Source organism: Eutrigla gurnardus (genome assembly GCF_963514095.1).
Source record: "Eutrigla gurnardus genome assembly, chromosome: 6".
NCBI classification, from domain to species: Eukaryota; Metazoa; Chordata; class Actinopteri; order Perciformes; family Triglidae; genus Eutrigla; species Eutrigla gurnardus.
In genome coordinates this window covers 294,049-366,137 of record NC_139920.1, presented here as the reverse complement: position 1 = coordinate 366,137, position 72,089 = coordinate 294,049, and the positions used below count along the sequence as shown (strand labels likewise).

At 43.6% G+C, this 72,089-nt stretch overlaps 1 protein-coding gene across 1 annotated transcript; it reads right to left on the bottom strand.

Moving 5' to 3' along the window:
• Positions 1-21,597: 21,597 nt before the first annotated feature.
• On the bottom strand, positions 21,598-45,828 carry LOC311015251 (uncharacterized protein; the record flags this gene model as incomplete). The annotated part of the gene is made up of 12 exons (XM_084012380.1): positions 21,598-21,948; positions 23,091-23,185; positions 23,503-23,567; positions 24,090-24,259; positions 26,623-26,676; positions 26,810-26,896; positions 27,250-27,336; positions 27,491-27,559; positions 28,905-29,089; positions 31,387-31,764; positions 45,508-45,574; positions 45,735-45,828. 12 exons carry the CDS (start codon positions 45,826-45,828, stop codon positions 21,833-21,835), a joined length of 1,467 nt encoding a protein of 488 aa, XP_083868506.1. The 3' UTR covers positions 21,598-21,832.
• Between the last annotated feature and the right edge of the window lie 26,261 nt (positions 45,829-72,089).

Here is a 72,089-nt window from a genome sequence, read left to right as displayed (position 1 = left end):
ATGAAATTAAATTAAGTCAGCTGATCTCAATCCAACCAAGCATATTTTTCACTGATTAAAAGACAAATCTGAATGTAGAAAAGAACTTTCATCAAGTATCAAAATAATTCTAATATTTATAATGACAATGGTATGTCCAATTATTCTAATGATCTCTGTGACTCTGTCTATTTCTCTGTCTGTCTCTATCCCTCAGTCTCTCTAATTCAAAGTCCTTAATTAGCAGGACTATTTGAATACAGTGTTGCCAAAGCTGTAGGAAGAACAGATGTTTAAAAAAATAAGTGTCTGTCTCCAAATACAACCTTTATTAAAATTTCTTACATACATATTTTAATATTTAGGAAATATCAGTATCAGAATTAACTCTTAATCAGACGACAATCAAAAAGTATTTTTTCCTTATTATATTATTCTATTAATATTTAGGATTATATATAAACACTTACCCAGTGAGTTCGACTCATAGGCTGCTTCAGGGTCATGTGGTGCCTCAGGGTCTCTGTCCTGGTCACTGTCGAGGTGCACATTCTCTGTGGAGGATCAGAAGGGGAGGGAGGAAAATTGCTAAGTGACAAATGTATCACACTGGCTGTCTCTGAGAGAGAAATCTATTCTTCAATCACATCTTGAGGATTTGCTTCAAATCAACATATTTTATCAATATTTAGGAAATATCAATATCAGAATGAACTCAAAATCAGAAAAAAAGTATTTTAATACTTTTGATAGTATTCTATTTATCTTTAGAATAAAAATAAAAAAAAACACTTACCCAGTGAGTCTGACTCACATGCTACCTCAGGGTCTCTGTCCTGGTCGCTGTCTAGGTGCACATTCTCTGTGGAGGATCAGAAGAGGAGAGAGGAAAATGCATTACACACTAATAATGCCAAGGCAAATAAGCAGATTGTTTTAAATGTGGAACAATTAAATATTAGATACCTTCAGGATCAATGTTGATGTCATCAAGGGACTTGCCCTTGAATTCAGCCAGACGTCCCTGCTCCAGGGCCATTAGGACTTTGCTAATTTTGGCTAGCTGGAGTGTGCCCTCAGGAAGTCTGTAAAACTGTCTGTGCACTCTGACATCATGTCCAAGGAAATCGGCGAGTTGATCCAGTTCCGTATTATTCAGGTTAAGGACTTGGGACAAGGTTCCTGTTTGTTTACGTAACTTTGTCGAAGTTAGACTTTCTGGGCTCTTTGCACCACAGACCCTCGCAAAGTATCGAAGACTATCAGACCCACGGTAGCAAACCAAACTGGATGGTCTTGCAAATAGGTATTTGTTTTCTGGGAGAATCCCACATTCCTGTCTTTTTCTGATGAGCAGGTCCAATGCCTCTTGCATCGCTGGGGTCAAAAGTACAGGTACTTTTCTCTCCCTTTTACCTCTGATTTCTATTCTTCGGAAATGCTGACAGAGTCTCTTCTCTAGATCTGAGAGTGCAATATTCACATCCTCCTGTGAGTGTGATGGCTTGTAAGACAAATAAACAGAAAGCGGAATTTTTGAGACTTCCCCAGCTCTTCGTCTGTTAAACAAAATGACTTGTGTCAAAATTACCTTTGTCAGGTCTGTATATGTCGTGAGGGCTGTCTCTGAGGACAGTTTTCTGACAAGATCTTGTTGCTGAGCATCTAAATAGGAATGGAGTGTCTGCACATCTTTAGTGAATGGGAGTAACTGAGGAGTATTCCACTTAGACTCCTTCAGCGTTCTAAGTGATGCTGATGATATCAATTCATTCCACCTTGTATCATACACTCTGCGAAACGTGCGTGCTTCTTTTGCTGCACTGAAGTCACTTTGTACATTAGCACTGCTTTCAACCAACATTGAAAGCTTTTTCAAGCTGTATCCAATTTTGAGCGCCAGACTCGGGCACTTGTATGCCTGTGTTTCACAATTGTAACCTGCCATGTCTCTCACAGCCTGGACAACATGCATGAAATTTGCAGGTTTGATATGGTCTTTGATCGTCTTCAAGGGAGTGTTTTTTCTCAAACATATTAGCAGCCTCCCCAGCTCTCCAAGCCTGTTGTATAAATGTTCCCCATATTCCATGATACAGGCATCAGCTTTAACAGCAAAGTATACATCATCCTGAATCATGTTGTTCAGCAGTTTCCAAAGCTGTTCCTTGACTCCAGGTGGTGGAGGTGCTGTAAATCCACAGAGGGCCTGCACACGCGTTCTGCCAGGTTTTAGTGGAATACTTGGCTTGAATTTGCAGACCTTCATGTGCCTCCAAAGTACCTTTTTTACAAAGAAGCCCTGACAATATGCACAATGTAGAAAATCCTGCACTTGAGATTCTTCTTTTGGTTGTTTGCGTGGCACAGGAGTTCCAACACCAGAATTCAACACTTCAACATTGTGTGCAAAGTTGCCCTTGTTTCGCAAATGTTCCATATGCATGCGTCTTTCCTTCGAGCCTTTTGGAAAGGACACAGCCCTTGCAACCTCTGGCTTGTCTTTATTAGCACGCTCCAGATGCCTTGCCATTTTTATAAACCCCACCTTGCAGTACAAACAATACTGTTTTTTGTTGTAAATTCTTGATCCATCCTCTTTTTTACAAACGGCAGGTATGGCAGGTAAAGAATCAGAGATTCCACCCAGGGAAGATGCTCCATCAGGTAGATTTTTCTCTAAATCAGTTGGTGAATCTTCCAACAGGGCTCCAGTGTCTCCCCCTCCTCTCTGTTTTGTGGCGTTACCAGTACTTGTTTGTGTAGTTGGGCAGGATACACTACTTGAACATCTCCTTCTATGTCTCTTTCCAGAGGTACTTTCTTTTCTTCTAGGTGAGCGCCCTCTCTCAATAGTTGGCTTCAAAGAGGTATTGTCAAGTTCTTGCAGTGACAGACATTCATCTCTGACATCCACCATCTTTCCTAGGTTTGGAAATATCAGCTTATTCTTCATTTGCTGGTCAATTGAGACAATAATGTCACTTGTGTCTGTATCTTCAGAAGTATCTTCAAAACTCTTGGGAATATATTCTTCTTCACTGCCATCCGAGCTGGGATCAAAGAGTTCATCTGAATCAAATTCCATCTGCTCTTTCATCTTCAGAAGAGAAAAGGAATTACATTTAAATCATACATACTTAAAGGGCAAAAAGTTAAGCACATACGTTAATATTTTCTCTACATTATGTGTGTTGCACACCTGTACACTCTTCGTCCTCCTCAACCTTGGAATGGACTGTCTGTCCTGGTCAGTGAGGGTAAGATCAGATTCAGAATTTGTACCAATGTACAAGATGAAAAAGGACAATAACACAATGTCTGGTCTAGACTAATATGTATTCAACTTCAAAATACCTGGCTGCTTCCATTTAGCTGGGAAGGACTGGTGCATGGACCTTGAGATTCATCAGAATCTGAGTAGTCTACAAGGCAAGGAATGATTTCATGTTTGTTTGCTGAAAGACCAACTTCTGGTTCATCCAAGTCCTTTAAAAGAAATAGTGGAGAATTAAAATATGAATGATGGCACACATATACACAAAATATATTGACAAACTGAGATTAAAAACCTTTGGGATCATTTACACATTTTATGACGATCGAGATCAATGTTGGCATTAAATGGATTTAAAATGGAGTCAATCGTTTTCTTGAAGCCTATTACTGTTGAAATAATTATTTTTTTTAAATATATATTACAAAATGATTTGGCTAAAAAGACAACAGATGGTACCAATCACAGTCATTGTGAATGGTATGTGAAACAATTTCATATAATCTTTAAAGATTGAAGTTGATTGCGATTTCTAATGAATCTGATGCCGATAATAGAATGGTTGTGAACACTGATTTTAACTTGAATAAAGGACAAGAAAGAAATTGCAACACACATTTGAATGAGGAAACAAGACAGTGCTTGGTTTGACACCAAATGTGCACTGATCTAAACTGAAACAAACATGTTTTTTAAATTATTTTTTTAAATGTTTTGAACTTGATTCTGGTTGATGTGACGTTTGTGTAGCCTGTTTTAATACTGCAGTGATTGTTACAGCTGAAAACAAGTGAATATCAAGTGTTACAGGGTTGGATTGACCTGTGATAGAAGTGATGTGAACTGTAGAAAGCAAACGTAGCCCAGTGTTATAGGCTCTATGTAATATATGGTGTGTTGTTGACATTGTGAATGAAAGAGTAATATCAGTATCAGTAAATGTGGAGATTATCTCTCAGCTACGGTGGTCCCCCCAAATAAAGAAACACCAGACAAGTGTGTAACATAGTAGTCATAGTAATGACTGGTTGGTCCCAACTGAATCAGGAAACCAGACTGTGCTTAGCAGCATGTGTAAAACCAATGTTGCACTGATCTAAACTCAACCAAACAGTGTGCACAAGAGCAAAGTTGTACATATTTGACTAAAAATGAAACACAAAACACAATAAAGTGAGTCCTACCTGCATGATGGAGGATGATGGACTCTGTCTGGAGAGTTCAGTGTCAGCGGACTCAGCATCACATGGCTGTTCTTCTGCCTGAAATGATAAATCATCATTATTAAGCAACTAATCAACAAAACCAAAATCATTAGACCAAATAATAAGCAACAGTTAAAGGAGAACATAAATATCAACATCTGTGAGTATCTGGCTCCAAATCATATTTTTTCCACATAAGTTGAACTTGGTTCTAGTCAATGTGACGTTTGTGTAGCCTGTTATAATACTGCAGTGATTGTTACAGCTGAAAACAAGTGAATATCAAGTATTACAAGGTTGGATTGACCTGTGATAGAAGTGATGTGAACTATAGAAAGCAAACGTAGCCCAGTGTTATAGGCTCTATGTAATATATGGTGTGTTGTTGACATTGTGAATGAAAGAGTAATATCAGTATCAGTAAATGTGGAGATTATCTCTCAGCTACGGTGGTCCCCCCAAATAAAGAAACACCAGACAAGTGTGTAACATAGTAGTCATAGTAATGACTGGTTGGTCTCAACTGAATCAGGAAACCAGACTGTGCTTAGCAGCATGTGTAAAACCAATGTTGCACTGATCTAAACTCAACCAAACAGTGTGCACAAAAGCAAAGTTGTACATATTTGACTAAAAATGAAACACAAAACACAATAAAGTGAGTCCTACCTGCATGATGGAGGATGATGGACTCTGTCTGGAGAGTTCAGTGTCAGCGGACTCAGCATCACATGGCTGTTCTTCTGCCTGAAATGATAAATCATCATTATTAAGCAACTAATCAACAAAACCAAAATCATTAGACCAAATAATAAGCAACAGTTAAAGGAGAACATCAATAATTTACATAAATATCAACATCTGTGAGTATCTGGCTCCAAATCATAATTTTTCCAAATAAATTGAACTTGGTTCTAGTCAATGTGACGTAGCCTGTTTTAATACTGCAGTGATTGTTACAGCTGAAAACAAATGAATATCAAGTGTTACAGGGTTGGATTGACCTGTGATGGAAGAAGTGATGTGAACTATTAGTTAACTTTTCATGTGAAATCTGATGATTTTAGCCCTAATTTCTGGAATAACTCACCAACACTTTGAGCTGGGAAGCTGAGCTTTTAGGTTCTAGTCCAGACTGGGGAATAGATTGTTTGTGCCACAAATCAGAGCTCTGTTCCATTCAGAAGGGTCCAAAATGGCCAAAAAGCAATGGTTACGTTTAAAGCCTAATGTGGCACGAGACATATTTCAACAGCAATTCTTTAATAGCTTCCACACGCTTTGAGTTATAAGCCTGAAACTTTCACACCTTTATCAGGAGCCTAGGGCCATCCAGTGTTTGCAATTACAGACTCGTCCACCCTTCACAGGGGTCAATAGTTAACTTTTCATTTGAAATCTGACGATTTTAGCACTAATTTCTGGAAAAACTCACCAATACTTAAAGCTGGGAAGCTGAGCTTTTAGGTTCTAGTCCAGACTGGGGAATAGATTGTTTGTGCCAAAAATCAGAGCTCTGTTCCATTCAGAAGGGTCCAAAATGGCCAAAAAGCAATGGTAATGTTTAAAGCCTCCTGTGGCACGAGACATATTTCAACAGCAATTCTTTAATAGCTTCCACACGCTTTGAGTTATAAGCCTGAAACTTTCACACCTTTATCAGGAGCCTAGGGCCATCCAGTGTTTGCAATTACAGACCCGTCCACCCTTCACAGGGGTCAATAGTTAACTTTTCATTTGAAATCTGACGATTTTAGCCCCAATTTCTGGAAAAACTCCCCAATACTTAAAGCTGGGAAGCTGAGCTTTTAGGTTCTAGTCCAGACTGGGGAATAGATTGTTTGTGCCAAAAATCAGAGCTCTGTTCCATTCAGAAGGGTCCAAAATGGCCAAAAAGCAATGGTTATGTTTAAAGCCTCCTGTGGCACGAGACATATTTCAACAGCAATTATTTAATAGCGTCTATGCGCTTTGAGTTATCAGCCTTAAACTTTCAGATCTTTATCAGGAGCCTAGGGCCATCCAGTGGTTGCAATTACAGACTTGTCCACCCTTCACAGGGGGCAAACGTAGCCCAGTGTTATAAGCTCTATGTAATATATGGTGTGTTGTTGACATTGTGATTGAAAGAGTAATACCAGTATCAGTAATTGTGGAGATTATCTCTCAGCTACGGTGGTCCCCACAAATGAAGAAACACCAGACAAGTGTGTAACATAGTAGTCATAGTAATGACTGGTTGGTCCCAACAGAATCAGGAAACCAGACTTTGCTTAGCAGCATGTGTAAAACCAATGTTGCACTGATCTAAACTCAACCAAACAGTGTGCACAGGAGAGTCCTACCTGCATGATGGAGGATGATGGACTCTGTCTGGAAGGTTCAGTGTCAGCGGACTCAGCATCACATGGCTGTTCTGCCTGAAATGATAAATCATCATAATTAAGCAACTAATCAACAAAACCAAAATCATTAGACCAAATAATAAGCAACAGTTAAAGGAGAACATAAATATCAACATCTGTGAGTGTCTGGTTCCAAGTCATATTTTTTCCACATAAGTTGAACTTGGTTCTAGCCAATGTGTCGTTTGTGTGTAGCCTGTTATAATACTGCAGTGATTGTTACAGCTGAAAACAAGTGAATATCAAGTGTTACAGGGTTGGATTGACCTGTGATAGAAGTGATGTGAACTATAGAAAGCAAACGTAGCCCAGTGTTATAGGCTCTATGTAATGGTGTGTTGTTGACATTGTGAATGAAAGAGTAATATCAGTATCAGTAAATGTGGAGATTATCCCTCAGCTACGGTGGTCCCCACAAATGAAGAAACACCAGACAAGTGTGTAACATAGTAGTCATAGTAATGACTGGTTGGTCCCAACTGAATCAGGAAACCAGACTGTGCTTAGCAGCATGTGTAAAACCAATGTTGCACTAATCTAAACTCAAACAGTGTGCACAAGAGCAAAGTTGTACATATTTGACTAAAAATGAAACACAAAACACAATAAAGTGAGTCCTACCTGCATGATGGAGGATGATGGACTCTGTCTGGAGAGTTCAGTGTCAGCGGACTCAGCATCACATGGCTGTTCTTCTGCCTGAAATGATAAATCATTATTAAGCAACTAATCAACAAAACCAAAATCATTAGACCAAATAATAAGCAACAGTTAAAGGAGAACATCAATAATTTACACAAATATCAACATCTGTGAGTATCTGGCTCCAAATCATATTTTTTTCCACATAAGTTGAACTTGCTTCTAGCCAATGTGATGTTTATGTAGCCAGGGTTGTCCAAACTATTCCACAAAGGGCCATGTGGCTACAGGTTTTCATTCCAACCAAGCAGGAGCACACCAGACTTGATTCATTTAATCAGCTGATCTCAGTCTTCAGACAGCTGATTGGTCAAATGGTGTGCTCTTGATTGGTTGGACCTAAAACCTGCAGTCACATGGCCCTTTGTGGAATAGTTTAGACACGCCTGGTGTAGCCTGTTATTATACTGCAGTGGTTGTTACAGCTGAAAACAAATGAATATCAAGTGTTACAGGGTTGGATTGACATGTGATAGAAGAAGTGATGTGAACTGTAGAAAGCAAACGTAGCCCAGTGTTATAAGCTCTATGTAATATATGGTGTGTTGTTGACATTGTGAATGAAAGAGTAATATCAGTATCAGTAAATGTGGAGATTATCCCTCAGCTACGGTGGTCCCCACAAATGAAGAAACACCAGACAAGTGTATAAGATAGCAGTCACAGTAATGACTGGTTGGTCCCAACTGAATCAGGAAACTAGACTGTGCTTAGCAGCATGTGTAAAACCAATGTTGCACTGATCTAAACTCAACCAAACAGTGTGCACAAGAGCAAAGTTGTACATATTTGACTAAAAATGAAACACAAAACACAATAAAGTGAGTCCTACCTGCATGATGGAGGATGATGGACTCTGTCTGGAGAGTTCAGTGTCAGCGGACTCAGCATCACATGGCTGTTCTTCTGCCTGAAATGATAAATCATCATTATTAAGCAACTAATCAACAAAACCAAAATCATTAGACCAAATAATAAGCAACAGTTAAAGGAGAACATCAATAATTTACACAAATATCAACATCTGTGAGTATCTGGCTCCAAGTCATATTTTTTCCACATTACATTTACATTTACATTACATTTAGGTCATTTAGCAGACGCTTTTGTCCAAAGCGACTTACAATAAGTACATTTGTCAAAAGAAGGAAACAAAGAAACCACGACGTATCATTGCCGATGCAGTAAGAGCTAAAAATAGAACAAGTGTTAGGTCCTCATGTGAGTAAAGTAGTACTTCAAGAGTAACAGTGCTACGATCCGAGTTTTTTTTTTTTTTTTTTTTTTGCGGGGGGGGGGGGGGGGGGGGGGGTGTCGAGGGAGGGTGTTAGTGGGTCATGCTATGTAGAGTCGAGGTGAAGTCTGAACAGGTGAGTCTTGAGCCTTTTTCGGAAGATGGCAAATGACTCTGCTGTCCTGACATTGGTCGGGAGTTCGTTCCACCACTGAGGCGCCAGAACAGAGAAGAGTCTGGACTTTGCTGAGCGACATTTATTTGATTTCAGCGATGGTGGTACCAGCCGGCCAGCTGAAGTAGAGGAGCGGAGTGCTCGCTTCGGGGCATGAGGTTTGACCAGGGTTTGAAGGTAGGCAGGTGCCGTTCCATTGATGGCCCTGAAGGCCAGTGTCATCGTCTTGAATTGGATGCGTGCTGCAACAGGGAGCCAGTGGAGGTCACGGAGGAGGGGGGTCACGTGGGAGAATTTGGGTAGATTGAAGATAAGGCGTGCTGCAGCGTTCTGCAATGGTTTAATCGCAGAGGCCGGGAGTCCGGCCAGGAGAGAGTTGCAGTAGTCAAGGCGGGAGATGACCAGTGCTTGGACCAAGAGCTGCGTTGCATCCTTTGTGAGGAAGGTCCGAATCCTGCGGATATTGTAGAGGGCAAATCTGCAGGATCGGGCCACAGCAGTGATGTTGGGGGTGCAGGATAGTTGGTCATCGAGGATTACGCCCAGGTTCCTCGCAGTTGAGGAAGGAAATACTGTGATGCCCTCAACAGTGACCGACAGGTCCATGTGAGGGCAGTCTTTCCCTGGGATGAAGAGGAGTTCGGTTTTATTCAGGTTAAGCTTGAGGTGATGTGCAGTTGTCCAGACAGAGATGTCAGCCAGACAGTCCGAGATGCGAGTTGCAATGTGAGCGTCAGAGGACGGGGGAAAAGAGAGGAACAGCTGGGTGTCATCAGCGTAGCAATGGTAGGAGAATCCATGCGATGTGATAACAGAACCTAGTGATCTGGTGTATAGTGAGAACAGAAGCGGTCCTAATACTGAGCCTTGAGGGACACCCGTGTCCAGAGAGCAGGGTTTGGACATAGAGCCATTCCATGTGACCTGAAAGGTGCGGTTTGTCAGGTATGATGTAAACCAGGTGAGAGCAGAGTCGGTTATGCCAAGTTCAGCCAGAGTGGAGAGGAGAATTTGGTGGTTGACTGTGTCGAATGCAGCAGATAGGTCAAGGAGAATGAGAACGGAGGAGTTGGATGATGTTTTGGCGTCTCGCAGGGACTCGGTCACAGTGAGGAGGGCCGTCTCAGTGGAGTGAGCAGTCCTGAATCCTGATTGGTTAGGGTCTAGGAGGTTCTTCCGCAAGAGATAGGATGACAGTTGGTTGTAGGCAGCACGTTCCAAGGTTTTAGAGAGGAATGAAAGAAGAGATACAGGTCTGTAGCTTTGGATGTCAGTAGCGTCAAGGGTGGGTTTTTTCAGGAGAGGCTTCACGATAGCGGTCTTAAAATCCGCTGGAATGACACCTGAGGTGAGGGAGGAGTTGATCAGGGTGGTGAGGAATGGCAAGATGTCGTGTGAGATGTCCTGGAGAAGAGAGGAGGGAATCGGGTCAAGGGAGCAGGTGGTGGCACGGTTAGATGTAACAAGTGCGTGAACGTCTTCAGAGGTGAGGGGGCTAAAGCTGCTAAGACCATCCGAGTTGAGAGTTGGGGGAGATGTCTTCTGGGAGGGAATAGGCATGAATGAGGAGCTGATGTCATTTACTTTCTTGGTAAAGTAAGTTGCAAAGTCATCGGCAGTAAGGAAGGAAGGGGGGGGAGGGGTAGGAGGGGTGAGGAGGGAAGAGAACATGGAGAAGAGTTTCCTGGGGTTGGAGGCAGAAGAGTTGATCTTTGCCAGGTAGAAGGCAGATTTAGCTGCCGAAACAGTTGAGGTGAAGTCAGAGAGGAGGAGGTGGTAGTGAGCAAGGTCCTCGTGCTGTCCCGATTTCTTCCATTTTCTCTCTGACGCTCGCAACAATGATCTGTTGGTTCGCAGAGGTTCAGACAGCCAGGGAGGGGGGGGAGATGACCGCGCCGGTCGTGCGATTGGGGGACAGAGAGTGTCCAAAGAAGAGGCGAGTGAGGACATCAGGATAGAGGAGGCTTCCTCAGTAGGCATTAAGGAGAACTGTTCCGAGGATGGGAGCGAGGAGATAACAGTTGAGGAGAGAGCGGAGGGAGTGAGGGATTTCATGTTGCGGCGGCTGGTGACCATTCGAGGCGTAGAGGGGAGGGATGTGGTGGGCTTCATGGGGAGGGAGAAAGTCACAAAGTGGTGGTCGGACACGGTGAGCGGGGTAACAGAGATTGCCGAGATGCCACAGGATCTTGTGAAGACAAGGTCAAGTTGGTTCCCGGCCCGGTGAGTTGGTGGAGAGGGGGAGAGCGTAAGGTCAAATGCGGAAAAGAAGTCGATGAATTCAGATGAGTGCAGCTTTCCCGAGTGGATGTTGAAGTCACAGAGGATGACGAGCGGTGTGCCATCATCAGGGGAGCAGCTCAGGAGGGCATCCATCTCATCCAAAAAGTCACCAAGAGGACCGGGTGGGCGATAGATCACTATGATGTTGAGTTTGAAAGGAATGGTGACAGCGACGGCGTGAAATTCAAGCGTAGATCGGGGTAGGTGGTCGAGAGGAAGGACCTGGTAGGACCATGTGGGTGAGATGAGGAGCCCAGTTCCTCCTCCTCGCCCTGTTCGTCTTGGGGAGTGTGAAAATGAGTAGGCAGTTGAAAGGGCAGCTGGAGTGGCAGTGTTTTCTGGGGTGATCCAGGTCTCTGTGAGGGCCAGGAAGTGGAGAGACTGCAGGGAGGCATAGGCTGAGATGGTGTCCGCCTTCTTGACTGCAGACTGGCAGTTCCACAGCCCCCCTAGTACTTCAAGTTCCTTACCGGTGGAGAGTGGTGGGTAGCAGAGATTGGATGGGTTACAGCCTCGAATGAAGGGACTTCGGTAAAATCTTCTCCAGTGTGATGTCCTGACTGGGATAAGACACATGGCTGCGAGGGGGGGGGGGGGGGGTTGAGATGTTATACCTACCTCAATGGGCTTCCTCGATGGACTCCCACAGATAGACTCCCTTGTCTTTGTTCAGCTGTCTTGACTCCCACAGATAGACTCCCTTGTCTTTGTTCAGCTGTCTTGACTCCCACAGATAGACTCCCTTGTCTTTGTTCAGCTGTCTTGACTCCCACAGATAGACTCCCTTGTCTTTGTTCAGCTGTCTTGACTCCCACAGATAGACTCCCTTGTCTTTGTTCAGCTGTCTTCGTTCTGATGGCCCGACGCTGCAGCTGACGCTGTAGTGACAGCCTTTTAAGTGCTCAATTTACCGCAAGTACTGACTGTGGCTCCTCCTTCCCTCTAATCAAGTCTATTCACTACAGGTGAGCTGGCTCAAACAAGCTGATTGCTCACTTACCATAGACAGCTTCACAAGAAGTTCAACAACAAGCTATCAATACTAGACTAAATGTTACCACTAGCTTTACACACACAATGCCTAAACCCAAATCTACAATTAGTTTCTGACTTACCAACAAGAGACAAAGCAGCTTCCTTCCTTTCTCCAGACCAAATGTGGTTTGAAGAGAACTACTGCTGTCCTTTAAGTTCTGACTGGGGCTCCTCCTTCCCTCTAATCAAGTCAATTCACTACAGGTGAGCTGGCTCAAACAAGCTGATTGCTCACTTACCATAGACAGCTTCACAAGAAGTTCAACAACAAGCTATCAATACTAGACTAAATGTTACCACTAGCTTTACACACACAATGCCTAAACCCAAATCTACAATTAGTTTCTGACTTACCAACAAGAGACAAAGCAGCTTCCTTCCTTTCTCCAGACCAAATGTGGTTTGAAGAGAACTACTGCTGTCCTTTAAGTTCTGACTGGGGCTCCTCCTTCCCTCTAATCAAGTCTATTCACTACAGGTGAGCTGGCTCAAACAAGCTGATTGCTCACTTACCATAGACAGCTTCACAAGAAGTTCAACAACAAGCTATCAATACTAGACTAAATGTTACCACTAGCTTTACACACACAATGCCTAAACCCAAATCTACAATTAGTTTCTGACTTACCAACAAGAGACAAAGCAGCTTCCTTCCTTTCTCCAGACCAAATGTGGTTTGAAGAGAACTACTGCTGTCCTTTAAGTTCTGACTGGGGCTCCTCCTTCCCTCTAATCAAGTCTATTCACTACAGGTGAGCTGGCTCAAACAAGCTGATTGCTCACTTACCATAGACAGCTTCACAAGAAGTTCAACAACAAGCTATCAATACTAGACTAAATGTTACCACTAGCTTTACACACACAATGCCTAAACCCAAATCTACAATTAGTTTCTGACTTACCAACAAGAGACAAAGCAGCTTCCTTCCTTTCTCCAGACCAAATGTGGAGAAATTGAACTTGGTTCTAGCCAATGTGACGTTTGTGTAGCCTGTTTTAATACTGCAGTGACTGTTACAGCTGAAAACAAGTGAATATCAAGTGTTACAGGGTTGGATTGACCTGTGATAGAAGTGATGTGAACTATAGAAAGCAAACGTAGCCCAGTGTTATAGGCTCTATGTAATATATGGTGTGTTGTTGACATTGTGAATGAAAGAGTAATATCAGTATCAGTAAATGTGGAGATTATCTCTCAGCTACGGTGGTCCCCACAAATGAAGAAACACCAGACAAGTGTGTAAGATAGCAGTCACAGTAATGACTGGTTGGTACCCACAAATATATATTCGAAGAAACACATGTTAAAACTCAACAAACAAGTCACCACCTGACATTTCACCTCATTGTCTAATCTTCCTTCACTTCACACTGACCATCATGTATGACAAACCTGTTTCCTCCATGGCCAGTTCTTTCCCCCATAGTCATATGTCAATTCTTCTCCAGGCTGAATGTCCCTCAACGCAAAAAGACAGAGGTGTGGTTTGCCCTCTGTTATGACCCTCTTCATTTTGCAATTTGGTTTCCTGTGTTCATCATTGACGAGTCGTCCAAGACTGCCATCTTCTCGGGCTGCATCAATACTTGAGAATAAAAAAAGAATTACTAAACTTGATAAATATTAAATTACTTATTGTAATTTGCCATTACTCTTATTAGTATTGGCTATAAATACTAACTTATAAACCATTTGATTATTATCATTTTTATGAAAAAAAAAGTGCAGAAATATAACATTCAATCAAAACCTTACCACCATGTCTTTTCTTTCCAGTAAAAGTCAAACATATAAACAGCAGATGCTTTGTGATAGGTCCTCCTTCTTCTTTCTGATTCTTGACAATTTATTAACTCTCCTCTGTACTCCACCACAAAGTCCCCTTTTCCAAAATGGGCTTTGGCAAACACCCCTCGACCTATTGAAACACGGGTTACAAATAGAATTGTTTAATACCTTAAAACTTTCTCATGGTTAAGCTATTTTTTCATAAGAAATCAATAATTACATGAAAATATATAATTAATACATGCATAACAGCTCTTTTTTTTTTTTTAAAGGTGCATGAATTTCTGTCAGGATATGCAAAAAACTATTAAAAGGGCTGTAGAGGTTCATTTATTACCACCCTGTAGCCTGTCTGATCACTGTGTCATACCTTTTGTCACTGAATGCTATGTCCAGCATTTAGGTTTTTAATAAACAATACAAACACTGCCAATTTCTTCACTTGCAGCTGACATGAAAACAATTTTAGCTCAGCAAATATCTAATAATTGCCAGCCTGATGAAGGCATGTTAGGCCACCAGTCACAAATACTGAACTCAGATTGGAAAAATTGGTAAAGTGCACCACATTAAATGGCTGCTGGGGGCAGATCCGATGTCAGGATTGGGGGGGACACAAAAGTGATTTTTATTTTTTTTGTCCGTATGCAGCTCATAACATGCCACCATAAATCACAACTTGGTAGAGGCTTGCCATATCATTCAAAAAGTCCTGCACAGGGAATCATTTGTTGTGCTTACCTTTCTTGTTTACAGTATTTGTCCTAAACAGCCAACAACACGTATCACTAGTAAATTATAATTTTAAGGGTCTCAGACATATAATATCTGCTCATGTTCTTATCTTTCACCTCCCTCCGTCCGACCTTCCCAGATCCCCAGTTCTTCTCCCCATCTTCCTTTTCTCCCAGTGTATGGGACTTTATGCATGATTAATTGATATGGATGAATATCAAAATATGAATCCTTAAAGCAGAAGTAAGCGATATTTTTGTGTTAATATAAGTCTTAAATAGTTATATCTTCCGACAGCAATCACTTCTATAGAGTGTTTAGACCGAAACACGGATCTGTCAGTCACTCTGCTCTGCTCTGAGCCGAGGAGAAAACTTTTCTCGTATCCTACAAGTTTTATCCAATGAGGAGAGAGAACGGCATGAAGGGCTGTGTGTGCAGCCAAGGAACGCCGTGAATGTGGTGACGTAGGGACGAGGACCAATAGATCCATGACGAGGGCGGGGGCTGCTAACTCCATCTGCTGACAAGACGTTATGGTGCATTCAAGGCAACCCGTAACTCGTGTTTTTCCGACCTGTGAAGTCGTACCAGTTCGATCTGGTACGAGTTCACGGGTCGGAAGTTACGAGTGGCCGTTATAGTGACTTTCACAGGTAAAACAGGTCGGAAAAACACGAGTGGGTTGCCTGGAATGCTACAAAGTCGTAAGTCGTGACTTGAAGCTGTAATTTATGGTTTCAAATGCCTGCCTGGAACGCAGCATTAGCTAAAACGACCGGATCGCTTACTTCTGCTTTAAGATTGAGGGGGTCGTTTTTTTAAAGGCCTGCTGATGTCATCAGCGTCTGTGTAAGAAACTTCCCGTTCATTTGCATCGTAGTGGAGGAGACCAGAGATGGGATGTGGTAGAGCTGTGCGATATGGATTTTTTTTTATATCCTGATATAGACAATTTTATATCCCGATAACGATATATATCCCGATATATTATTTTGTCTTAACATTATATATGAAATGAATGGCAATTTCTCTTATCTTTTCTCCTTTTATTTACCAAACACATTTAATTCCATACAGTAAAAAATACATAAAAAAATAATATCTAAATCTAAAAGAATGAATCTGAAGATTTTCAGTTGAATTGCTCCTGATTGCGGTAGTTGCGTCTGTCCCCGCATCCCCGCGGCAGCAATGAATGGGAGTGGATGTAAGTTCCGCTGTTTAGACTGTTTACAGCCCTCAAAGCCGCAATTTTTTTTCCACAGACAGCGTCAGATGGCTCCTCAAACATGCACCGAGAAGTTTATTTACTTCAAGCAAGCCGGCATGTTTGTAAAACTAGATCTAATTCAAAGTCTCCCGGAGTCTCGCGCGAGACCCATTTGCCGTGCGCGGTGTGTTCACATGCAGTGGGAAAAGCTCCCGTTTGTGTCATAAACACAGGAATATCAACTCTTGACTTGCTTCAAGTAAAAAAAACTTCTCTGCGCATGTTTGAGTAGCCACCTGACGCTGTCTGTGGAAAAAAATGTACACTTCAAGCAAGTAAAGAGTTGATATTCCTGTGTTTATGACACAAGCGGTAGCTCCTACTGCGCCTGAATACACCAGCACTGAAACTTCAGTCTCGCGCGAGACTCCGGGAGACTTTGAATTAGAAATTAATTACAAGTGTGCCTTAGACTGTCCACAATAAAAGGCCACCCTGAAATGTGCATTTTTTTTGCTTTATTGGGGGTCTGGGGACTCAGAACCAGTCAGTATCTGGTGTGACCACCATTTGCCTCATGCAGTGCAACACATCTTCTTCGCATAGAGTTTATCAGATTGTCAATTGTGGCCTGTGGAATGTTGGTCCACTCCTCTTCAATGGCTGTGCGAAGTTGCTGGATATTAGTGGGAACTGGTACACGCTGTCGTATACGCCGGTCAAGCACATCCCAAACATGCTCAATGGGTGACATGTCGGATGAGTATGCTGGCCATGCAAGCACTGGGACATTTTCAGCTTCCAAGAATTGTGTACAGATCCTTGCAACATGGGGCCGTGCATTATCTTGCTGAAACATGAGGTGATGTTCATGGATGTATGGCACAACAATGGGCCTCAGGATCTCATCACGGTATCTCTGTGCATTCAAAATGCCATCAATAAAATGCACCTGTGTTCTTCGTCCATAACAGATGCCTGCCCATACCATAACCCCACCACCACCATGGGCCACTCGATCCACAACATTGACATCAGCAAAGCGCTCACCCCCACGACGCCACACACGCTGTCTGCCATCTGCCCTGAACAATGTAAACCGAGATTCATCCGTGAAGAGAACATTGTATGTTCTCTTCAATGCTGGAAGCATTCACACTATTGTTCTTCAAATCTTTATACTTTTTATTCTTACTACTTCTGCTCTTTTTCTGCGCTTAACTACTCCTTCATACTTTGTGCTATTTCAACAATTCATACATCAAAACGTGCAGCTTCTTCGGGACAAGCATGCTATGTCTTTTCTCTTTCATACTATTAATACTTTTTAAAATATTTAACTTTTTCTGCAATTTTTTTCCCCATAGGAATGCATTGAAAACCTCTTCAAACTTTTAAAATCTTCTTACTTCTTTGAACCTCTCAAACTTCAGCATACTTTCTCCCACAGACTCCATTACTTTAAAACGTAGACACAAGTCTTGTGTATTGGTGTGTCAATCCACGTTTCAATAGGTCATATAGTTTTTGATCAATCACTGTTCAATGACCATGATCGTTTTGGGAGAAATCATGAGTTTATAATGGGTGTGTATTGCGCCTGCTAGAGTGCGTGACATCATCGTTAGTGTGAGGGCTCCTCGAAATACTTCTGATTTTTTTCCTTTCCAAACTCCTCCCGGCCACAATTTTCACTCTACAGACGTGTTATTTTCCAATTTTAAAACTCTGTGACATTTACACAATTTGAACTAGCAACCTCTAAGCACGACCATGTAGGTTGTTCTCCCCATCGACTTACAATACAAATCCAGAAGCAGATTTTCAAAGAAACCTGAAATGAGCAGCATTTCTAACTCGCCCTAGCGTCCACATTTCTGATACTAGGAAAAAATAAAAGTCATCAGTGTCTTCAGCAGAGTGTTGTGGCGCTAACGTTGTGAAAATCTTGGCGATAGGAGCTTTTGTTCGGAACCTCCGCGAAGCCGAGAAATGGAGAGATAGACAGGCTTGAAGGCAGTCATAAGTCATACACACGCGCCGAGGGCTGTTGCTATGGTGACGGCATTCTGTGGCTTTGATCTTGAGAATTGACAGCAGGTGTGCTCTGATTGGCAGACAGGAGCAGTGGACAGGAGCAGTCAGTGGGATTTGTAGTCTTCCGCTCAGGCATACTTTCACCTAGAAACTCCCATTTAAATTTTAAAATGTCTCACTCTCTGTCTGTCGGTCTGTCCGTCTGTTGATACTATTGCCACCACTACTGCTGATGCTACTACTACTATACTACCAGCACCAAATGCAGTTGGAACCTAAGGGCCTGGGCTGCACGAGATTTCTGCCTAAAAGCCTATTAAGGCAGTTTTTTCTCGCCACTGTCGCTGTAACGCTTGCCCCTGGGTGATGTTGGGATATTGAAATTGTGTTGACTCTTGAAATTTTGAGCGTATTCTAGTCCTGCTCAATGTGTTAAGTGTCCTGAGATGACTTCTGTTGTGATTTGACACTATAAATAAAATTGAATTGAATTGTCTGTCTGTCTGTCTGTCCCTGTCTCTCTGTCTGTCTGTCTGTCTGTCTGTCTATCAGTCTATTTCTTTCTTTCTTTCTATCCCCCCACACACACTAAATCAACCCATTAAATCAGACAGGATGCAACGTTTAACATGTTTGTCAAGTCACTCACTCTGTCTCTGTCTGTCTCTCACTCTCTCAAACCATTTCTCCACTGTCTTAAACTATTCATACACCTCTATTTAACACCATTAAACCTGCTCCTTATGTTATAATTTAGTTCCTCAGCTTTTGCTTAGTTTTGAGGCTTCAACACTGATCTGTTGTTCCTTTTTAATATGTGTCTACTGTCTTCCTGTCTAATTGTCTCCCTACCTTATCAATTAAATTTCAATTTAACAAGCTTTATTGGCATGACTGTCAGTACAATATTGCCAAAGCGTTACAAAAATGAAATAATAACACATAAAACATAAATAAATAAACAGATATATAATAATAATGATCTTATCTCTTTGTCTATCTGTCCCATCTCTCTTTCTTTCCCTTTCCCTCTCTTCTCTCTGTGCTCTCTTTCTCTGTCTCCTCTCTATCTGTCTCTGTCTCTCTGTCCTCTCTGTCTGTTTCTCTCTCTCTCTCTCTCTCTCTCTCTCTCGTCTCCTTCCCTTCTGTGCGTGTGCTCCCCGCTGTGTGTGTGTTTGAGGAAGGTCAGCAATTTGAACACATTAACGCGATTTAGCCTTTAGCGCATTTGTTTATTACCGTCACTATGCGACCTGTCATGTGCCCGTGTGTGTGTGTGTGTGTGTGTGTGTGTGTGTGTGTGTGTGTAAGTGCGTGTATGTGCGCCAGAGAGAGAGACAGGCGGGCTGCCACCGGCTCGTTTATTAATTGGAAACGCTGGATGCGCCGGCTCCCGTCGTTCACTTCAAAGAGCGACCGACACTCAGCCTTAAGCAACCAATCACGACGTGCCACGTCATCGCGGCGCGGACCGGGCGGGACACATCGGCTACGTTGACCGGGCATTTTCTTTTCAACGGAGGCTAGCGTTTGAGGTAAGAGGCGGTTGTGTTCTTTACATTTCTTAAACTAGCATTGTTTAAGTGTTTATTTTTACCATTTAATTTAATAAATTAACTTTAGAAATTCAGGTTTGATTCCAACCTATTTTTTTTATTGTATGAACATAGCCTAACCTTTTTTTTCCCCATCCCATGACCATGGACAGCAGATGGACAGAAGAAAACACAAGAGCAGAAGGACAGAAGAAAACGGAAGAAAGAAGGAACAGAAGAACGAGTCAAACCTGAAAGTAAGAAAATGGTTTTGACATGTAATGCCTTAAACTTGTAGGCTAGCTAATAGACGTAGGTCGGCGGACATCAAAGAGTAACGTTACCGCGGGAGAGCGCACACTTGCTATGATTAGGTGCCGACAGGGAGCAGGTCGCACAGTCGTAGCCTTTGATGTAAAATAATCTAGTTTAATCAAGTTGAAAAATTATACCACCGCAGTGAAATTAGTTTTAAGTTGGATATTCGACAGACCTTCGCACCGGGTGAACCTTCTCTTCGTTCCAAGCAAGCACACAGTAAACACGGAGAGGACGGCTACAGCGTGTACAGACAGATACTGTGTTTAGAGCTATTAAGCTAAAATGCTGATATTTACCTAAAAATTCACAAGAAATATTTAGGGTAGAGATTTAAGAAATCAGTGTGGGATGATAGTACTACCCTGGCTGCATGAGATATCCCTCTTGTTTTTACATTTTAAGTCTCTAAATATGTTTTATTAATTTTTATTGCTAAATATCAGCATCTTAGCTCAATAGCTCTAAACAGTATCTCTCTGTACACGCTGTAGCCGTCTTTTCCGTGTGTTTACTGTAAGCCTGCAATAAGGGTGCATTTGAAATGTTGAACTGGAGGCCATCTCCCAAAATGAAGGCCCACTCTTTGTGGGGAGGTGGTCGAGGTTAGTTTTTTTTTTTTTCTTAAAGATTGATCGTTGACCTATAAATAGAAGCTATAATAACTTTTTTGTCCTTGTTCTTCAGGTCTCACTGATTAAGAAGGTGAAAGTGGGAAAAGAGGATGTACCATTAAAAACAATAACCATCCGCCAGGTAAACAATGAATTTCATCACTTTATCTCTGTCTGTCTGTCTGTCTGTCTGTCTTAACTATATCTATCTATCCATCCTCGTCTCTCGGTCTTCCTCACTCTCTGTTCTATCTATCTATCTATCTATCTATCTATCTATCTGTCTGTCTGTCTGTCTGTCTGTCTATCTATCTGTCTGTCTGTCTGTCTGTCTCTCTCTCTTGCTCGGTCTACCCTCTTCTCTCTGTCTTCCTTACTCTCTGTCCTGTCGGTCTGTCACCATGTTCTTCTGCTTTCAGTTTCCAATATATTCCCAACCAGCACAACCACGTTGAAAAGACGTTAAAATGACGTCTCCGACTTACGTCTAAATGACGTTTGGAATTAGTTGAAAAGTGAAAGGTGAAAAGCCGTCTTTTCAGGTCGTCTAAAAGACGTCTCTGCAGAGACGTCCCTGTATGGTCTATATTTGGTTGAAAAGTGAAAGATGAAAAGCCGTCTCTTCAGGTCGTCTAAAAGACGTCTCTGCAGAGACGTCTCTGTATGGTCTATATTTGGTTGAAAAGTGAAAGTTGAAAAGCCGTCTCTTCAGGTCGTCTAAAAGACGTCTCTGCAGAGACGTCTCTGTATGGTCTATATTTGGTTGAAAAGTGAAAGTTGAAAAGCCGTCTCTTCAGGTCGTCTAAAAGACGTCTCTGCAGAGACGTCTCTGTATGGTCTATATTTGGTTGAAAAGTGAAAGATGAAAAGCCGTCTCTTCAGGTCGTCTAAAAGACGTCTCTGCAGAGACGTCTCTGTATGGTCTATATTTGGTTGAAAAGTGAAAGTTGAAAAGCCGTCTCTTCAGGTCGTCTAAAAGACGTCTCTGCAGAGACGTCTCTGTATGGTCTATATTTGGTTGAAAAGTGAAAGTTGAAAAGCCGTCTCTTCAGGTCGTCTAAAAGACGTCTCTGCAGAGACGTCTCTGTATGGTCTATATTTGGTTGAAAAGTGAAAGTTGAAAAGCCGTCTCTTCAGGTCGTCTAAAAGACACAGACGGTCTAAACTTGTTTTAAAAATTAGACACTAAACCCAAATGAACAATTCAAACATTTATTAAAAAAATACTACCCCATAACAAAGCAGGAACAGCATGCAAAAAAACAAAAAACAAAACAAAAAGTCAGCCCAATTGGCTCATTTGGCCTTGTAGCCGCCACCACCCGAGCGCCCAGGAGCATGTTTGAGATGGTCAGCAACCGCGTTTGAAACATCGTGCTCCGTCGCCTTCTTGTCCCAAGTTTTAACTGCAGCTGCAATGACAAAGAAAAACATGTTTTACCAACACAATTGATAAGACAATTAATATTTTAATTAATTTATTTATTTATTTAAATTTAATTAAATTAGCTTGAAACCATTTTCCAGGACATTTTCAGCTACCTCCCATTCATTCTTTGGAGAAGTGTAAAATTGCTAACAGTGAACTTGTCTCTTCCCTAGCTGTACTGTGAGTGAACATGGTGGACATCTGTAGTGCCCCAGGATGAGACAAACAAAGAAGATTGAATCCTGAAAGATGCAGAATGGCAGAAGGGGTGGATTACTGCCATCAGACATGTAAAACTGATTGGCTGGTAGAATCACATGGGGAGCTGCGCCAACTAGATTGCTGTTTTTCATTGGTTATGTTTACATGCAGACAGATAACCCTTTCTTAACCGGAATATTAGCAATAACCCAGTTGCGGACGGCCATGTAAACAACCCTTTTGAAAAAACAGAATATGCAATATGACCACTGGGTTACTACTTTTCTAACCCCAATATTTGGTCATGTATACGCCAATCGGGATATCCCCATAGAAAGGAATATTAATTTGTGTTGTGTGCATGCTCTATTCACAAGGAATCTTAGACTTTTGAGTCCAGGAACTACTTGTAAACATGGCAAAAACCCAAACCACACTTTTGGAGCAAGGAAGATAATATTACCTCTTGAATATTATGTGGGTATCAACGGGTTATTCAAAATTTTTCAGAAACCGAAATATTGACCTTAACCCGAATACTGACTGTAAATGTAGTCAATGTTACCCACCAAGACAGCATGGCAACAGACATGCATGTGCAAACCTTCTAACCTGTTTGCATAGAGAGGCAAAGGAAGGATAAAAAAACAAGGCAAATCAAGTTTTTCCAGGACATTTAACTGTTTTTTAAATTTTCCATGTTTTTCCATTTACCAGATTTACCATGTTTTCCAGGATGCGTGGGAAACCTGTGACAGTATATAATCTTATCTGTTTAGTTTTCCCAAACCACTGTACTGAACACTCAACAAGTGTTTGCCATTTATTTGAGTTGTGCACTAAACTGTTCATGGAGCTCATGGCCAGTCAAAATCACAACTTTATTGACAGAAAGGTCAACCTAAAAATATAATTTGTGCATACCAATCACAACATGGTACAGCTGTGTTGGCTTGAAGGCCCTCTTGGTCCCTTGGCCCTTCATATTAAACATGGCCATGATATTGTTGGTCATCAATCTGAAAGATGAGCATATGAGGTGTCTACAGTTAGTCTATTTTTTAAGGGAGGAGAGAGATGGTGAAGGAGAAATGGATGGAAGGAGGTAGGAAGGGATAGATATGTTGAGGGAGGGAGATGGAGATAGGGAGGAAAAAAGAAGTGCAGAGAGAGATGAGGGAGGAAGGACATATAGAGTTGTAGATCACAGCAAAAATGAGAAGAGGTGACAAGGACACGAGGAGTCATGCAACAGGCATCACTGTCAGAATCTGAACTGAAAAAATGACTGCTTGTGATTCTAATGTGTGGTTTGTTTTTATATACCCAACAATACCTGTCCATGATCTTCATGGTGCAATCTCTGGTGTTTTTGCCACCCACTTGGCTCAACTGGGTAATCTACAGAGAAAAGGAGTAAATATATTTTCAATATATTAATACATTTACAGCACCTTGCATGCCAGAATTTATAAAATTTTGTATAATGACTGGAAGTGGGTTGCACCAGCAGGCAGAGTGGTGGACAACCTTTTGGGGATCTACCGTGCCCTTTTCTGAGGCTGTACAGATCTATTATTGCAATCAGAGCAGACAAGAGTGAAAATCACCAACACTACTAAGGCTGAGTAATTACAGGTGATAATGGAGACATGGTATGGTCGATATTTTAACATCCTACTTTTAAATAAAGATCAGCTATGTGCTGCATTTGTTTGATAATGATAGGTCATCCTGGCCGCATCAAGTAATTATTATTAAATATGGCAACTAATTGGTTTTGAAATTTAAGACAGATGTCCTTGTCTGGGTTTTTCAGATCATCCAGAGATCTATTCAGATCTAGTAGTAGATCAAAAAGACATGGTTGCCCACCTCTGGTCTACCACACATGATGTCAAACATCTTAAAATTTTATTTTACCAGAACTTGTCGTTCGTCATCGTTTTTTATTTTGTCCTCCATGGCGTCCACCTCTTCCATACTCTCCATCCTTGTGATGTGGTAGGTTGACGCAATGGGGTCAGCCCCCCCAATTCGTTTAACCTCCTGCAATATCTCCACCAACTTTTTCAGGACACATTTCTGGAACTCTAAAATAGTAGAATGACATTTGAAAAGAGTGTTAATTCCATCTGAGAAAACTAGTGCCAGCTAGTTTTCTCAAATCCAGATCAAGATCAATCAAGTATCCTCAACTTTGTAAAATGCATTTATTTTAATTAATTTAATTTAATTAATTTTAACACAAACATCCATGAAGCCTGCAATTCAATCACTCCACACCTCATGTCTGTCACTTTAAGAACACAGTGAGCATTAGCAATTTGTTCAAACACGCTGTATCAAGACTGGACAACATGCCTCCGCCTACTAACATTGTAAAAGTGATGTCAAAATATCAAAATAACATCTGGCAGAGGTTTGAGAGCAGCTGTTACAGTTGTCAATAATGCTGTGACACACTGATTTTATATGATCAAATAACTAATTCTTACTAAAACTAAACTGATCAGTACAAAATAATCCAAACTCAAACTAACCCAGGATAGTCTGTGCATGCACTTTTCAGAACAAAGATGGAATAATGTCTAAGACAAACCAAGCAAGTTAACTTAAAATAAGTTAATGTAATGGCACAAATGATGTGACTCTCACCGACTTTGTCCCAAACATTTGGCCATGAATTAGGAAAGGTTGGGAATTACTGGTCTATGGAACAGCTTGCGGGAATGGATTCTTTTGTGCATATTAACTTTTAATTAGGGATGCACGATAATTATCGGACCGATAATTATCGGCCCGATAATAGGAATTATGACGTCAACCCGATAAATCCGATACAATTATTAATACCTCCGATAATCCGAAGATAGGATGTTTGTGTTAAAACAGCGGGTGGATTGGGATGAGGGACGTTAGTTTTTTTCTAGGCGCCTCCCGTTTAGCATGTGATGTGGTTACTGTGGTATCACAGGTTTCGGAGGAGGGAGTTAATCCACAAATCGAGCGCTCCCTTCTCATGCCTGGCTGTGACGTAGAGGCTGCGAGCGAGTGGAGGAGGAAGACTAGTAAACAAACACGCATGGCGTCTGTACTGTGGGACTACTTCAAAGTTTCTGAGGAAACTGAATCGTTTGCCATTTGTAACAAATGCAATGCAGAAGTTCCAAGACGAGGGAAAAAGACATCGAGCTTTAATACATCCAACCTTAAAAGTCAACTCGCACATCACCATCGCTACGACGGTGTGTTAAAAGCGTAGGAAGACGCCGGCGCCGCTAAAGAAGCAGCGAGCCCGTAGTTTAGCGTTTTGATGCACGGGTGAAGTAGCGGTCCTTGTACCTCGGGTCCAATATAGTTGAGAGATAATACAGTGGCTTTTCCTCGATGTCACCAAAACGCGTTTCCACTGCTTTTAACGGGGTTTCCTTTGATGTTTTCACTCCGTGGTCTGTTGGTAACGTTTGTTTTAGCAGTCGCGTCAGCGCTTGAATGGAGGGGATCACATCCGCAGTAGTGGCTGTTGCTTTGCTGATATTTCTGCCTATTACCGTAGTTTACATTTCTGTGTGGATCAGGACCAACAGTTTAATGTAGCAGCACTTGTGTGTGCATATCCCATGCTGCTCAGGGAAAGTTGTCATTGACTGACTGACTCACTTACATATTTATTTGAAAAAAATAAATATTGTCATTTTATTGAAGAGTCAAAACTGTTCTTGGCTTTCTTTTGTTCATAGTAATAATTATCATGTCACTGTGATACATCTGGTTAGGTGTTTGGTAAAAGGCAAAGCTATGCTAAATCTACCTAAGCTTAGTCATTAGTGTTTTTGACCTGAATTTGATCTGAATATACATTCAAAAACGAATAACAATATTATCGGTTATCGGTATCGGTATCGGTCCCGAGGAGCAGAAAGTTATCGATATCGGTATCGGCTTCAAAAAATCAATATCGTGCATCCCTACTTTTAATGGCTCAGACCATAAAAGTTAACTCTATATTTGTGTCCACAAATGTTTCATTCTACTGTCTCCAGTGTTTCTGCTAGGATTTTATTAAGACGTGGCGGACATGTGGTGTTAAACGTATGGGCTGTAATAACCTGCTTCCTTATTGATGCTTTTATTTTGCAAAGTCGGTGCCACGATCAGTTACATGTAGCAGAAACCATGAGATAGTTGTCTGTTGTTTACCTTATTACTCGCGAGTACCCAACCCAGCAGCACTCTGCTGAAGGTGGAGACATGCCGCGGTGGTGTATTTGTGACAATAAAAACAAAAGAAAAGAAATCTGAAGGTGCGGCGGTGAGGATTAAGGAATGGCGGCCCGCCACTGCTAAATGAACGTAGTGGAAACATTGGTCTCGGCCTGCAGTATGCAGCTAAATACACAGACAGTAGCTTCATGTATATCTACTATAGCACAATTATAGACAAATTACTTACTGGCCATGGACATTGGAAATGGATCCGAAGGGGTCCTTGGTGTCTGAGGCAGTTCTACATTTGTTCAGAGAGTAATAACAAATTCAGGTGAGATAATACTGCACTGTTTGTTAATAGGGTTGATAATAATATGCCCACACATAGATCTTCCTTGTGTTATGTTGAGATTATAACTGATCAATCTTACCTTGTCCAGATCTTGGCTGTCCTCTGGTGGCAGATGAATCACTCTCGTGACGGGACTTGGAGCGCTCTCTTCTTGATCTGGATTTGCCTGCAACACCCAGGGAACACATGTGACAGGAAGTCAGGAACATGCTTAGAATGCCCATAGTACATAGGCCAAGGGGGTGGATCACTACGCGCATACACAACTCATAGACAGCCGTATTGGGTCAGTCAACTAGCTTTGATTGTGGCTGCAGTAGATGGGTGATCCAGTCATGCGCACTAAAAACTACTCATAACTGTGAAATTTTCATTGTATACAGCTATTACTTTAACTAGATCGATTATGTTACTATAATGTAACTTTCATAGAAAAGTACAGGATTAAAATTAGTTCTGATTTAAAGTTGCAGTATCATAACTGCATTAAGCATTGATATTATAACTGATCAATCTTACCTTGTCCAGATCTTGGCTGTCCTCTGGTGGCAGATGAATCATTCCTGTGACGGGACTCGGAGCGCTCTCTTCTTGATCTGGATTTCCCTGTAACACCCAGGGAACACATGTGACAGGAAGACAGGAACATGCTTAGAATGCTCATCATGCTCTCAATGGACAATATTCCCACAATAGCAACACATAAGGTGTTTACACTATGTATGGCAATTGCTAATTTTTAACAAATTGATTATATTACCTTGTCTGGGAGTTGAAGTTTCAGGAAATGGTATCACAGGTGATAAAGAAGAGGAGTACCCTCCGTGTCCTACTGTATATAACACCAACAGGAGCACATGTTGGACATGAAGACAGAAACATGCTGCATGTTATATATGCACAGAATGTATACTGAAAACTAGGGGTGGGAGAAAAAAATCGATTCACATAAGTATCATGATTTTTTGCTTTACAATTTTTAAATCGATGTTTTTATTCAAAAATCAATCAAAAAATGTAAACCCTCTGAATCCCAAATCCCACCGGCGGGATCAAAATAGCACTTATTTTTAAATGACTGGCACTTACAAAACATTTGTCCTATCCAAAAACGGGAAAAACTGGCGTAATCGTCAGATTCTCACAAGCGTCAAGCGCAACATGTCTAAACAGGCCGGAGAAGACAGGATAATTTCATGAGATTTCATCAACATTGCTCATCGCCCTGCGTTCACACCGGATGCGAGAAAAATATTCGCTCCGCTCTACTCGCTCAAGTTTGCCTGCTGGAGTATTTGTTTTTACTTGCGGCATTTGCGCGAGTCATTCGCTCGAGTTCAATATTTTTAACTTGAGTGAATGGGCAAATGATTTGCAGAAAATAAACCGTTTGCTCTAGCTAAATTCTGTAAAAAAAAAAAAAAATTCTACGCTTCTTACTGTTTAAGGAAGCCGCCAATGACAGACATACGCCCAGGTTTGGCTACTCGAAAAATCTTTAAAATTTGCTTCCCATAGCACTGACTTGCAGGCGTGAAATGCCTGCTCAGAGCTGCTCAGCACCAATGAGCAGGCTCTTTACACATGCTGTCAGTGCCTTCAAGACTAATTGCAGGGCAAATTTACAAGAACTTCATAGTTGTTCTCTGTTACAGGGCAAACTTTCACAAAGGGCAGTTATAGTATTTACTGTAGATACTTTGTAAAGATTAAATGCATTTTCATAGCGTGTAACAGTGGAAATAAAATAGTTAAAAATATTTTTTTCTTTGATCATAAGACTTGTGTGCACCTTGAAATATGTTGTGCATAGTTATTCACAGTTTTTCATTGTTTTGATGAGAAATATTTAGAAAATTTCAATGTTCGTTTTTCTTTCTTGAATATATAGGCGATTGCATTCTGATTGTTATACTGCTCAGGAGATTATCGACTTTTGACTATCTAGTAACATCCGTTTGCGAAAAAAAAAAAAAACATCATCATGGTGTTAAAAATCAGCAATATCGAAGAATCGCAATTTAAATCGAACTGACACCCAAAAAAATCATAAAAGAATTGAATCCGGAGAAAAGCATATTGTCCCAGCCCTACTGAAAACATATGCTTACATTAAATAAAATCATAACACACTTAATGAATAATCTATATACAAGTCTGTATGATCATCTTACCATGTCTGGGAGATGAATTTGCAGATGCACCCGCAGGTGAGGGACTCCGAGAAGTGGAGTAGATTATATCACTCCCATCGTGGGATCGCTGCCCTATAACATCCACAAGAGCACATGTTGAACAGGAAAACAGGAACACACTTGAATTGATTAAGCACTGAACTGAGAAAAAAAATTGTTCCTTCCTGACAAAAAGGAGTCTTCAAAGTTCACAAAAAATCAACAAAGTATCAACAAACGACTGTCCTAAGTCCTGGAAAAGCACATTAAGAAAATTAAGTTCAACAAAAAACAAAAGTATATATATATAAAATAATAATAAGGACTCACAACACACAGGTGACCCCAACAGGGCTTGGACAACAGATCTTGGTACTAGGATTTTCAGCTCCATTGTCACCTGAGCATGGATCTGCCAACTCGTCCATGGAGGATCCTGTAATCAAATTTCAATTACCATGTATGAAACTTATATATGACACCAATTCAGATAACTTCACTTGTATCCAAGCTTTGAATTCAAGTAATATGTGTGCAGTGTGATTGTTTACACAGCAATATAAAATTATCTGTCATCCATCCCAACAATATCATTGATAATAGTTTGACACACTTCTGTTGAACCCTGGCCTATTAGGATAGCCCACTCAACTTACCTCCATCGGTGGCATCATCAATAGTGGCATGAGTCTTCTTCTTTATTTCTGGTGGCTTTGGATATGCCTCCAGACTGGAATTTTTACCTAGGTATAATACAGTAAAGATTCATACATCATGGTGTACAAATTATGTTGTAAAAAACTGCATATTGGAAAAAGCCTTTCAAAAAATCTTTTTTGTAATAGAGTCAAGCAATGTATTCATACTCACTTGATTGCTTTGCTGATGGCACATCATCTTCTGACATGAATTGTCCTGAAATCATTAGATAATTTAGTACCTTTACAAGTAAAACATGTATTAGGGTTGGGCAGTAATACAGTAATAAGGTATATGGCGGGGTCTTAAAAATAGCAACGGTATCAGTTTCAATACCATCATTAAAAAAAATACAATGCACTTATATAGGAGATAAGGATTAAATATTAAATATAATTTATTTAGTGGCAGTATTTCGTTCCGAGCTAACGAGAAGGGAGAGGCGGTAAATACTGACGAGGCAATTTGTAAATTGTGCAATAAGGACGCATCTCAGAAACAACAACGCACGCACTTTTCACACAGAGACTCCACATTATCTCCGCAGCAGCGGTTCACCACTTCTCCGCCGTTGGTTGTTCACACAGAGCCGAGCAGCTCCGGCGTAAAAGACGAACCAGAGTATAATTCACACAGTAAACCGCCGCTGCAGCTCCAAAAGCGGCGTGACGGTACGCGTCATGGTGATGACGTGTTTTTTTCAAGGTGTTTCCTGGTGTCCTCCTGTTAATCTAAACATGTACCACTGACTGTTTATAATCATGATGCTGTTATAATGTGTTGTGATTGAGATCCTGACCCACCAAACATCCTGGAAAGTGACAAAGTGACGTTTTTTCTCTAAATTACATAATTACATAATCGCCATCAGTAAACTGGACGCTGTCTGACTCTTTCACTGGCGGAGAGAGAGGCTGTTGGCTCGGGGGGAAAGATCATTGAAAAATCGCTGCGACAGACAGTTGATAAGAGTGAGTCGATCGGACCGACAGGCTGACAGACACTTCTCCACGTATAAATGCGGTATTATTTTCCTCATATAAGTTGCCAAAGACACGACCAGTTACTACGTTACTGTTGTTTGGTCCTGTAACGTTGCTTTGTGGGACATTTCTCTATATTTTGTTGAGTGATGGACCTGTTTAGTTATCAGACAGTGAACACCATCAGATCAACACACCCCTGCTCAGCGCCGCTGGCTTATCCGTTCACACTGGTTCGGTTCGCCAATACTGCTCACCATCGGAGCGGGTTTTCAGCACCGCAGGTAAAGTTGTCAGTCCACAACGTGCTCTGTTAAAGCCGGAAAAAGTGCTGCTCTTTGTTGTTATTAGAGTTGTTCGGGCTGTGATTTAATGTAATTGATTTGTGTGCGCAAAAACTGTTCTGGATGTTTATGTTAAAGTCCGTGTAAAGCGGCAAAAAAAATGTGTTATGAGTTTGTCACACCACAGTAACATGCATCATTGACCACTGAGCCAAATTTGAAAGATGAAAAAAATTGCTAAGTATATAAAATAGGGTCACAAAATCATGGAAAAACAAGCACTTCTCTCTGCTGTGAAACGCTGGGGGCGTGTCAGTTAGAGGCGCTGAAACCACGCCCACCGCGGGGGGGGGGGGGGGGGGGGGGCTCTGTGTGCTGCACAAGGACGTAGCCTACAGCAACAATGGAATCTCATTGATAGCTCATTTGAAGGACCCAGCCCTACCTGTTTGAGCCATCAGAGCCAGTGCTCAGCCTCATACGAATACAATATTTATAACATAAGCACACACTGACACTGGCGGGCACGTAATCACGGCCACCGGAGAGAGAGCACCTGCTGTCAGCGAGACAGAGAGCATCGGTGGCGGGCACATGATCTTCTCCGTCCCCGGCTTGCATCCTCCCGTCCGCCGCCAGCGGCTGCTACCATCACGGCCGCCGGCATTACGCGCCCGCCACCGATCCTCTCCGTCCGCCGACAGCAGGTGCTCTCTCTCCAGTGGACGTGATGGTAGCAGCCGCTGTCGGCGGACGGAGAGGATCGGTGGCGGGCGCGTAATGCCGGCGGCCGTGATGGTAGCAGCCGCTGTCGGCGGACAGAGAGGATCGGTGGCGGGCACGTAATGCCGGCGGCCGTGATGGTAGCTCTGTCCCGCCGACAGCAGGTGCTCTCTCCGAGGACGGAGAAGATTGTGGCGGGCACATAATGGCGGTGGCTGTGCTGTAACTATCGGGGGTAATGTGGACACTGCAGAGACGGGTGTTGGTGGTGATTTTGAACTCTCCACAGTAGCTCCTCTTGACAACATCGATCCACCATTTCCTTACGTTGTCTCGTAGGACACTTAAATAGGCTACCTGAGCTGTTACCCTGGCCTGCACACTGTGGCATCCAGGAAAGATGAGTGAGCTACGTGGAGGAGACATGGCTGGTTAGCTAGCTGCAGACTAGCATAAGCGATGCTATCCGAGACTCGAGCTAGCGGACAACCACCGAAGCTAATGCACTGTACGTATTTATACCGCTTCCGCAGCAGGGCGGCGTTTATGCTAATGATAGCCGCGTTACGTAACGCGGCTATCCTTAGCTTCGCGTCGGGGTTCCATACAACCTGTCGGGGTTTATTTCTCCCTAACAACCTCCGAACTATACATTATCCCTTACATGTAGCACACAACAGGAGACTCTCCGTGTCAGACGAGCTCTCACGTGCTGACTAAACTCAGTTGATAACGTAGCAGCGCGACGAGTCCTTGCTAGCTAAGCAGCTAAACTTTAGCGCCGCTCCGTGTTGAGATCCCGCCCCGTGTGGGTCACTGCACTGGTCAGGAGCAAACGCTGTTAACGACACCATTAGCTGTAGACAATCTGTCAATAAAAATCAGCCAACACTTCTCCTCCGATCTACATTGATCTCACAAGTCGCCACTGTTAAGTTTGAATGACGGAAATCCGTGGTAGCAACGGAGAACTTTAATCCATGCTGGCCCCACCGGGCAAGTGCTTGGAGCGTTCTGGTGGCCCGGACGGTTTTAAAAGTACGACCGGGCCACCGGCCATTTATATTGTCGACCCCTGTATGGCGCTAACATTAGCAATATAACCAGACCAAACTTCCGTTGAACACACATTTATTGTAGGCTATTATCCACATTATTCACAAAATTATAGAAAGCCAAAACTTACTTGTGTCTCCTCCGCTGCTCACCCACAAATGCGCCTAGATTATGAACCCGCCCTTCTCCTTCTCCACTCACCAATCACCTGCAGGTTTTTGAATTTTTTATTTTTGAGTGACCAATTAGCTGCTCCCGTGCATTACCGCCAAGATGTGGGTCATTCCTACTAGATAAATCCAACATGGCTGCCACCGCCAGGCTGAAATCATTTTTTTCAGTGTATCTTTTTGACTAAACAGGTAAAAACATGAATTAAATGTGCTTTTGTAGGTTTTCCTACATGAGCAATCCGATGGCATATTCAGATTTGAGATGTAATGTGAAGAAACTGCTTAGATATTGCAAAAATAGTTGTTTAGTGAATAACTACTCAGCTATTATTTTTATTATTAATAATATTTTTTATTATCAGGCTTATTTTACTTTGTATTTTCTTTTGAGGTCAAATTGGCTGTATTGGAACCCTGGTCATCCCCAATATAGTAATTCAATTAGTTGCATCTTGGAAAATGTCATTATGTAATTTCTACCGGAGCTCTCAGCTGACTGGAGGCCATCCTTACTCACTGTCATGAGATTTTGCTTATTGTTTTCCTGGCATATGATGCACAACTGTGGCTTTGATGAGATTAAGCTCTCTTGGGTATAGTCTATTGCTTCAGCCATGGCTTCAGTTGTCAATTGACAAATTCAGACCTAGTGTGAGTTTTCTTAGAATACAAATGCAAAGTCTAAGACATCGATATGTATTCAATTAGCTAGCTCATTTGAGCCTGTAACAATTAGCCAGCAACTAGCTGGCTAACATTAGCTAGTTAGTCTTGAGGGTGATATTGGGGGTGACCAAAATTCCATTACAGCACATTTGACCTCAAAACATACAAAGTAAAATAAGCCTGATAATAAAAAACATTATTAATAATAAAAATAATAGCTGAGTAGTTATTCACTAAACCACTATTTTTGCAATATCTAAGCAGTTTCTTCACATTACATCTCAAATCTGAATATGCCATCAGATTGCTCATGTAGGAAAACCTACAAAAGCCATTAATTCATGATTTTACCTTGTCTAGTCAAAAAGATACACTGGTAAATAGATTTCAGCCTGGCGGCGGCCATGTTGGATTTCTCAATTTTTAGGCATTTTGGGGCATTTTTGAGCTTCATATACAGCAGATTTGGATTCACCTAGATACCCCTAGAAATGTTGTATATTATAAATATTCACAAAATGCCTTCGGGGTTCTGATTTTGTGAAAACCGACCCTGTCTATACTATTCAGTGCCATTTCAGCTTGGTATATCAAAAAATGTAAAAATTTCTATAATTTTAATATTTCATCTGAAGGAAGAGTTGTTGAACTCAAAGGAAACTAAATAGGTCCAGCTCAGGATATTATGATTTGATTTTTCCTTTTTACCAATTTTTTCAACGTGACAGGGCTAAAATGTCCACCCTGTTACCGGACATTCTCATCTCTACTAATATTTACATTTTCTTTCGAAAAAAGTCATGCTCTATTTTGACACAAGATCTGATTTCCGTGCATTACTTCTCAAAATAAAGAGAATTTCAATAGAATTTTGTCCCACTTTTAAGTGATATCATTTCACCAATTCATATCCTGCAAATAATCACAAAGACACAATATAGTATATATAATACAAATATTTGTTGATTTTATATACATTTCATTAATGAAGTCAAGTCAATTTTTCAAAGTCAATTTATACATCAAGATTTCATCCTCCATGCCCACCCACATCCATACCAACACACACACACACACACACACACACACACACACACACACACACACACTCATAGAGCTCTTGCAAACAAAAGGATAGTTAGAGCACTGCTTAAAACTGCCATCTTAAATCTATTCAGGGTTACACAAAACAATTGCATTTACACTTGGGAACTGCACCTCTCACACTTAAAAAACACATGAAGTATAAAAACTGTAGATCCATTCCAGCAGGTAAATAACATGAGCAACACACACCCACAGCCACACACACGCACACGCACACACACACACACACACACACACACACACACAGTCACACATTCCACAGATAATCTGTTGCTCTTCTTTCTTTCAAAAGTCAAGCTTTTTGACTTTGCCTCTTTGAAAAGCCCAGGGTCGCCAGTGCAGCCCTCTGCAGCCTGTATTTTTTAGAATTTTCCCAGTTGTTCTTTTAGCGATAATTTGTTTCCCCCCTTCCTTGCTGGAGTTTTTGTATTTATTTTTGATCTCCTCAATTATTGATTCTGAAATCATAATACAGAAACACAGCAAAATTAAAAACTGGGTGTAGGAGTGGGAAATTAAAGAGCATTTTATCCAGTTCCAACATATGTTTACAGGTAAATCCACGTCTATTTTGGGATAAATTTGGACCAAATCGGATGGGCTAAAAGCAGCCCAATTTTCAACATGTATTGTTGGGCTAAATTTGGACCAAATCAGATGGGCTAAAAGCAGCCCAATATTCAACGTCTATATTTGGGCTAAATTTGGTCAAAATCAGACGGACTAAACGCAGCCCAATTTTCAACATGTATATTTGGGCTAAATTTGGACCAAATCAGACGGACTAAACGCAGCCCAATATTCAACGTCTATTTTTGGGCTAAATTTGGGCAAAATCAGACAGGCTAAAAGCAGCCCAATATTCAACGTCTATTTTTGGGCTAAATTTGGTCAAAATCAGACGGACTAAACGCAGCCCAATTTTCAACATGTATATTTGGGCTAAATTTGGACCAAATCAGACGGGCTAAATGCAGCCCAATATTCAACGTCTATTTTTGGGCTAAATTTGGGCAAAATCAGACGGGCTAAAAGCAGCCCAATATTCAACGTCTATTTTTGGGCTAAATTTGGTCAAAATCAGACGGACTAAACGCAGCCCAATTTTCAACATGTATATTTGGGCTAAATTTGGACCAAATCAGACGGACTAAATGCAGCCCAATATTCAACGTCTATTTTTGGGCTAAATTTGGGGAAATCAGACGGGCTAAACGCAGCCCAATTTTCAACATGTATTTTTGGGCTGAATTTGGACCAAATCAGACGGACTAAACGCAGCCCAATATTCAACGTCTATTTTTGGGCTAAATTTGGACCAAATCAGTCGGACTAAACGCAGCCCAACTTTCAACGTCAATTTTTGGGCCAAATTTGGACCAAATCAGACAGACTAAACGCAGCCCAATTTTCAACGTCTATTTTTGGGCTAAATTTGGACCAAATCAGACGGACTAAACTCAGCCCAATTTTCAACGTCTATTTTTGAGCTAAATTTGGACCAAATCAGTCGGACTAAACGCAGCCCAATTTTCAACGTCTATTTTTGGGCTAAATTTGGACAAAATCAGACGGACGAAACCCAACCCAATTTTCAACGTCTATTTTTGGGCTAAATTTGGACCAAATCAGATGGACTAAACTCAGCCCAATTTTCAACGTCTATTTTTGGGCTAAATCAAGGCAATGACGGACTGACCAGATTTAGCCCAAAAAAGAACGTCCAAATGACGTCTAGTGTTGGGTGGGTTGCCTTTAGCCTTTTATTCTGCATTGCTTCATCATTGCATTGCTTTAGTATTTCTTATTTTTCAAGACCAAGACAGACAGGGTGGTGAATCTGTGGAGGGAAATGGCCATAAGGGAAGTGAGTGCAGGCCAAGAGATCACCATCAGTCATGTCACAAAATCTGAAACATCATACGGCCTTCGTTTGCAAACAACGAACTTTACAGATATGGAGGTAGGCCTTGGGTTCATTTTCTTACTGTTAGGTGAGCTGTGATGTCATAGACACAGCTGTTAGCTGCAGGGCTGCAAGTGAGTTCTGACATTAAAAACACACAGCAGATTCTTGGGTCTTAAGTCATGCTGTATGTAAATGACAAAGACAGGCTGATGGCAAGGCAAGTTAATTTTATTTGTATACCTCATTTTTACAGTTTGTCTCAAAGGACTTTACATAGCATCATAACAAAATCCTCTGCCCTTAGACCCTCACATCCACCGATAAAAATCTGTAGATGTTGTTTACAGACAGCAAGAAAAACAGAAAATATTTAAAAACATAGAAATGGTTTATGATGGGAGGGAAGGCAGGGACAGCCTGATGGTGACCTCTGATGTCAGTTGAGTTGAGGATCCAAACTTGGTTTAAGTAGAAGCAACTCACCATGCCTACATGTTAGAATCTTAACATCCAAAACATATGAATGAATAAAATTCCACATTTACTTTTCTATTGTTCTATGCATTTTACTGTTAGTTGAAATTATGTCTGGCTTTCTCTGTTGAGATAATGTTTGTTTTCCCCTCAGATTGCCAGTTGCAGCGTTGAGGCCACAATTGCTGTAATGGGGGCCGAACCATTTGATGGACGACCACACATTTTCGAGGTCCTCCTGGAAGATGGCAAATCTGTTGAAATGGAAAAGAGTCTTTGGTTACAGATTCGGGAAAAAATGAAGTCCCCTCCCTAAATGCAAAAATAGTGGGGAAAAAAGTGATCTCTGCTGAGATCTAAAGCAACAACAACAAATTGAAATGCTCTGGTCTGGTGTTGATAAGTTATTAAATGTGATGAGTTGTTGGTTATTTAAAAAAAATGTGTATTGTAGGCTATTTTATTTGAATGTGTAATGTATTTTTATGATGTGACGAGTTGGTTATTTCGAAAAATAAATGGCTCTAGTTTATTTAAAAATGAATTGAATTTATTTATTTGTTGAATGTGTATTTTAGGCTATTTGATTAATTAAAACACATCTATGTGTTCAGGAAGGTCTCACGGTTCTGACCATGTAAAGCTTTTGCTTGTAGTCATTTGTCTGAGATTGGATGTGCTTCACACCTTTCTGTCACCATGGCAACCTCGGAACACATGCATGCACACTCTCTTTCTCTCTCATAGACACACACCTTCATACAGTTCAATACTTTTTTGTATGTACTTATATCTCCAGCAGGCCGGTGCTGAGACCTTTGGAGGGGCAGGTGCTTAAAAAGAAAAAAAAAGGGGCATAAAAACTATGTGTGTGTGTATATATATATATATATATATATATATATATATATATATATATATATATATAGCAGAGATCATAATGATGATAAGAAAAGAAAAAAAAAATCTCCACTGAGATTTGAACCCATACAAGAGAATTGCTCTGCATTAAAAGGCAGCTGCTTTACCAGTTGAGCTATATACATCAATTGTAATGGATTGATATGTCTACCATGAGTGGAGGCTGGTCCATAGAGGCAGATGAGGTTGGTCCTCTATTTCTGAGAGGCAAGAGAACGATCAATATATTTTTAAGAAAGAGTAACTGGTTGAAATAAACTTTAACCAAATAATTTATAATATATATTTTTAATCTCTTTTATGGAAGAAAATACACTAAATCCACTTAAAAGAGCTCAACAGCGCCGCCTGCAGGCGGAGGAGATAGAGCAGTCTGTGTGAAGAGCAGGGAGCTGGAAGGTGGGGGCTGAGGACGGAGGGCTTCTGTACAGAACACAAGATTGACATAAGGTTGGTCCAATGACAGTGCTCGCCAAACTTTCACGTGTGGTGGTTAGCGGTTCTGATGGTAAACTCATTCACCCATAAAAGACGTGCTAAACTTCTTCTGTAGGGTGTGTGGGACTCTTGGTGAAGCGGTTAGCGTAGTTGCCTACGGTGCAGAGGTACAGGGTTCAAAGCCAGCTTTGACAGCAGAACTGTCCACTTAATTACTTTTTCTTTTTTTTTTTTACATCCCACATGACAAAATGTCAATTGATGTGCACTGTCCCTTTTAAATAAACAAATAAATAATAAAATAATAATAAAGGTGCAGGCACAGAACCAGCCTGTTCTCAGGAGAGCTCAGCAGAGCTCATTTAAGCAACTTTTAGACAGCTGAAATTCAGGACCACGGATGGGTTTGGGGCAATGCATATTGGATACAGTATGGTTGGACCTCTGACAGCTGTGTGAAATTGATGGAAAAACAGTATAATATGGGACCTTTAAGCAAACAGTTTTCATCACACTTGCCAGGTTTCAGTCAGGCAGAATAAATCAATATGATTATCTGATATTAAATCATTGATTAAAACTGCTTTAGATGAGAGAGATCTAATCCACATTTAAATCTCCTATTTTGTTGTACTAAATCAGAAGTGCTCATTTTTATTAGGTTTTCTTGTGAAATCCCTCTTCTGTTTGACTGAGTTAATTGAAGTGGTCGGGGGGATAGACACAGTTCTTATGTGGTTTTGGGTGGGTGAATGCTATAATGGAGGTGCAGAGAAATGTGTAAGACTGCTACTCTGCTAACTGGTCTCAAAACTGGTTTGTCATGTTTAAGGACTACCAATGGAATCTGTTGTGATTTCCTGTCTTGTACTTCCTGGTCCTTGTTGTTTCCGCTGTCTTGAATCCCCCACCTTCTCGTGTTGATTACCCTGCCTGCCCTAATGTGTTTCACCTGTTCCTCGTCAGCTCCCTGCCTCCTTGTGAATATAGTCTGTGTGTTTCCCCTGTGTCTTGTCGGTTCATTGTTGTATTGTCACTCCCTGCATGCTGCACCACCCCGGTTATTTGGATTATTATTTGTGTTCCTGTGTCCTGCCTCCTGAGTCCCTTCGTGTTTTGTTTAATATCGTGAGTGTTTCTTTGACTGTCGTTTTTGCCCTTGTGGTCTGCCTTAGTTGATACTTTGTTTTAGTTTTAGTTTTGTATTTAGTTTATATTAAAATAAATCTTTTTTTACTGCATTTGGGTCCTCACCTGCTTTTTCCGAGTCCGCTCCGTGACAGAATGAACCGACCAAAAAAGGACCCAGCAGTCAATGGGCATGAAATTATACGTTGGTATCGGGACTTTGTGACCAACCCTGCTAGCAGGGCTCGCCAAATTGCTGCTAGCAAACTTTTTTTTCAAGCCTTAGCCACTGCTAAGCCACCGGCCCATGTCTCAGTCACAGCCAAGCTACCAGCCCATGCCACAGTTCCAGCCATGCTACCAGCCCAGGCCTCAGCCACAGCCAAGCTACCAGCCCATGCCACAGTTCCAGCCAAGCTACCAGCCCATGCCACAGTTCCAGCCAAGCTACCAGCCCAGGCCTCAGCCACAGCCAAGCTACCAGCCCATGCCACAGTTCCAGCCAAGCTACCAGCCCATGCCACAGTTCCAGCCAAGCTACCAGCCCATGCCACAGTTCCAGCTCATGTCTCAGTCACAGCCGAGCCACTAGCCCATGTCTCGGCCAGTGGTCCTCAGTCGGCGGCCCGGTCGACACCTGCCAGTGGTCTTCAGTCGGCGGCCCGGTCGACACCTGCCAGTGGTCTTCAGTCGGCAGCCCGGTCGACACCTGCCAGTGGTCTTCAGTCGGTGGCCTGGTCGACACCAGTCCAGACGGGGGGCCGTCCGGAACCTGCTCCACGCAGCCGTCCGGGAGTCAGCTCGTCGCCCCTTCCTATTCTGACGGGGGACCGTCCCACACCTGCTCCTCGCAGCCTATTGGGGGTCCGCTTGTCACCCGTTCCTGTCCCGACAGGGGACTGTCCGACGCCTGCTCCACGCAGCCGTCCGGGAGTCCGCTCGCCGCCCCTTCCTGTTCCGACGGGGGACCGTCCTACGCCTGCTCCACACAGCCTTTGCCTGATGCATATCAAATGCCCATCATCCATGACATCCCACTGGAGGGCGCCTCTTGGTTCAGTTCATTGGATTTGCAATCTGGATATTGGCAGGTGACAATGACGGGGAAGTGTTCTTTATAGACTGTAATTTCCACTTATCATGAGATGCAAAAAAAATTAAAAACATTAACAAGGGGGGAACAGTCGAATTGGATAAATCAATATTTTATGGCCTGAATACCGTAAAACAGATTTGATGCAAAATGTAAGTACATAAACCATTTCAGATCTGAAGGCATGTAATAATTGAATGTATGATAGAGTAGTATGTCTAACATTGAACCGAAGGAACTAACATGAGTGTGTATATGTAAGCTGTTTGGTTAGGCATGCATGATCAAAATCAAAACATACATAGGCTACCAAATTTGCTCTGAAACCACATCCTCAGAGCAAATGGTTAAATTGAAATGAATTAATGGATAAAGTTGTCGGGGACCGTTGAGATTTTTCACTCAAGGTAAAGTTTTCATCACCTGTTTGACTGTTGGCAGGTAAAAAGTGTTAACTTATGACTGGCAAATGGGCCTCTGCTTCTTTTCTTTCTCTCTTTTTCGCTGAGAGGAGACCGGAGCGTGTGAGCGCGTGGAGCAGACGGAGAGAGAGAGAGAAAGGAGGGGCTGTGAGCAGGCCTAGGTGAACGCGCAAACACAGAGCGAGCGCCTTCAAGTTTGTACTGTGTTGTTTGATTGACGTGTGATTACGTTAATTCTACTTGATATACATGCGCATGACTGGTGTTTGGTAATCATATTAAGGTGAATAAAGTATATAAAAAAATTATTATTATTTTGTAATAAGCTGAATAGGTGTAATGTTTATATTATTTGGATGGTGATTAAAAAGTGGCATTTTTGGCTGACTCTTAGTATGGACGAAATAATAGTCGTTCTGTTTTATAGGTGACTTGATGTGACATATAAAAAAATGTATCTCACCATTTGTGTTTTTCTTTCTCTCCACCTGAGGCGCGAGAGTCCAGGGAGAGAGAGCATAGCATCTAGGGTCTACCAGGGGACGGACGGTAATCACTGGATACCCGTTTACAGTGATTTCATTATATGAGTGTAGTCTGATTCAACGTTAGTTGATTCAATAGCTGTATTGTGATATCTGTATTGGTTTCTAATTGTAGAATGAGATAAACGCCGTGGGGCAGAGGATTGGGATATGTTAGAGACAGTTTGTTAGTTCTCAGTGGGAACCTGTGGACTTTTACGTCTCTATTTTAATTGTATCCTCACAGAAAAAGCTCCACTGTAATCTCACTTGGACACTGGATGGCCACTTGGCATTCAAAACAATTAATCAGATAGGAGTCCCCAGCACTAGCACTGTCAGATTACTCTAAAAATGTTGTGCTTTACGTATCCACATCTACTGGGGGTAAATTTGCACGTGCAGTTCTTTGTCAGCCAACAGGTACAGGAATGAGTCCTCAACCCATTGCCTACTATTCCACTGCTTACTCAGAAGTGGAACTGGGGTAACCACTGTGCCATAGAGCAATGGTGGAAGTCTATTTGATTTATGAAAAGGCATCAGCAGTAACAATGGGTTATCCTGTGACAGTCCTTACTCATTACAGTCAGAGAAATCTTTTGAATTAGGGTAAATACATCTTGACTTTGCCTAGACTAAGAGACTATCACAGTCTCCTGGTTACATTCCAACTCTGAAAGGTCCCATGCGTGAGTTAGTCATGTACTTTAATGATATGATAAAACCACCGGAGGTAAGAGATACATGCTAGTTGTTATGGACAGATTTTCGCAATGGCCTGAGGCCTATCCTACCAAGCGGAAGGATGCTCAGTCTGTTTTTTATCCTCAGATAACAGGGAAAAGGTTGTGAATAAAATGGTAAAATTAATTCTACAGAAATTGGGAATCAAGCAATGTTTAGTAACGGTCTACCATCCTCAAAGTCTATCCCTTTTGGAAGACAAAAAGAAGGCGTACGCCAAATATTTGACTAATCTACATTGGAGTATATTCACGTATGTCTCCGACAGGCTAAAGCAGGAGCAGGGGCTAGAAAGGCTTGAAGAACAAAAAAGAGACAGGGTGAAACCTGGACACAAGGTGTGTGTGAAGGTGTTTAGCCATATAGCCCATATAAGGGAGTAACTAAGTATCATTTTGCTGCCGAAATGGCTGAGCAAAACATGACCTTATAAGTACAAAATATAGCTTTAGGATAGAGTGCCTGGCAACCTCGCTCTTCCATTGGAGAGGACAAGGATAAATTTACTCAGGTGTCAGGATGAGCGAGAAGAAGGCCGATCAGGAAGTAGAGGGCTTTAAAAGACAGACATGTGGTTAGGAGAGTCGGATTTCCTTAGATCCGAGAGCAAGAAAGGACTTCCCAGGTGGAACAGGTGCAGAGACTCTAGGAAGGACTCTGCCAGGGATTCGGAACAACCGGGTGTGCACGCACGGTTTCGGACGTAGGCTTGATTTCTGTTGAAATAAAGATCATTCTCATTCCACCTGCCTGACTCCGAAGATATCACCAATCTATCACATCTTTGGAGAGTTTGCCTAAGAAACTACAGCAACATTAAATTGATTTTGTGACAACAAAAGAAAATAGATATAGTCCAGAAGCACAGCATTAAAATTCAGAACGCTGTCATTGTCAGTGGAATAGTGGGGGATGAAAAAGATGAGGTTGAGAGGTTGTGGATTTTCTAAAACAATATGGTTCCATTAAAAGAATCATAAAAGAAGATGATGTTTTTTGAAAACATAATTATTGAGTTCAACACAGCAAATGCAGTTGAAACCTTAGAACCGCTATTTCTTTATAAATGTAGGTAGTGAAAGTGGGATTGCCTACTTTGTACAGTCTTTTGCTAGTGTTTACACATGGGCTAAGGGAAATACCACAACTAAATCATATCTTGCTGAACTTAGAGCGCTTGCTAAATTGAGTGGGAGGGATTATGCTGAGGTTATCAAAGACATGATGTCCCAAATAAGCGAGTCCATCACTGATCTTACACCCCTTACGCATGAGAAGGAGGAGTTAGTAAAAACTTCAGTCCAGTCTCCCCCAGGTAATTTCCCTGTTAAAGCTGCTCAATCAGATGTTGACAAATCCCCACCTGTAGTTAAACACAGTGAAATCTCAAACATTCCTGCCATTTCTGCACATGATCTCAGCCCACCTGAAGTTCAGAGAGTCGTGGTGGAGCATATTGTGAAGAGGGAAGACAGTGCCTTACAGATGCAATCCTCAATGAGACTTTGTGCCTTCTCTGAATGTTGTCTCTTTATGGTCTAATGTGGAGGTGGGCGTGGTGGCGGTTGTGTGTGTCTGTGTTTTAGAAAGAAATTAAAAATAAAAGAACCCCTAAGAACGGTCAACCTTTGTCTCTGGTCTCTGAGCTGTACGAACCCTGGGTGGCAATGGTCTATGCCACATGCAAGTACACTATATTGCACTTAAGTTCATAGCCGAGTCAAGGCAGGTGAGCGAATACTTTTGGCAATATAGTGATATAGTGTATGATAAACAATATGTCTGCTCTTATGGGAGGTGGTGTTACAGCCCTCTTGCTCTATGGGTGCTTGTTTTTTTTCTTCACTCTGCTCTCTCTTCAAGTTCCGCCATCCCCCTCCCTACATCTGCTTGGATCGCATCTGAAACCACTCCTAAATCAAGCCTATGATATAAAGTCTGGCGGAGACTGCAAAGTGGAGCAGAATACAGCGTCGGTGCTTGGTGCTGTCCCTTGTTAGCCCTGCACTCACCAGACTTTATCAGTTGTTTGAGTATGTGACATACCCTAACAACATACACCAAAACATGTTGGTTGCCTACAGCTAATTCAGGCTTAACCATAAATTTAGCAAATCAGAAAATGCTCATAATACATTTGTAGTGGCTGTTTGGGCTCTTTTGGAAAGCCCTCACCAACTGTTTCATGTTGGTCCTTTAGACATCAGGACTGAATGTGGTTGAAATTTCTAGGGAGACTGGGCTTGATTGTATTGATAATTAATGTATCAGCTCAACATAAGTGCCCATCCAAATTCAAATCAAGAATGTTGTGATTTATGTTTGAATCCCTAAACAAGGGGCATTACAGATGTAGGTGTTTTTTATTCAAATATTGTATTAATATATCAGGGAAGCTGTGAGTTACATAAGCTTTGTGTTGTAATACTACAATACTGATTTAAACATGTCTAAATTAGTATCATCGGGCAAATAGAAACCTTGATAGTCATGGTTCTTCCTTGTTCATTTCCAGCAACATCAATGGCACTATTCAGTGTGATCCTGAGGTGACAGTGCTCATCAGCCCATTATACTCTGTTTTATTTTAGCAGTTATTCACACACACTGCACTGCAAACTTAAATGTATCTCAACATTACCTGGAGTTACTGTATGCAAGTTTGCAAATATCTGAATCATTAGAATCTTTACCCAGCCAACTCCCTATGATCTGAAATGAGAGGAAAGGCGATAGGGTTGTACTGATAGGTGATGATCACTGGGATCAAGTCAAGACCCTAGTTGTCACGATCTGTGTTTTGTCCTCGTTCGATTTCCTGTTTCATTTTGTAATTTTGTCCCCTGTGTGATTTCCTGTCTTGTACTTCCTGGTCCTTGATGTTTCCGCTGTCTTGACTCCCCCACCCTCTCGTGATGATTACCCTACCTGCCCTAATGTGTTTCACCTGTCCCTCGTCAGCTCCCTGCCTCCCTGTGTATGTAGTCTGCATGTTCCCCCTGTCTCGCTGTCACGTCATTGTATTATGTCACTCCCTGCTTGCTGCACCACCCCGGTTATTTGGATTATTTGTGTTCCTGTGTCCTGCCTCCCGAGCCCCTTCGTGTTTTGTTAAATTTTGTAAGTGTTTCTTTGTCTGCCGTTTTTGCCTTTATGGACTTCTTAGTTGATACTTTGTTTTAGTTTGTTTTGTTTTGTATTTAGTTTATAATTGAAATAAATCCTTTTTTTTCCCCCACTGCATTTGGGTCCTCACCTCCTTTTTCCCCGAGTCCGCGCCGTGACAGAACGAAGGATCTTGACATGACAATAGACGTAACGAACTGGCACAACACAAGGGGAGACGCAGACTTAAATACACAGAGGGATAACGAGCAACAAGTGAAAACAATCAGGGATCGGGGATGACATCAGACATCAGAGTTATTTTCAAAATAAAACAGGAAATGACAAGACAAAAACCAAGACGAGACAATACCTTACCGGCGTGACAGTAGCTTGGCTGGGACTGCAGCATGGGCTGGTAGCTTGGCTGGGACTGCAGCATGAGCTGGTAGCCTGGCTGGGACTGTGGCATGGGCTGGTAGCTTGGCTAGGACTGAGACATGGTCTGGTAATCTCAATCCCTTGCCCTTGTCAGGGCTGACTCCCTTTCTTCCTCTCCGTCAGCATGCTTGTGCTCTGCCTGGAGACATCGACGTTTATAAGACACCTCACAGAGCTCATGTGTAGAGCCACATAAAAAAAAGGCTGCTGGATCCATGACGTGGCTGCTGTTTTGCCTCTGCTGTGTCCTTACTGGCCAGTTCGTACTGTCAGGTTACGGGCAAGGAGGGAGGACTCAGATGCAGAGGCAGAATGAACAGGTCTTCATTTAAAAAAAAATCATAAGGTGTAAAAAGTGCAAAACAAAAGATCACTCCACAGGAGGAAAAAACGAGACTACAAACAAACAACAAAAATACCATCTTAACTTAGAATCTCTTTGACGGCTGTGACTGAACGAAGGATCTTGACATGACGATATACGTAACAAACTGACACAAGACAAGGGGAGACGCAGACTTAAATGCACAGAGGGATAACGAGCAATAGGTGAAAACAATCAGGGATCGGGGATGACATCAGACCAGGAAACATGAGGAAGGGCAAGTGACCTGAAACGAGAGGGGAGTTATTTTCAAAATAAAACAGGAAATGACGAGACAATACCTCACCGGCGTGACACTAGTACAAAGTACATGTATATATATATATATATATATATATATATATATATATATATATATATATATATATATATTCATACATATACATACATATACATATATATATATATATATAAATATATATGCTGATGGGTTCCCAGATTGTTTTTGACCAAAAAACACAACCCTGGTGTCTGCATGATTACTGCCTCCTGCATGCTCTACCCAGATAGACATAAGGGCAGACTTCTGCTGAACATAAATAATCATGTGGCGGGGGTATGTATACATACATCCGGTGTGCACAAAGTTTCTGAGCCTGGTTTTCATTGTACCAGGCAGATCTGGGAAGTTGGAGAGCTGGAGGGAACCGTGTCCAGAGGCTGTTAGAAGAGGTGATTACAAGGTTGAGTTGAACTTTTCTGGAGCTGAACCTCAGTTGGAAGCATGTGGATAAACTTTTGACATCTTTGACAATCTCACTCCCTCTTCCTTTCTCTCTCCTTCTCTCCCACCCTTTATTTCCCTCTCTCTTTCTGAAGATGCCAAAGCCACAGGATTGCTGACGGGATGGCCTGCCAGAAAACCAGTCCCCCTTTTTATTCATGGACAGGAATTGCAGAGCGAATGCTTACGCTGTAGGGCTGTCTTTTTGGCAAAAAGAAAAAGAGAGTGTAGCAAAAAGGCAAAAAGAGGAAAATGTGAAAGAGAATGGGGAGACATACAGAATAGAGGAGCTATCAAAGAAACACAGACCAAGATAGAGACGGACTATTACTATGCCCACAGGATTTTCATGTGCAACTCTAAACCACAAACTCAGTCACTCTAAGATGTCTACTTAAACTGTGCCAGCTGTCTAAATAGCCTGTCCTGGTTCACCACTGTACTCCCACTTTGGTTGTTTTTGGGTCCAACACCATGTCATGTTTTGAGGAGAGGCTGTGTGAGAGAAAACAAATGGCATTGAACTAATGGCTAAGAATGTTATGCTTCATTAATGCTGCCAAATTAAATTGGTGTGAATTGGTAAATGGGCATCAAATGCCAGACTGACATAGACTCTCAATTGTAGCCAGAATGGAGGCGTGTGAAAGTAGATGTTAAGTATGTCTGTCTACACTCTATAGTTCTCCTACGAGACCCTCTCACAATCCACCAAGCTTCTTCTTTTTTCTTATCCGCGCACCAAGAGAGCTGATTGGTCAGTAGGCAGTGTTTTTCTCCACGTTGATCTCTTATCAGAATTATAACCTGCTCCGGATCAGGTTAGCTCCACAGCGTAAGTTACCATGGCGATCTACCCCGGTAAGGAGTGAACCAGCGTCGTAGGACGGAAAACCCCAAATTAACGCTTAAGTTACCTCGCTAAGCACAAATCCTGCTTCGTAGTACAGGCCCAGGTGTCTGCTTGCCGGTTCACGCGGCTCCCTGGCGTTTTCCTGTGTCTCCCGTTCACCATGAATTTATTGATCCGTACGGACTCCTCAGTCATCACTGTCAGTATCCCTGTTTGTCACATGGACTTCTGAACTGTTTTTGCCCCCGTGTACCTGCTGACTTCCGATCGGAGATCGCTCTCATTATCCTCTGTGGTGTTTGGCCGAGTTGCTTTTGGGTCCAACACCAGACTGTTTCAGGACAAGCTTTTACCTCAGGGTGTTGCAGGGCAATAGCTGTTCATGTATATTTTTTCTGTCGTCATTGACATATGTAGCACAGCACAACCTTGTAAATAAACAAATGCATATTTCCTCTGATCCATTCTGTTGTTGGGTTTTATCGGATGTTTTATTGCCAACCTGCCAATGTAGCCTCAGGCTAATATTAAAACTCACTCAATACACACTTGAGAAAAGGTATGTGTGTTGAGCTAAATCTCAGGAATGGGTCTCAACTACACTTCCCAGAGTGCACCAGCAGCATCAAACTGGCAGCTGGGTGTCTGATCAGTCATTAGCTGTGTCCCAATTCAGGGTCTGCAGCCTTCGGAGGCTGCATTCGAAGGCCGCTTACGTCACAGAGCTGCGCGAAGGCTGTCCCAATTCGTCTAAATTCGAAGGCTCCTCCAAATGTGGCCGACAAATGTGTCCTCCTTTTCCCTGTATTCGGAGGATGCACCGCTACTATCCTTCGCGGCCTCCCATATCCCAAGATGCTTTGCGCGCCGCTGTTCAACCGACAATGGCGGCGAAAGACGGCAGCAGCACCGGCACCGGCAGCAGTGCCGAATACACATTTAAATGTAAGCAACGGGTTTTTGCTTAACGTCGGACGTTCAAAGGGGCCTTAAAACACATTTGAGTGTTAAAATGCGTGAAGTTAATAATGCTAATACGTGTAGCCACCGGAATGTAGGGCCAGCTACGTGATGTAGCTTAAGGCTGTTGATACGAGGAGCTCAGTTAACGTTAGCATTTAAACGTAACGTAAGCCTAAAACCCTTCACTTTCAAATGTTACAAGCTCCGATGGTAACTCATATCTTATTGTAACCGTGGAGCTGTTAAGTTAATTTGTTCTCGTTGTAAGTTGTGTAGGCTACAGTTCGCTCCTCTCGCAGCTGAATATATAACGTTAGTCGAATAATGCTAGTCGAGGTGAAGTCTGAACAGGTGAGTCTTGAGCCTTTTTCGGAAAATGGCAAATGACTCAGCTGTCCTGACATTAGTCGGGAGTTCGTTCCACCACTGAGGCGCCAGAACAGAGAAGAGTCTGGACTTTGCTGAGCGACATTTGTTTGATTTCAGCGATGGTGGTACCAGCCGGCCAGCTGAAGTAGAGGAGCGAAGTGCTCGCTTCGGGGCATGAGGTTTGACCAGTGTTTGAAGGTAGATGGGTGCCGTTCCATTGATGGCCCTGAAGGCCAGTGTCATCGTCTTGAATTGGATGCGTGCTGCAACAGGGAGCCAGTGGAGGTCACGGAGGAGGGGGGTCACATGGGAGAATTTGGGTAGATTGAAGATAAGGCGTGCTGCAGCATTCTGGATACGCTGCAATGGTTTAATCGCAGAGGCCGGGAGTCCGGCCAGGAGAGAGTTGCAGTAGTCAAGGCGGGAGATGACCAGTGCTTGGACCAAGAGTTGCGTTGCATCCTTTGTGAGGAGGGTCCGAATCCTGCGGATGTTGTAGAGGGCAAATCTGCAGGATCGGGCCACAGCAGTGATGTTGGGGGTGCAGGATAGTTGGTCATCGAGGATTACACCCAGGTTCCTCGCAGTTGACGACGGCAATACTGTGATGCCCTCGACAGTGACCGGCAGGTCCATGCGAGGGCAGTCTTTACCTGGGATGAAGAGGAGTTCGGTTTTATTCAGGTTAAGCTTGAGGTGATGTGCAGTTGTCCAGACAGAGATGTCAGCCAGACAGTCCGAGATGCGAGTTGCAATGTGGGTGTCAGAGGACGGGGGAAAAGAGAGGAACAGCTGGGTGTCATCTGCGTAGCAATGGTAGGAGAATCCATGCGATGTGATAACAGAACCTAGTGATCTGGTGTATAGTGAGAACAGAAGCGGTCCTAATACTGAGCCTTGAGGGACACCCGTGTCCAGAGGACAGGGTTTGGACATAGAGCCATTCCATGTGACCTGAAAGGTGCGATTTGTCAGGTATGATGTAAACCAGGCGAGAGCAGAGTCAGTTATGCCAAGTTCAGCCAGAGTGGAGAGGAGGATTTGGTGATTGACTGTGTCGAACGCAGCAGATAGGTCGAGGAGAACGAGAACGGAGGAGTGGGACGAGGCTCTGGCGTCTCGCAGGGACTCGGTCACTGTGAGGAAGGCCGTCTCAGTGGAGTGAGCAGTCCTGAATCCTGATTGATTAGGGTCTAGGAGGTTGTTCAGCGAGAGATAGGATGACAGTTGGTTGTAGGCGGCACGTTCCAAGGTTTTAGAGAGGAATGAAAGAAGAGATACAGGTCTGTAGCTTTGGATGTCAGTAGCGTCTAGGGTGGGTTTTTTAAGGAGAGGCTTCACGGTAGCTGTCTTAAAATCCGCTGGAATGACACCTGAGGTGAGGGAGGAGTTGATCAGGGTGGTGAGGAATGGCAAGATGTCGTGTGAGATGTCTTGGAGAAGAGAGGAGGGGATCGGGTTGAGGGAGCAGGTGGTGACACGGTTAGATGTAACAAGTGCGTGAACATCTTCAGAGGTGAGGGGGGTAAAGCTGGTAAAACCGTCCGAGTTGAGGGTTGGGGGAGATGTCTTCTGGGAGGGAATAGGCGTAAATGAGGAGCATGTCATTTACTTTCTTGGTAAAGTAAGTAGCAAAGTCATCAGCAGTAAGGAAGGAAGGGGGCGGAGGGGTAGGAGGGGTGAGGAGGGAGGAGAACACGGAGAAGAGTTTCCTGGGGTTGGAGGCAGAAAAGTTGATCTTTGCCAGGTAGAAGGCAGATTTAGCTGCCGAAACAGTTGAGGTGAAGTCAGAGAGGAGGCGGTGGTAGTGAGTAAGGTCCTCGTGCTGGCCCGATTTCTTCCATTTTCTCTCTGACGCTCGCAACAATGATCTGCTGGTTCGCAGAGGTTCAGACAGCCAGGGAGGGGGGGGAGATGATCGCGCAGGTCGTGAGATTGGGGGACAGAGAGTGTCCAAAGAAGAGGAGAGTGAGGACATCAGGATGGAGGAGGCTTCCTCAGTAGGTATTAAGGAGAACTGTTCTGAGGATGGTAGCGAGGAGATAACAGTTGAGGAGAGAGCGGAGGGAGTGAGGGATTTCAGGTTGCGGCGGCTGGTGACCATTCGAGGCGTAGAGGGGAGGGATGTGGTGGGCTCCATGGGGAGGGAGAAAGTCACAAAGTGGTGGTCGGACACGGTGAGCAGGGTAACAGAGAGTGCCGAGATGCCACAGGATCTTGTGAAGACAAGGTCAAGTTGGTTCCCGGTGCGGTGAGTTGGTGGAGAGGGGGAGAGCGTAAGGTCAAATGCGGAAAAGAAGTCGATGAATTCAGATGAGTGCAGCTTTCCCGAGTGGATGTTGAAGTCACCGAGGACGACGAGTGGCATGCCATCATCAGGGGAGCAGCTCAGGAGGGCATCCATCTCATCCAAAAAGTCACCGAGAGGACCGGGTGGGCGATAGATCACTATGATGTTGAGTTTGAAAGGAAGGGTGACAGAGACGGCGTGGAATTCAAGTGTAGATCGGGGTAGGTGGTCCAGAGGAAGGATCTGGTAGGACCATCTCGGTGAGATGAGGAGCCCAGTTCCTCCTCCTCGCCCTGTTCGTCTTGGGGAGTGTGAAAACGAGTAGGCAGTTGAAAGGGCAGCTGGAGTGGCAGTGTTTTCTGGGGTGATCCAGGTCTCTGTGAGGGCCAGGAAGTGGAGAGACTGCAGGGAGGCATAGGCTGAAATGGTGTCCGCCTTCTTGACTGCAGACTGGCAGTTCCACAGCCCCCCTAGTACTTCAAGTTCCTTACCGGTGGAGAATGGTGGGTAGCAGAGATTGGATGGGTTACAGCCTCGAGTGAAGGGTCTCCGGTGAAATCTTCTCCAGTGTGATGTCCTGACTGGGATAAGACACATGGCTGCGAGGGGGGGGGGGTAAGATGTTATGCCTACCTCGGTGGACGTCCTCGATGGACTCCCGCAGATAGACTCCCTTGTCTTTGTTCAGCTGTCTTGACTCCCGCAGATAGACTCCCTTGTCTTTGTTCAGCTGTCTTGACTCCCGCAGATAGACTCCCTTGTCTTTGTTCAGCTGTCTTGACTCCCGCAGATAGACTCCCTTGTCTTTGTTCAGCTGTATTCGTTCAGATGGCCAGATGCTGCAGCTGACGCTGTAGTGACAGCCTTTTTAAGTGCGCAGTTTACCGTAAGTACTGTGTGTGACCCCTCCCTCTAATCAAGTCTATTCACTACACCTGAGGTGGCTCAAACTTAGTTGATTACTCACTTAACATATGCAGTTTCACAACGATTTCAAACAACAACAAGCTATCAGCACAAGACTAATGTTGCAACTAGCTTTACTCACACAATGCCTGAACCCAAATCTACAATTAGTTTCTGACTTACCAACAACAGACAAAGCAGCTTCCTTCCTTGCTCCAGACAAAATGTGGTTTGAAGGAGGCTTCCTGGCAGCCCTTTAAGCACTGTGTGTGCATCTCCACATGTATGGTATCCATTCAATTCCTGTGTCTTTTGAATTCCAACACAGGTACACCTCATTCTAGTTAAAGGGATAGTTCAGAATTTTGGACATAAGACCTATTTTCCAAGTGAGCCGGTGTGTTTGAGACGTCTGGAGACGTTTTCAAGAAATTTCATTCAGTTCTTCTAGTTGCCGAGTTCGCTTATGCTATGGCTAGCGCAAGTCAATCGTTCTTAGCTAGCATGGCATTAAAAACAGTCTTGCCCACTCCACAGTGCACCTGAGGCAAATCCATTGTAAAGGCAGACTATCGATGTACATATGTGTTGATAGAATGTTTGAAATAAAACCAACCTTGCATTTTTAAGGATTTATGTCTCAGCAGCAGCAGCGTGTCATACTTCCTAGTAGGCTATGGCAGCGGCGGAGTGATATCACCTAGCACTTATAAGTTACCGGTTCTATAATAGTTTGTTTACCTGCTGTCATTGCTACAGACGCAGAGTAGCCTGCAGTGCTAGTTTCTTCAATCTCACAGATATGGACACTTTTGGAGAATATACTGGAACTTTTGAAGACTCTGATGAGGAGTTTTTTTCCACCCAAACCCAACCATACCTGTACGAGCCTGAATATACAGAGGAAGAATTGCGCGAGAGGGATGCTCAAAGGGCAGAACGTGAACGAGCGTCTGTGGAGACCGAGATAGCCCCCGCTGGAGCTGAGAACCAGGACGGAGCGGAGCTGAGCTGCCCGGTTTTGGTCTGGGGTCCAAGGGCTTTTCACCCAGCTCTGAGGGCACGAGGCCCGACTATTCGTCGGTGTTCATGTGTCTATTTACCGGAGGGAATCCCCGCAACGCGTCCGAGGGTTTACGGTTCTCCAGACGGAGCAGTGGTCCGGGTTCGCGGTGCGTAATTGTGGCTTTGCGTGGCCGTGGGCTGCCTGATGTTTGAGTGAGCTCCGAGGGCTTTTCAGACAGCCTTGGGGGTATAAGTGCCGACAGTTTGGCCCGGTTCGATTGCCTATTTATGGGCAGTATTTCTGGTGAAATCGCGTCTTAGAGTTTTGAGTCTGACTAGTTCCTCAAAAAATGGATGTTATATTATAAATATTATTCTATCAACACAGATATGTACATCAACAGTCTAGTGTTTTAATTGATTTGCCTCTGGTGCACAGTGGAGTGGGCAAGACTGTTTTTAATGCCTGTCTAGCTAAGAACCATTGACTTGCGCTAGCCATAGCATAAGTGAACTCGGCAACTAGAAGAACTGAATGAAATTTCTTGAAAACGTCTCCAGACGTCTCGAACACACCGGCTCACTTGGAAAATAGGTCTTATGTCCAAAATTCCGAACTATCCCTTTAATGAGGTACTGATAAGGTGATCACCTGAACCAAATCTTATTTAACAAGGAACAGAATAAAAAACACTGCTGTGGTCGTGACGACCCTCCTGCAATAGCACCAGCTGGATAGCAAAAATAGTACTACTGCTACCTCAAAAGTAAACGTAATCAAAAAACTATTGCTCATGCCAAAATTCTTGAAAACAAAAGTTTTGAGTGAGGAAAAGTGCTACAATGCTTTACTGGCAGAGGAATACAGTGAGCGTCAGGTTGCTTCCATCCTTTAAATTTCAAAGATAGCGGTTCATGAGAACAAGGGCAAAAAGCAGATATTGGGGACAACAAAACTACAGACTGGCAGAGGGCGAAAACTACTCTCAATTGACTGGGATGACCGCCAACTCATTCAAATATCACCCAACAACTGCAGAATGACATCAAGTGATCTACAAAAAAGATGGAAAATGGCAGCTGGGGTCAGTTAGAAAGTGCACGATGAGGACAGTTGGAAACAGGTACCTAGAGGCAGGACTGAAGTGCTGCAAAGCCAGAAAAAAACATCATACATGAGAAGCAAAGACTAGGCAGGCTGAGGTTTACAAAAGACCATAAGGATTGTACCATAGATTACTGGAGTGTCTCACACCTACTGTGAAACTTGGTGGAGGGTGGTGATGATCTGGGGGTCCTCAGGAAGGCTGGAATTAGGCAGGTTTGTATCTGTGAAGGACGCTTGAATCAACACTACAAGGTCATCCTGAAAGAAAAGCTGCTTCCTTCTGCTCTGAAAGTGTTCCCAAACACTCAGGATTGGTTCTTCCAGCAGGACAATGGTCCATGCCACTCTGCCAGGTCCATCAAGGTTGGATGATGGACCACCAGATCAAGACCCTGTCATGGCCAGTCCAATCTCCAGACCTGAACCCCACTGAAAACCTCTGGAATGTGATCAAGAGGAAGATGGAGGTCATAAGCCATCAAACAAAGCCAGGCTGATTGAATGTTTGCACTAGGAGTGACATAAAGTCACCCAAGAGCAATGTGAGAGACTGGTGGAGAGATGCCAAGATGCATGAAAGCTGGGATCACAAATCAGGGTTATTCCACCAAATATTGATTTATGAATTCTTCAAATTAGTATTGTGTTGAATTTATTTTCTTTTCATTATTCTTGGTCTGAAAACACACAAACACACACACACACATATATATATATATAGAGAGAGAGAGAGAGCGAGCGAAGCCTGCAAGACTAGACTTATCGTTCACTTAGTTTATAGACCAGAAGGACTGTTACATGACATCAATTTTGTGCCAACTGCACAGAAAGGAGAGTGAAAATATGCTGCGATCGTACCATTTATAAATAACTTTGATTTGCGGTGTAAGTAATAATCAACTACGACAGTTGAAGGTTCAACTGAGGAGAATGGAGATAACTTGTGCAGCTCAATACACAACTCTGTCCAAGACAAAGCAGAGAAAGATTGTGCCATTCAGAGCAGACTGGGGGGCATTTGAGATGTGGAAATGTGAGTCAGAGAAAAGAGAAAGACAGAAAGAGAAAGCATGTGATACACCTAATACTGAAAAGGCTGTGAACACACTGAAATATGAAAAGACTGCGAAAACCTCCCACCCTAAAACGCTTTATCCTTGTTTTTCTGAGGTACTGAAGAAATCAGTGGATTCCGACCTGGACTCCCCCCACTGCTCCTCCACCCTATGTCACCCATCAGTTATCTCAGCAAGCTTCATCAACTCTGCCAGCACAGGCCGCCTCTCCTTCTCCAGAAGACAGCTCAGAGGAAGTCTTTCCAGATTCATCCACTGGCACTGACGAGCATACATTTGGGTCATTCCGTGTCATTTCATCAAATTTCTGAAAATCTTCCCACCTGACCATTTCAGAATGTCCTGAAAAAATTCAAGTACAAAGACACACTTGTTAATAGGACAAATCCAAAATATTACATCTCTACTGTCAATAGTTTTCTCATGAAACATCATTGAATGAAGGGTAGTTTAGACGTTTTTTGGCATCATACTCTTAAAAGCCATTTTTAAACAGCAATATCTGAAAAACTATCTCACCTGTGGCATTCAAAATCTCTACAGTGTATATCTGTTACTAAACGCCTCCAGACATGGAATATCAGGGGTGTAGCTCAATGATAACCTAGTATGGTAGGTACTTAAAGTGTGGCTTGTTGAAATAAAGTAGTACATTTGAAGAGTAGCTGAGCTCCCATTTTTGCAGATAAAAGACTTCTATCAATTCTGCCTCTATCTCTGGGGTTAGCTTAAACATTCTACAAAATATGGTTTCTCTTAGATGATTAGTTTCACAGATATTAAGGCAAAAAGTGCTACATTTAAATGTTTTCGTAAGGCTAAATTTATCAGTAGCATTTAGTCACATGTAAGTCTTTGGTAAATGCTAAAAAACACAATTGAATTGCCCTGCTGTGATGTGTACTGGTAGGCTTTTAGGACATGCAGTACCAAAACAAGCCACAAAAACCCCACCAATATCAGGATTTTAAAAAATCACTGCGACAAAATGAGGCAAAACACCCTCCTGATTTTTTAATATGATTTTAACAAGAATATGATCTTTCAAAAAAAGTAAGTTTGGACCTGATACTTGTCAGTTTTTTGGAATATGGCTCTGAAGTTGGGCAAAGATGTGTTTACTTCCATTTTTGAGCCTTAATATCTGTGAAACTAATCATCTGAGAGAGACCATATTTTGTAGAATGTTTAAGCTAACCCCAGAGATAGAGGCAGAAGTGATAGAAGTCTTTTATCTGCAAAAATGGGAGCTCAGCCACTCTTCAAATGTACTACTTTATTTCAACAAGCCTCATTTTAAGTACCTACCATACTAAGTTATCATTGAGCTACACCCCTGATATTCCATGTCTGGAGGCTATTCGTAACAGATATACACTGTAGAAATTTTGGAGGCCACAGGTGAGATAGTTTTCCAGATATTGTCGTTTAAAAATGGCTTTAGTATGATGCCAAAAACCATCTAAACTACCCTTTATTCAATGAGGTTTCATGAGAATACTGTTGACAGTAGAGACTTAATATTTTGGATTTGTCCTACTAACAAGTGTGTCTTGTTAGTATTTTTTTCAGTACATTCTGAGATGGTCAGGTGGGAGGCATTTGATGAAATGACACGGAATGACCCATTTTCACCTCACATGACCCGTGGAGAAGCTCAACGGAGATTGGACAGAATTCGGAACAGGATGGGAACTCCTCCTCCAATAACCACCATGCCTATGGTGGAAGTAGCGGGGGCACAGGGCCCGATACTGGTGTTCAGACCCTGGTCCGATTCAGACGTGGCTGAAGCAATGAACTACATCTGCAGCCCGAAGGACAATCTCACTAAATGGGAAACTGACCTACTACAATTTATCAGAGAATACCGACCCACCATGTCAGAACTACGACGTATGATCAATAGATTATTGACAAATGACTATAACAAGGTCCAAAGTGTGTTTACACTGGCAAGAATGAACTTCCGCCTGGTGAATCCAGACTATGGACACAGGGACAATGCAGCTTTTAGAGATGCTGTGGATGCACTTATAGCCACGGTAAAAGCACTTGTCAGCCATCACCTCAATGACCCAAGCACCACAAGAGACATGCAGTTCCTTTTTGGCACGCCTAACATCAGCCTTTGATACTCACAGTGGCCTCTCAAGACCCAACCCTATAAGCACACAACCTCTACAGCCATACAAAGTCCATCTGAAAGAACATTTCCTAAGCAGAATGAAGCCTGAATTGGCGCAGATGGTAAAGGGATCCTGCATAACCTGGAAGACGTGCACAGTTGCAGATATCTTACAGCACGCTGAACATGCTGAAGATGAGTTACGCAGAAGAGAAGAACAGAAGAAACAGGGAAGACAAAAGAAGTTGGAAGATGCACAGCTAACAATGTTCAACACATGTGCAGATGCAACTTCAAAACCAGCCCGAGACCAAACTGGGAGAAACAGAGGTCGTGGTAGAGGTCGGGGTAGAGGCAGACCCAACTGGACTTCAACTGGACTCGAGGCAACTATGATCCAACTGTGTGTCACAACTGTGGAAGGCAGGGACATTGGCAAGCAGATTGTACAGAGCCACGGAAGGAGAAACCTGCTTTTCATAAGTCTGACTGAGAAAGGAGCAGGGAAGGGCGGACCCCAGAGGCGGACCATCTTTCCAGGCAGTCATTACACTGCACCTTGCACGTAAACGTAGGGATAGACAGAGATTTTGAGAAAGTATGGTATGAAGTACAGAAAGAACCAGAAAAGTTATGTTTGAAGCATTTCTATTGGACAGATGAATGTTCTGCTGTGTCAGTGACTCTCTCCCCTTCTTAGGAGAGCGTGTTTCTAGGTACGCATCTTCAAAACGTTGACGTAAATAAACACAAGGTACGGCGCACGCATCTCCCCCTCCCACCTCAACTGAAATGTGATGTGTGTCGGGCCTCGGCTTGCTCGGCAGCGGGGTGCACCGGCCGACTCGGACACTCGCAGATCCGTTTATAAATACTCACAATATTAATTTAATCACTTGTCATTATTGTTGTTTATTACTAATGCAAAACAAGTTGCATTTAGTGCCGTGATGCCGTCGGCATAGGTTTCTGATGTTTTTAATTTTGCAGAACGGTTTAGCCACGTACACCAAAACCCTACTCAGACGTAACACTTGCTGTTTCCCATATTTTGCATGCTCAGCTTCCTACCACAGTCCAAAGACATGCAGGATGGGGATAGGTTAATTGATGACTCTAAATTGTCCTTAGGTGTGAATGCGAGTGTGAATGGTCGTTTGTCTCTACATGTCAGCCCTGTGATAGACTGGCGACCTGTCCGGGGTGTACCCTGCCTTCGCCCAATGTCAGCCTGGATCGGCTCCAGCCCGCCGTGATCCTGAATACAGGATAAGCGGTAGACGATGGATGGATGGATGGAGAAAACATCTCATCAATCTGCTCAAAGATGGCTTGGATATCATACAACGTTGTTGGAAATGGCCTTCATGCACAGGTGAAAGCTGCACTTCCATCACCACCTAGTGCATTCCAGCATCACCTGAAGACTGGGTGATCATCAAAAATCACAGGAGAAAACCCTGGAAGCAAAGACACTACATGGATCCCTTCCAACTTCTCCTGACCACAAAGACAGCAGTGCATTCACATTCCAAACACATTCCAAGTCCGGAGAGAGAAGATCCTGTCACTGGTTCGACTAAGGGCCTGTCCACACGAAAACGTTTTCAGTGCGTAAACGCAGAAGTCTTGTGCGTTTCCCCCTGCCGTCCATACGGATCCGGCGTTTCCGCGGCGTGAAAACGCACTTTTTTGAAACCAGCTCTCAGGGTGGAAAAGAAAAAAACGGCCCCCCTCCGTTTCGTGATCGTTTTCGTGTGGATGGCGAAAACGCTGACGTCATCGCCCCGCTCCTCGACCCTCGAGCCTGACTTCTTCCCCCGCGACGTCTCGTAACAACAACAACAACGGCGGCCTCCGTGCTCGTAGCAGATATTCTGCTCGTCTGTACGACGGCGTATCAGGGCCACTGTATGAAAAAAAATGGAGCCAAGAGAGGGGGGCGATATTCCGGGGAAAAAGCTACTTTATTACGATGCTAACAAACAACCGCTAGCTAACTTCCCATGAATGTAGGCATTTATTTGTCTAATTAATCCATCCCAACGTGTGACAACGCCTCGTCAAGGTCCTTAGGGTGACGGCTGTTGGTGCTTATTGTTGGTTTTATTTATACGGGCCAAATTGTCATCTTATGGGTGTTTATTGATCGGGTGGTCGGGCGGAGATTAGCCGTAACTCTCACGTGTTGCCATAGCAACGGCAAACATCCGGTCATGCTCCGTCTCTTCTTCTGCAATTTTGTAGCAGAAACAGCGCCGCATAAGGGCCTGGAATATGTACTACAGCGCGCTGAGTCGTTTTCAGTGGATTCGTGTGGATGCAGATTTTCTTGAAACGATGCCAAGGCAAAACGGAGAAAAAAAGTTCATTTTGCTTCGTGTGTACGGGGCCTAAGAGGCAAGGATGAAATAACACCTTCCTCCACCAGTAGCATGCCAAGCTCCAACAAGTGACAGCTGTGTCACCACCGACAGTGAGTAGTCAATCACATCACCACAACCTAACACCCGAGGGGAGGAGTGCAGATTGGGTCCCGCCCGCACTCCGAGCTTCAATACACGTCAAGAAGGTGTGACAGTTGTGGTGACGTAGGAGACGTTCTCTGTCCAACAATGAAGCCATGGCACCCTTTCAGGTTGCATGGTTGGAGTTCGAGTGAAGAAGCATAGTGTTACTATCACTAACTAGTAATGGCACTCTTCCTCATCTGTGAATTACAGCACGTGACTCCTCCAACATTGCAGAGCCTTTGGAAAAGTCCTCCACAACAACAAAATCATCCACGAAGATGGTGAAGACGATGATGTGTTCCCAGAGCTGCCTCAGAGTGGAGAATATCTTGTCAATGGCAGACAAAGGAACACAGGCAAAGACAAACAGAGGAGGAGAGATACTGTGAGTATAGAAATCAATCGCACGACCAGGAGGTGTCACAACTTCAGCCAGGCTTTAGTTTTTCATTTGTCTGTTTCCTGTTTTGCCACACTAACTCTCATGTCATTTCAGACTCTGCCACTCCCTCCTGCTCTGATTACCTGCTGGGTTGCTTCACCTGGCCTACCCCACCCCCATACTCACCTGCTCCTCATCAGCTAATCAGCCCCTCAGTATTTGTACAGCTCCTTTTCCCTCAGTTCTCTGCCAGATTGTCTAGTGTGTGTTAACCTAGCTCTCCAGCACTCTTGTCCTTCTGATCCTGATCCTGATCCTGCCTGCACGAGTTTTGACCTACCCTTTTGGACTTTGGACTTTCCCTTTTGCCTGCTCCTTGTCGGATTTGTTTGCTACGCTGACTGATCACCCGGTTTGACCTCTGCTCGTATTAAACGTTGCTTCTGCACCTGAACTGTTTTCCGTGTCGTGCTATTGGGTTCTTGCCTGCCACTTTGTGAAACCTGACAGTACAATCTGGCCAAAAATGAACCCAGCCGACACGGAAAACATGAAGCAAGAACTGGCAGCACAAGCTGCTGCTCTACACCATCAGGAGAAACGCTTCACCGCCATGGAGGGGGCTTTCCGGGAGGCTGCTGCACGCCACAACCAACATTTGGAGACTCTGAGCGGTCAGCTCCAGCAGCTCATGCAGGCCAGTCAAATGCCAGCGGTTTCACCACCCACCAGCCCTGCTGTTCCCGCCGTCCCGGGTCCAGAACCCTGCTTAAGTGCTCTAGAGCGCTTTTCTGGAGCCCCAGGTACATGCTGCTCTTTTTTGACTCTGTGCTCATTGACTTTGGAACTACAGCCTCTCACATATCCCACTGAGAGGTCAAGAGTGGCCTTCATGATCACCCAGCTTACTGGGCGCGCTCGGGAATGGGGCGCGGCTGAGTGGGACAAGGAGTCAGCTTCCTGTTCCTCTGTGACTGCATTTTCTGAGGGTCTTCGGAGGGTTTTTGACCATGCTACTCCTGGCCGAGAGGCTGCTCGTGGACTGTTTAACCTGGTTCAGGGGAGCCGGAGAGTGTCCGATTATTCCATTGAGTTCCGGACACTCGCTGCAGAGAGTGATTGGAACTCTTCCTCCCAGACGGACGCTTTCTACAACGGACTCTCTGATGACATCAAGGACGAGCTGGCGGCCCGGGACCCTCCGACAGACTTGGACGCTCTCATAGCCACGGCCATCCGCATCGATGGACGTCTCCAGGAGAGGAGACGAGAGAGAGCGCTGACCAGTACCCCCCGGACTCTCCCACGTCTTCCAGCGTCACCTCCCCCTTCAAGATTTTCTTCTCCCGCTGGTGCCCCTAGCGACCCAGCTGAGCCCATGCAACTTGGCAGGACCAGGCTGTCAGCTGCTGAACGACAGCGGCGCCAAAGGGAGAACTGCTGCATGTACTGCGGGCAGGGAGGGCATTACGTGTCTTCCTGTCCAGTAAAAGACAGGGCTCACCAGGAATCCAGAGGGCGCTGGTGAGCCGCATCATGAACTCTGAAATGCTCTCTCGGTCACTGCTTCACGCCCAGCTCAACTGTAATGGACAATCACACACTGTCTCTGTCCTCATTGACTCCGGGGCCGACACTAACCTTCTGGATCGTGGTCTCGCCATGCAGCTGGGCATTAATCAGGAACCCTTGGCCGAGCCTATCAAGGCTACTGCTCTGGATGGGCGCCTCCTCTGCACAGTAACCCACCGCACTGTTCCTCTTCATCTGGGCATATCAGGTAATCACACTGAATTACTTACCTTTCACCTGATAAGTGCTCCTCAGCAGCCAGTTATCCTGGGCTTTCCTTGGTTAATAAAACATAATCCACACATTGACTGGAGGACTGGTTCCATTCTACAATGGAGTGAACATTGTCATGCGGTCTGTCTGAGATCTGCTTTGTTACCTGCCTTCCACACCTCTTCCACTAATTAGTTTCCAGATCTCTCGGGTATCCCATCCGAGTACTATGACTTAAAGGAGGTGTTTAACAAGGTACGGGCCACCTCGCTTCCCCCACACCGCCCGTATGATTGTGCCATTGACCTCCTCCCTGGCTCATCACCGCCCCGGGGGAGACTCTTCTCTCTGTCAGCCCCTGAAACCAAGGCCATGGATGAATACATTAACAACTCACTGGCAGCAGGTATCATCCGTCCCTCTTCATCTCCTGCTGGAGCTGGATTCTTCTTTGTGGACAAGAGGGACAAATCTCTCCGGCCCTGCATCGACTACCGCGGTCTGAATGATGTCACTGTTAAAAACAGGTACCCCCTCCCACTCATCTCTTCTGCATTTGAACTGTTGCAAGGGGCATCCGTGTTTACCAAGCTCGATCTCAGGAATGCCTATCACCTTGTGCGCATTCGGGAGGGGGACGAGTGGAAAACGGCGTTCAATACCCCAAGGGGCCACTACGAGTACCTGGTCATGCCTTTCGGACCCACAAATGCTCCTGCAGTATTCCAGACCTTAGTGAATGATGTGCTCCGGGATTTTCTCAATGTATTTGTGTTTGTATATATTGACGATATCCTCATCTTCTCTAAGTCTGAACAGGAACATGTGCAGCATGTACGTAGTGTTCTCCAGAGACTCCTAGAGAACCAGCTGTTCGTGAAGGCGGAGAAGTCGGAGTTCCATGCTACTGAGGTGTCGTTCCTGGGATACATCATTTCGGTCGGACGTATTCACATGGATCCCACCAAGGTTAAAGCGGTGGTGGATTGGCCGGTTCCCACCACTCGGAAGAAGCTTCAACAGTTCCTGGGTTTTGCCAATTTTTATCGTAGGTTTATCCGCAACTATAGTTCTGTGGCAGCCCCCCTGACAGCCCTCACCTCCCAGAAGGTAGCCTTTCTATGGTCCACTGCTGCAGAAAGGGGGTTCAGGGAGTTAAGATCACGATTCTCTTCTGCTCCCATTCTCATCCTTCCAGATCCGGATTGCCAGTTTGTTGTTGAAGTGGATGCGTCAGACTCCGGGGTGGGGGCAGTCCTGTCTCAGCGGTCAGCAAAGGACCAAAAGTTACATCCATGTGCCTTTTTCTCCCGCAAATTGTCCCCAGCTGAAAGGAATTATGATGTTGGAAATCGGGAGCTATTGGCTGTCAAGATGGCTCTTGAGAAGTGGAGGCATTGGTTGGAGGGGGCGAAGCACCCCTTTGTGGTGTGGACAGACCACAAAAATCTGGAGTACATCCGGTCAGCCAAACGATTGAACTCCCGTCAGGCCAGATGGGCATTATTTTTTAATCGTTTTGATTTCACCCTGTCTTATCGCCCAGGTTCGAGGAACGTCAAACCAGATGCCCTGTCCCGTCAGTTCCAGTCTGACAACTGTCCCACACAACCCGAGAGTATCCTCCCCACTAAGGTGGTCATCGGCGCAGTCACCTGGGACATTGTGGACAAGATAAAACGGTCTCAGGCCGACCACCCGGCTCCCAGTGCTTGCCCTGATAATCGTCTGTATGTGCCTGTGAATCTTCGCTCTCAGGTCCTCCAGTGGGGACATTCTTCTCGCCTTGCCTGTCACCCGGGTGTTAGGCGCACCCTAGCTCTTCTGAAGCAACAGTTCTGGTGGGCCTCCATGGAAGAGGACACTAAGGAGTTTATCGCTGCCTGCCAGATTTGCTCTCAGCACAAGACCGCTCACCATGCTCCTTCCGGCCTTCTTCAGCCACTGCCTATTCCTCATCGTCCATGGTCCCACATCTCACTCGACTTCGTCACCGGACTGCCTCCCTCAGAGGGTAACACCACCATTCTTACTATTGTGGACAGATTTTCTAAATCTGCTCAGTTTGTTCCATTGCCCAAATTACCATCTGCCAAAGAAACAGCTGAACTTATGTTGCATCATGTTTTCCGTTTGCACGGTCTCCCCTGTGACGTTGTCTCAGACCGGGGGCCACAGTTCACTTCTCGTTTCTGGACAGAGTTTTGCCAGCTGTTGGGAGCCACGGTCAGCCTATCCTCTGGTTTCCATCCTCAATCCAACGGACAGACTGAACGGATGAACCAGGAAATGAAAACTGCCTTGCGTTGCATCACGTCCCAGAACCCGTCCTCCTGGTCCAAGCAGCTTCTGTGGGTTGAGTATGCTCACAATACGCTTCTAAGCTCAGCAACGGGGCTTTCTCCTTTCCAGTGCTCTCGGGGATATCAACCTCCACTGTTCCCTGAGCAGGAGCAAGAAGCCAGTGTCCCGTCTGTCCAGGCGTTCATCCAGCGCTGTCGGCGCACCTGGTTGCGGGCCCGTTCTGCTCTCCTACGTTCGTCCCACCGATACCAGAGAAATGCCAACCGCCGTCGGACCCCTGCACCCTGCTACACTCCTGGTCAGAAGGTTTGGCTGTCCACACATGACCTCCCACTCCAGGTAGAGTCCAGGAAGTTGGCCCCTAGGTTTGTGGGCCCGTTCTCCATCAGTAAAGTCATCAACCCGGCTGCAGTCCGCCTCCGCCTTCCTCGCTCCATGAGGATTCATCCCACCTTCCATGTCTCCAAGGTCAAACCCCTTAAGGAGAGCCAGCTCCAGCCCTCCTCCAGACCCCCGCCACCCCCCCGGCTCATTGATGGGGGTCCTGCTTACTCTGTTCATCGTCTCATCAAGTCGCGACGGCGAGGAAGGGGTTTCCAATACCTTGTCGATTGGGAGGGTTATGGCCCTGAGGAGCGCTCATGGGTTCCGGCTCGTAACATCTTGGACCCTGACCTCGTCTCAGCTTTCCATAGGGACCATCCTGACCAGCCCGGTGGGACGTCAGGAGCCGTCCCTTGTAGGGGGGGTTCTGTCACAACTTCAGCCAGGCTTTAGTTTTTCATTTGTCTGTTTCCTGTTTTGCCACACTAACTCTCATGTCATTTCAGACTCTGCCACTCCCTCCTGCTCTGATTACCTGCTGGGTTGCTTCACCTGGCCTACCCCACCCCCATACTCACCTGCTCCTCATCAGCTAATCAGCCCCTCAGTATTTGTACAGCTCCTTTTCCCTCAGTTCTCTGCCAGATTGTCTAGTGTGTGTTAACCTAGCTCTCCAGCACTCTTGTCCTTCTGATCCTGATCCTGATCCTGCCTGCACGAGTTTTGACCTACCCTTTTGGACTTTGGACTTTCCCTTTTGCCTGCTCCTTGTCGGATTTGTTTGCTACGCTGACTGATCACCCGGTTTGACCTCTGCTCGTATTAAACGTTGCTTCTGCACCTGAACTGTTTTCCGTGTCGTGCTATTGGGTTCTTGCCTGCCACTTTGTGAAACCTGACAAGGAGGTATGGTTATGACATGGAGGAGGAGACCAGCAGTAAGAAGGAGTCTCCGCAGGTCAAGTCTTCATGGGCGGAGTCAATGAACCAGCTGATAAGGAAACTGGACCACCTTAATCTAGACATAGAGGGGGCTCTGAGTGCAATCTCCTCCCCCTCCGACACACCCTGCACCCTAGGATGCTTTTTCAAAGTCCACGTTACAACAAGCTCTGAATGAGCGAGTTCTCCAAAGACCAGACAGAGGGAATCATTGTCTCCCTGAAGCTCACTGTGGGAACTGGATGAAGACATTCACAAGCGGGAAGCTGTGTGCTTGCAGGAGCCCGGACACTCATTCTCAGCAGAGCACCCGTGGACCCAAGTCCACAGGTTCATGAAGCAAAGGGTCTGTGCCCTATTCTCAATCTGGACTCCAGTCCTCTACTCACTATCCTCGCAACTGTTCTTGATTTCGGGCCGAAAGTCCTGGATCTCCTACGCATGGTGAAGCACAAACCAAGCTCCATCACCTTCTCACACTACAACCGTCCCTCCGGATCTGGCGGACATTCTTTTATCAATGAGAGTTCAGATGATGGAGTCTTCACTGGAGGAGCCCACAGAAAAGGAGAAGATCAATGTAGAGGATGAGAAGACGGCTGCAAACAAAGCTAAGGATGACAAAGATAGTGATGAGGATTGTTTGTAAAGAATTAAACCATGTGTCTTATATGAGTTAGAAGGACAGCAAAAGCTCTCAGGGACTAAGAGTTATTATGATGTGATGTTTTAAATCACTGTGAATTTACATCATTGATGTCTCGCTCTTAAAGTCTTTGTGTACTAAATGAAGTTGTATGCTTATCTGTTCAACTGTCTTTTGTGTTTGTCAGAGAATGACAAAAAGGGAGAAATGTGATGGGAATTTTTCATTTAGTAGTTCATTATAGTATAATTAGTAGTTTGAGTAGTTTTAACTCATACTATTCCAAGTGTCATGAGGTAACCTGTATTCTGCACTTATGTCATGTCATGTGTTGTAAAATGCATCTTGTGACACCAGCACAGCTGGCAAGTCAATATGGATCTGTGGACACTGATGAGTGGTTCAAACACCACATTCTGGACAAAGTTCTCCGTCTACACAATCAACGGAACAATGCTTTTCTGATGACACATCACAAACAAAAAAGCCCTTCTCAAGACTGAAGAATAGGTCAGACTCTTAAGGAGTCTGCCCCTATCTGGCCAGATAGTTTGCTCTGAAGCTGTATGTCGGTGATGCGGTCCGCTGGGACACCCTGTTTGCGAGGGCTTTGACTTATTAGACTTTGTCTGTTTACAGTCTGTCTGTAGCGACTGCTAGCCTGTTTTTGGACTCTTTATAGAATAAATTACTAAAAGCTCTGTTAGGAGTTGTATTCTCATTTCTCATCAGGTGATCATAAACTGATTTCCACCACAGTTAGCTCTACCGACGAGACGGAATTGTCTGGCACCGGAGTAGTGTGCGGACCAGAGGCTTTATGGAAGGTGGTGATGAGATGAGTGAATGCAGGTGTGCCTCGTCAGCCCCGCCTGCCCAGCCCTGCAGAGGGGAAAAAAGGAGGCGGAGAAAACAGAGCAGAAAAAACACACACAACCCTCACAGATTTGTAGCCATGTTTTTTGTTTCTTTCATGGTTGTGACAGACCTCTCTACCGAAGTCAAGTAAAGTTAAGTAGATTGCCTGTCATTATATCAAGGTATATCAATGGTAAAGTAATTGCAAATCTCTAATCAGCTTAATTTGTCATTGTGGTGGTAACGTTAGCCGTAACATTAGCCAATCAGTTTATTCAACTTCGGAAATTACTCCCTATAGTTGTTTGTTAGCTGCCGCTCTCGGGACTAGTCTGCAGGCAACATTCGCTGGCTAATGCTTCCGCCATTTTACGATTTCAAAGCACCCAATTCCCGCTTGAAGTTGTGCTCGTAATGGTTGAGTCTGAATTTGTGAGTGCAATAAACCTTGCACTTTGTGTTGTAGGAATGTAGGGAAAAGTTATGTGATGAAAAAGACGCAAAGAGTATTGATAAATAACCAATAAGGATTATCTTTAAGAGAAGTAGTATTGATCCATCCCTGGGGGGGGATTAGCTCAGGAGGTAGAGCGGGTTGGCTGGCAACCGCAAGATTGCCAGCTCGATCCCCAGCTCGATCCCCAGCTCCCCCTAGCTGAGTGCCTGGTGTCCCTGAGCAAGACACCTCACCCTAATTGCTCCTGACGAGCTGGCTGTCGCCCTGCGTGGTTGACTCCGCCGTCGTGTGTGAATGTGTGCGTGAACGGGTGAATGTCGGTCATTACTGTAAAGCGACTCCTGTCTTCCTCTCCTCTAAACTCCTCCTCCTCACTCTCCACTCCTGTCTTCCTCTCCTCTAAACTCCTCCTCCTCCTCACTCTCCACTCCTGTCTTCCTCTCCTCTCCCTCCCCTTTTCTCCTGCTCGCTCACTCACCACTCCTGTCTTCCTCTCCTCTTCCTCCCTTCTTCTCCTCCTCACTCACTCTCCACTCAAATCTTTTTCTCCTCTAAACTCCTCCTCACTCACTCCCCACTCCTGTCTTCCTCTCCTCTTCCTCCCTTCTTCTCCTCCTCACTCACTCCCCACTCCTTTCTTCCTCTCCTCTTCCTCCCTTCTTCTCCTCCTCACTCACTCTCCACTCAAGTCTTCTTCTCCTCTAAACTCCTCCTCATTCACTCTCAACTCCTGTCTTCCTCTCCTCTTCCTCCCTTCTTCTCCTCCTCACTCACTCCCCACTCCTGTCTTCCTCTCCTCTTCCTCCCTTCTTGTCCTCTAAACTCTGCTTCACTCGCTCTCCAATGCTGTCTTTCTCTCTTCTCCTCTCCCCTTCTCCTCCTTTCTCTGTTCTCCTCACCTACTACCGCCCCTTCGTCATCCTCGCTTTCATCCTCATCCTCCAAGTCCGTCATCACTCTGTCCTGCGTCCGTAAATCACCACCACCATCGTCCACTCTTATTTGCTTTTTGGCTATCACAAATCGGTCCATTTCGCTCTGTTGACACAATCGCTAACTAGCCGCTATGCATCAACCACCGCTAACGTAAACGTCAAATTCAGCCTGCCGTCTGCGTGCAAACCAGCCAATCAAATCGCACGACACAGTGGGAAAAAAAACAATCACCATAGGAACGTTATACAGTTTTTCTTGATTGCTAAGACACATTTCTCGAAAGCTGCTCTCCTTTTCTCTAAACTGTGAACACAAAACCCAATTTTCAAGCTACATTCACAAAACCTCAGACTCTTCTTGCAAAACCAAACTTTCAACTCAAAACAGTTTAATCTGTGCCCAAAACTGAACTCTCACCTCAAAACAGTTCAATCGGTGCTCAAAACTGAACTATGTTGTCAAATTGTGCCCCGAGTCAATCAAAATTAAAAACACTACAGAGCAGTCACTAAACACTACATAGAAAAATAGAAAACACAATGCTCAGGACATGAAGCTGTAGAAATAAATGTTCATTGTTCACTGTAGGCTAAATGCATGTTGCAAAACAAAAAACCTGTTTACAGTTTTTCTCAATTGTTTACACACAAATACTGGTACTTGAGACACAATGACCACAACATGTAACTCATGCACCAACCCCCTGAACTAACTCTGCTAAACTGCAAGCACAATTCCTGCTTTACACTCAAATTGCAGTTTTAAAACACACTTTTTTCAAAACACTACACACAATTCTCAAGGAACACACTGCCATTCAAAATTCTAAAGTTACAGTTTTTCTCGATTGTTTACACACATTTTCTGAAAGCATGCCTCATACTCTCAGAACTCTACACACAAATCAAAAAACACACACACAATGGGCAAAACCCCTCAATTCTCCTGCAAAATGAAACTTTACATTCAAAACAATGTTATTTCTTATCAAAACGGTATTTTGTTGTCAAATGACACACACAAACCATCATATAGACATATAGACATTTATAAGAACCAGTTGAACACTGATGTGCTCAATGTAAAACACGATGAACACTTCTTCTCCATTTACCATAATGACTTAGGCCTTTTTTTTGTTCCGTGTTACACTCACTACAGACTGTACATACATAAATGTGTTGTAAAATATTTTAGAATATTGTTTTTATATATTTTATTTTTCCCACAAGAATACTGTAATGTACACAGTGTTCATCCAAACCAACACAAAGTTGCATATACAGTGGTCTACATACAAAACCAGAAGAATTTACTGTATACAGTTACAAAAAAAACTATCCCGCATCCTCTCTTCTGTTTCGGTCTGGCCACAGCACCTCATCCACATCACAGGCAATGCAAGCGATGGCCGAGCAGCGGGGGAAATATCGCCTAGCATGGCAAATCCATGCTAGGCTCCTCCTCGTACTCTCACTCCTCTGGCTCTGCCTCTGTTGCCAATGTTGGCATCCATTGCTCCAAAACAGAAGAGCTCACCTGTTGCACTTTTATGCTAATGCTCTGATTGCAAATTGTAAAACTGTGTTGCAGGTGTTTTCCCATGTGATGAGTCAACAAAATACCATTTTGAGAAGAAATAACATTGTTTTGAATGTAAAGTTTCATTTTGCAGGAGAATTGAGGGGTTTTGCTCATTGTGTGTGTGTTTTTTGATTTGTGTGTAGAGTTCTGAGAGTATGAGGCATGCTTTCAGAAAATGTGTGTAAACAATCGAGAAAAACTGTATTTAGCACTTGTACGTAGTAAAAAATAAAAGTACCAAAAACAGAAATCCTGTGCATTTACACGTAGCACTTGTACAGTACAAAAACAAACAGAAATCTTGTGCATTTAGCAATTGTATACAGTAAGCTTAAGTAAACATAAAGTACAAAAATATACATGGAATACGCCTACAAACAGTTAGACTAACCCTCCATTACAATACTACAGTACATTGGCACAGTGATGTACTGAAACATATATTTACATACAGTATACTGTGGTACAGTATATAGTATAGTCATACAGTATATAGTATAGTCATACAGTAATTGCTGTCAACATTTACATACTATAATGTCAAAAAATTACCTGTTCTCTTCTCTAAATCTTCGGATTATGGTGGACACAGTGAATCTACTGATGTTTGGTTGTACCCTTTGTCCGGCCTCCCTCATGCTCATACCATGGACAAGAACATGGTCAATCACAGTAGCTCTGATTTCATCAGATATTACTGTTGTTTGTCTTCGCTGACCACCTCGACCACCTCGACCACCTCTCACACAAACTCCTCCTCTCAGATTTCCATTGTAGTGCCTCACAAACCAGTGCTCTCTGAATATATGTTCCCTCACATTGTTAGCCACAAGTGTGATCAATTTTGAGTTGTTGTGTTCAACCAGTGACACCTGTGCTTTACTTGTGTTTGACTTTTTCCACCTGTGCTCACCATTATGCAACACAGGTGCATCACAATGAAAATGTGTTGGCAAGTTGTGTCTAAACAGGTGAAAAGTGCTTATGGTTTTGCCAAAAGAGTGACTGATTCAATCAGTGGGTTCAGGCAACGGAGCATTTGGTTCAGACAATAGGGTTTAATGTTTTAGCAATTGAGAAAAACTGTAAACAATATTTCTTCAGATGATTGATTGTTAATGTCTCAGTGTCTTAATTTGTTCTATATTTGTTATAGTTTTTAAACCATAAATATTTCGAGGGGAGGGGGGGCAAAAGGGGGGGCACAGACTTTGACAGGAGGGTCTTGAGACCCTGCTTGCGAGAGAGCGACGCTAAAACTTGGGGGAGGTCGCCAAAATATATTGTGGACGGTCACGGGAACGCTAACATCCGACTCCCGAGATAAAAAATTTTGCTGGCTGCCCTGGCGGTATCTCACCGCGAGTTGGTAACCATGGCAATGGAAGCTCATAGCGTAGCAAGTGTGTGTATGTGTGTGTGTGTGCGTGTAAACAATAAGATAATAAGTGATCATGATGAGAACAGTCTCTCTCTCATAGGCCATAGGCTTATAATGTAAGGCCTATGTATATAATCAATAAGGTCTAATCAACCTCTTTTGATTTCCCCCTAAGGAAGAAAAAAAACAAATAAGTGACTGTCTGAAGAGTGAAGAATGTCAAAAAGAAAAAAAATTCAACAGAGTACGTTGGATTCATTTTTTCAAAAGAAAAACAGGCCGTGTGAAAATGAGGACAGAGAAGAGGAGAATGAGCAGAGGAAACAGGAGAATAGAAAGAAGTGCGGAGCTACTGCATAGAGTGGAGAAGAGA